We start from the raw sequence: 71,534 nt of genomic DNA on the forward strand, positions 1-71,534 counted from the left end.
GTTGGAGCCACGGTTACCAAGGCTACAGACTTTATAGGTCAGTGGTTCTCAAATTCGAGCACACAGCAGCATCACCTGGAGGGCTTGTGAAAACCCAGATTGCCAGGACCCAACCCCAGAGTGTCCGATTGCACAAATCTTCAGTAAGGTCTGAAAATATGCGTTTCTAACCAGTTGCCAAGTGCTGCTCATGGTACAGGGACTTTGACAAATGTGGAGCCACAGAAAGTTTTGAAGAGAGAGATGACGTCTTTATTTCAGAAAGTCGAGTCTATTAGAGTGGTAGGGAACAAGCAGTACCGAAGCTTCCCAGAGCACTAGAGCTTCACACCTTCTTAATCCTTCATGTTCCTGAGAAATTGCAGTTAAGAAAAGCAGGGATGATATAGAGCCTGCAAAGCAAGTTCATAGAATTCTCAAGTACCCAGTGCCCAGGGGTTACTCTCCACCTTCCGGCAGGGCTCATGTCACCAGACTCAACCTGGACCCATCATTTCTTTGCTTTGTGTACAGAAGCCTGGACATGGGTGGTGGTGGGCAAGTCCCTTTCCTCCCTGCAACTGGGTTTCCCCATCAATAATAATAATGAGGATCAATGTAGCTGTGTGAGGTGCTAAAAACTATCAATGGCACATATCAAAAAGTTGGACAGTGTCCCAAGGCTGCGGGGACTCAGGCACTTGCCTACACTGTGGATTAGAGAGTAAATTGGCACAATCCCTGGAAGGCAATTTGACAATCAAACTGGAATTAAAATGCTAATATCCTTTGACCTAATAGTTCCATTTCCAGGAATTGAGCCTACAGATACATTCATGATTATGTGCAAAAAACAAGGTTATTCAATGCCAATAGTTTGTACTGGCAAGAAATGGGAAACAGCCTAACTGTTATTCACAGAGGGCTAGTTAAGTAAATCACATACATAATACACACACACACACACACACACACACATATATATATCAGAACACATCTCTGGAAGGATTTAGAGAAACCCTTTACCTTTCAGGATAGGAATTGGAATTTGGTCCAGATTGAGAAGGAAACTTACTTTTCACTGTAATCTTTTGCTTGATTTTTTTTCCAACCTTGAGTAAGTATTACCTATTTAAATACATAAACATACAAGCAGGGCCAGGTGTCTTATATGCTTTAGCTCATTAAATCTTGAAAATAACCTAGAAGGGAAGCATTCTTACTCTCCCCAAGGCACAGGGAGGTGAAATCATTTGGGGGAGGGGGTGGGGGAGAGGGAATGGGGGAGGGAAGGAGCCTTGATGTGTAGGGCTGCCGATTTCCAAGGTGTACATGCTCCCACCATGGCTGATTTCAAGCTACCGGCAAGATGTCCCTGAACAGCAGGGGGAAGAGAGGCGCACAGTAAGCTCTCAGGAGCCTGGAGAAGCCAGCCCCAGCACACCACTGTAAGGAAACTTGCACTCCTAAGGAAGACACCAGTGACTATTCCCGCTCACTCCATGCTTGAAAGAGTTGCTTTTCAAGGACAAAACAAATGTAAGCAAACATATCACTTCAAGACCTAAGAGCTGCTTTCAGGAATCTTTACAGATAGATACTGGGAAGTTTACTTGCCGTGTTATCAACCTGCCTTCTTTTGCAATGGATTTGAAACAGGCACCCAGAAATTAAAATTAAGCATCTGGGCTTTACATTTGCAAATTGCTTTGCCATTTTCTTTATGAAATACTGCACACAGGTATACAACCATAAGGCAATAAAAGAATAATAAATTAATCAGAGTTAGCATTCTGTCGACACAGCTCTGCATACTACGGAGGGACAGCAATCTAAATTAGGAAAGTGGTTTAGAAACTTTCTCAGTGCTTTAATGGGAGAGGTGGGGATGAGAGAATCACACAGACTTAGATTTGAGCTGTGTCCCAGCTCTGCCACTTGCTAGGTACGTTGGGTAAATCACCCCACCTTCCGAGTCTCAACTTACTCATCTGTGAAATGGGGATAATGTCCACCGTACAGATCTGTACACACAGGTTTGCCATGTTTAATAAATGAAGTTAACATACAGGATATACCTGGATATAAAGCAAGTGTTTTTTTCCCCTAAAAGTAAGAGAGAGTTGCCTTACATTTAAGTTCTTACAGTGGCTCAGAGACTCTTTCACATTCCCTAGACTCTCTCCATTATTTTATTTTAAACAACAAAGTATTGTTGGAGGAAGACCAATTTATAAAAGTCATCTGAAGGCAATAGTTTAAAAAGAATAAAAATGAACAATTTTTGACATAGATGTAGGTCATTACACTGGGGGTTGACCTCACATCCCTTGTAGAGATGTAAGCATTATGAAAGAGGCTTTTTAAAGCAATACATTAAATGTTAGGATGTTGTGATCACCACTATAAACCAATAGGGGAAATGGAAAAATAACCTGTCCTGAGATTAAGTGAATTGAGACTTTGAGGATAAAATATTTCAGCGGCAGCACCATGTAAAAGCTCAAAAAGGGCTGGATCACAATTTAGATAGGAGTGAAAATTATGTGAGAAAGTGAGCAAGTGATGCAGAAACCATCTCCAGTGATAGCAAAGATACTGAGATCAAAGGCGCTTGGGAAGAGATGACATGAAATTGTTTTGTGAAATGAGAGAGTGGGAAAAATCTCCTGATATTTCTAATGAACTGGAACATGTATGCATATCTAAAATAATAAATTAACTATTATACATAGATATCTGATTATTTCACCTATAATCTTAAGAATTTATAATAGGCAAGTTAACCTCAAATATTTTCTCTTTTGCAATTCTTCTCATTGTGAAAAATGGAAAGGACACCTTATATTTGGGACCACCCAATATTGAGACATGTCTAGTATGTGAAAGTACTTTATTTATTTATTTGGAGATGAAGTCTTGCTCTGTTGCCCGGGCTAGAGTGCCGTGGTGTTAGCCTAGCTCACAGCAACCTCAAACTCCTGGGCTTAAGTGATCCTCCTGCCTCAGCCTCCTGAGTAGCTGGGACTACAGGTGCGTGCCACCACACCTGGCTATTTTTTTCTATTTTTAGTAGAGACAGGGTCTCGCTCTTGCTCAGGCTGGTCTCAAACTCCTGAGCTCAAGCAATCCTCCCGCCTTGGCCTCCCAGAGTGCTGGGATTATAGGTGTGAGCCACCACACCCCTCCAAGTATGTGAAAATACTTTAAAACCCACAAAGCTCTGTGTGATTTGTGACAGGTATTGTTATGGTGGTTACTATTATAATACTTTTATCATGATTGTTCTACCGCAAGCTGGCTCTTTTGTTATATCTTATGAGCACTTTTCCGGACTGGAATCCCCTGATCTCCCACTTTCTAGCTGTGTGATCTTAGGCAAGCTGCCTAATCCCCCTGTATCTCGGTTTCCTCATCTGTAAAATAGAGATAATAATAGTATCTCCCAGGGTTGAGGAGCCAATAAATTAGTATATGTAAGAAGTGGTTTTTTTTTTGTTTTTTTTTGTTTGTTTTTTTTTGAGACAGAGTCTCACTCTGTTGCCCGGGCTAGAGTGAGTGCCGTGGCGTCAGCCTAGCTCACAGCAACCTCAAACTCCTGGGCTTAAGTGATCCTACTGCCTCAGCCTCCCAAGTAGCTGGGACTACAGGCATGCGCCACTATGCCCGGCTAATTTTTTGTATATATATATATTTTAGTTGTCCATATAATTTCTTTCTATTTTTAGTAGAGACGGGGTCTCACTCTTGCTCAGGCTGGTCTTGAACTCCTGACCTTGAGCGATCCACCCGCCTCGGCCTCCCAGAGTGCTAGGATTACAGGCGTGAGCCACCGCACCCGGCCTGTAAGAAGTGTTTGAAACAGTGCATGGTAAGTGTGTCTTAAATGTTAGTTATTCTCATTATGTTCGTCAAGGGAGAACTGTAACTATTTGTAGACACATCAGTTTTGCTCTTTATATGGTGAACTTTTACCAGCAGGGACCCTGTCTTATGCATCCTGGGGTTCCCAGCTCACACATGGGGCCCAACACCCAGAAAATGTTTGTTGAACCAATAACAACTTCTATAGAGAAAGAAAGGTCCTCTAACTGAGGCTAGCTTTGAGAAAAAAAAAGGTAGTGTATTATATAATGTTCAGAGCCCGGCACAGACCCTGGTTCCCATGAGTTTTAAGAGGCACATTCTGAGTCTAGATAAAAAACAAATATAAACAAGTATGAATTCATATTTTGTTTAAATATGTGTATCTAATCGCTAGCCTTCATTGAGTTATTTCTCTGTATTTGGGGCCATCCTAAGTGCTCATTTGTAATAACTAATTTATTATTCCAATATGTCCTAGGGTAGATTTTTATCATTATCTCCATTTTCCGTAGAAACTGAGGCACGGAGAGGTTATGTGACTTTCTCAAGGCCATACCACTCAAAAGTGGCTCTTATTTGTCACTGGCCAACCAAACTCTGAAGCAAAATCACAGTGTGATAGAGCCAGAAATGACTCTAGATTGGATGTTTTTTTCTTTGCAGCCTCACTAGACCATGAGGTCCTCTATGAAAGGAACTGAGTTCTATTCCTCCCAGTCCCCCATGTGGCAAACAGTAGGAGCTTGATAAGTACTCATTGAGCAAATGAGTGATGAGGTGTATTCTACATTATTGTATAGTATTTGTTTTCTTCAACTGAATTTTATGATTTTTTTCATTCCTACAAAAAATTGCTTAAAATTAATACACAAAATATATACACAAAAAGTGTGAATTACACGAAATTATGTTGAAAGTGAAAGAATCACCTAGAGAGAATTCTTCTTGGCATCTAAAGCACCAATTTATCCAAATGTCTCCATTATGTATGCATAATCTAACATGCAAGTACAAAGGCTGTATTCTATGTGGTACGTAGTTCAAGATCACAACCTTTGGAACCAGGTATGCCTGGGTTTGAATCCAAGCTCCATCAATTTTGAGTGGTACGGCCTTGAGAAAGTGACCTAACCTCTGTGTGCCTCAGTTTCTATGGAAAATGGAAATAATGATAAAATCTACCGTAGGGCATATTAGAATAACAAATCAGTTATTACAAATGAGCACTTAGGATGGCCCCAAATACAGAGAAATAACTCAATGAAGGCTAGCGATTAGATACACATATTTAAGCAAAATATGAATTCATACTTGTTTATATTTGTCTTTTATGTAACAAAATATCGTGAATATTTGTTGTGTGGTAGTATATACAGAGCTAATTCCTTCTTTTGGGTGGCTACATTATTTTCAAATGTATGGCTCTATGTAATAAATCCCTAATGTTGGGACTTAAGTGTCTCTAATATTTTATTATTATAAATAGCCACAATAAAAATCAGTGTTGTACATATATTTTTCCACACTTGGGTATTTCTATAGGATAAATTCATAGAAATGGAATTGCTGGATCAAAGTGTTATGAATTTTTAAATATATTAATAAAGAATGAGTTATCAAATTGTCTTCCTAAAAGGCTGCATCGCTTTACACTTTGATTAATGAGTGTACTTTGTTGCCTGATGGTTGTGTATTACACATTTTAACCAGACTCCCCAATAATTTATTTCCAATGTTCCAGTAGTTACAGAATTAAGGACTTTGCCCTGCCAGTTCTGCATTGCAGTCCTTTATCTTTCCCAAAATCATAAACAACTCCTAAGAACTTAGCAACCAATTTCCTGCAGCAAATATTCAGATACACATAGCCCGACAAAAAATCTTATGCCATCTCCAGATGGAAAAGGAAGAAATGTTGGCATTTCTTAGCCTTTTCAGTGGCTGATAGGAAGAAGGTTTGAAACTAGAACTATCCATTAAGTTTTGGAGACCGGGTGGCTGTATCTGCACCCAGCTTCGTTTTCTGTGACTGGGACTCTCATTTAATAGATAAGAAGCTCCCTCTCTTGAGTCTCACTGGGTGCAATGTCTCTGATTCAGTGTTCCCCAGAGTGTGATGACGGCACTACTGGTAGCCCTCCGGATTAGGTAGCACAAGGACAACAGGTGAAGCTCCTGGCCAGAAGCTGAACAGCGCCACCAAGCTGATAGGCTGCTTCAGTGGTGGCGAAAGCCCACACGCACTTTTATTTTTAATTTCGCTTTTAATACAAGTAATAAATATACTAATGTTTAAGAGTTAGATACTACTGCAAATTAAATACTGCCACAAAGCTTATAACAAAAATCTCCTGCCCCACCCCTAATCTCATCCCAGAAACAATAATTTTAATTCTGTAGTTACTTTTGCATACCCAATTATGGGATCACTTATTTACTTTCAAATTTTTTTCTTTTATTCTTTTTTTATTCTTTTTTTTTAGCTAAGTAAATTGTCTGAGGATACTTTTAAATTTTTGATCTTCTATTAATCCACAGCTATGAAGATAAGGATGTAGTGTTCTCTCTCTCTCTCTCTCTCTCTCTCTCTCTCTCTCACACACACACACACACACACACACTTCCCCTCTCCAATTCTCCCCAAAATAATTCTGTCATAATTTTTAGTTAAATCAATGTGCTGTTTTACATTATAATGACAATGTAATATTATTTCCAGCTGAGCATTGTAGTTTATGATGATTACAATGTTTTCCTTATAAATTGTTTTTGTTTCTTGGCTTTAATAATCATCGCATGTCTTCTTTGCTTAGTTTCCTACGTCACGGCTAAATTCATTGCCAGAGCTCAAATCTTCTGTGATTGCCTCGGCCTTGTGCTCAGTCTGGAAGCATTACAGTGTTCGTGACACGGTGCTTCTCAGAGCGTGGCTCGTGGCTCACAGAGAGCAGCATCAACACGAGCATCACCTGGGGCCTTATCCCAAGTGCAGATTATTAAACCCCACCCAGACTTGCTGAATTAGCTGCACTGGGGTGGGCCCAGTAGTCTGGGTTTTAACCAGCTATCCAGGTGTGCTAATGGGAAGGGCACTCAAGCTTGAGAACTGCAGGTATAATGGTTAAGAACTTGGGTACCCAAACTTCAGGCTGCTGGGTTCAAATCCTAGATATTCCACTCATTTGTGGTGTACTTCCGAGCCTCAGTCTTCTCTTAAAATGGGAAAAAAACAGTCTCTCCCACACGGAGTTATGGTGAGTGGCATGCTGTTAGGTGGCATGACAAGCTCCAGTTTTTCCTGGAGACAGCCCTCCTGGAGCACTTTGAAGTGCAGCACCTATATGGGAGGTGAGCTCTCCAAGGTGGCCACATAGTCTTTTCTCAGGCCCCCCAGGGTCCCCTGCTCAGAGGATCTCCTCCACTGAGACGCTGACCTCAAGCTTCTGTGTCCAATGTCCTTCTCTCTTCTTTTACCCCCTCCCACCCTCAGCTCTCCCTGCTACAACCACCATGCCACATGATCTCAGCCCACAGCCCCATGCCAACCCTCAGCCCTTCCTCACTCCCCTAGCCCCTCACCCAGCCCCCTCGAGCAGTCTCAGCCCCCTATCTCCTACCTTCCATCCCTCCCACACTCCTCCACTCCACCCAGCCCTGCTCTCCTGGGCCAGAGGAGCCCCCTGCCTTCCCATGGAACCCCCCACCACCTGCTCTCCAGGGCTGGCTGCCCCCTGGGAGTTCTCAGGCCCCCGAAGTATGGGGATGGGTAAGGGGGATAGATTACCAGCCCCAGCCTCACTGTTCTGCTTTCTCACTTGGGGGAAGTTCTTAATAGAACCACCTATCTGAGCCTCAGCTCTCTCATCTGTGGAAGGAATAGCAACAGCATCCAGCTACATTGCTTACCACGGTGCTTGGTATATAGTAAGTCCAATGTCCTTATCATGGTCCCCAAGTCCCTGGCTCATTAAGGGGCCCCACCATCTCTCTCTCTGCTTATTTCCACTACTCTTCCCCCATGCACTTAGCTCCAGCCACACTGGCCTCCTCACATACTCCCACCCACCTATGACATGGAATGCTCTTCCAGTAGATACACATTCACTTATTCTTTTACTTAAATCAGGTCTCTGCTCAATGGTCATCTCCTTAGAGAGATTATCCCCAAACCATCCCAAAACTGCCTAGCACATACAGTAGTTAAGGGTCAAAAAACATTAGCTAAATGAATGATTTTTCTTATAGTTAATGTAGCCATTGCCTTATTCAACCAGTATGGGAGTGAGTTCTCACATACAGAGAGCATGACTAATGTCTGCCATTCCACACGGCCCTCCATACTCAGTAGATGAAGGGCTTCCCTTCTGCATCCCAGGCCTCCTGGAAGGGCCTAAAACCTCACTGCCACTCTTCCCTTTTTCCTTTATTTCTTCAATCACTAAATATTGAGCTTCTTTCATGTGCCCAGCACCAGCTGAGGCCCCTGGCAGGCTTGTTTGTCGACAAGAAAAGCATAGAAGAGGGTTTGCTCTAAGGGTTCACATTGCTTACCCTGGCGAGGGGCTGAACAAGATAAGGGGGTATGAAGTTCCTGGGGCCTCAGTTCGAACCCAAGCTGTGCAACCTTCATGCTCAGTTGCTACATCTGTGAAGTGGAGCTGACGAAAGTTACAAGCTCACAGGATTGTCATGATAATTCTTTGTTAATCCCTGTGCCTCGCAGATAGAAAACTTTGGTAAATGTTGGCTATTAATCATAACAATAAGTAGAGGTTGCCTCTGTAATTTAAGCCAAAACAAAGTAAAGAAGAAAAATGTGGTCAAGCCATCAGTGATTTATCAAGCAGTCTGGTCCTTCTAATAGCATAAAAAGGGTTCATATTCCCTGTGATCTTCCCAGAACTTTATATTCAATCTCTCTCAAAGTTCTGGTGGGGAAGCCAGGTGCAGTGGTTATGCACCTGTAATCCCGGCTACTTGGGAGGCTGAGGCAGGAGGATCACTTGAGGCCAAGAGTTTGAGACCAGCCTGGGCAACATAGCAAGACCCTGTCTTGAAAGAGAGAGGTGGTGGGGAGGGAAGGAAGGAAGGAAGGAAGGAAGGACAGATTTCAGCTGGGGAAACTAGCCAGGAGAGACACTGCTGGCCTTGCTCAATCTGTGGAGCCAGTGATGCAGAGATGAGAAACCTCAAAGTAAAGACACAAGTGTTCATGGCTGCAGGGTTTTTTTTTTTTTTTTTTTTTCACCTTTTAGTTAAACTTTATTGTGGTGTAATTTACATACAACAAAATTCCATCACCCAGAAAATTCTCTTGTGTCCCTCAGCAGCCAATTCCCCCCTGAAAGACACCACTGGTATGATTTCTGCCACCATACACCATTGTTGCTTAATTTTATATTAATGGAATCATACAGTATAAATATGTACTCTTTTTCCTCCGATTTTTTTTTACAGTTTTATTGAAGTGAAGCTGCAAAACTGATGTGCATAAACCACATCTAATTTAAAGGGCAAAATTCGAAATGTTTTAACATATTCCCTCCTTTAAACTACCACCACGGCCCAGATAATGAACATATCCATCACTCCAAAAAGTTTCCTCGTCTGTTTTCCATTCCTCCCACCCCATTCCAACTACTGATCTGCCTTTTGTCACTATAAATTAGTTTTCATTGTTAAGATTTGTATATAGAATCATCTAGTATGTACATTCTTGTGCCTGGCTTTTTTCATTCAGCATAAATTATTTTGGTTCATCCATGCTGTTGCATCAATATTTTATTCTTTATTTTTTTCCTGCACAGTGTCTCTTATTATGGGAATACCACAATTCATTTATCCATTCATTTACTGATGAAAGTTGGAGTGTTTTCCAGTTTGGGACTCTTATGGAAAAAGCCACTGTGAACATTCCTATACAAGTCTATTTGTGAATGTAAGTTTTCATTTATCTTGGGTAAATACCTAGACATGGAATTGCTGGGCCATAGGATAGATGTGTATTTAATTTTATAAGAAACTGCCAAACTGTTTTTTCCAAAGTGGCTGTTACCATTTTACACTCGCACCAAATGGCTGGTTTAACATCAAGCTTACTCCTACCTCATAGATTTTGTACTTGTTCCCTGTTCCCTCTTCCTGGAAGGACTTTCCACTAGTTTTGGCTGGCTTCTTGACATTCAGGTCTCGGTTCAAATGTCATATTCCAAAGAGGCTGTTATGGACTCAATTGTTTCCCCCAGAAATTCATATGTTGAAGTCACAACAAACCAGTACCTTAAAATGTGACTGTATTTGGAGATGAGGTATGTATGTATGTATGTATGTATGTATTGATTGATTGACAGAGTCTCACTCTGTTGCCCAGGCTAGAGTGCCATGGCATCAGCCTAGCTCACAGCAACCTTAAACTCCTGGACTCAAGCGACCCTCCTGCCTCAGCCTCCTGAGTAGCTGGGACTACAGGCATGTGCCACCTCGCCCGGCTAATTTTTCTGTTTTTAGTAGAGACGGGGTCTCGCTCTTGCTCAAGCTGGTCTCGAACTCCTGAGCTCAAATGATCCTCCCGCCTCAGGCTCCCAGAGTGCTAGGATTACAGGTGTGAGCCACCACACCTGGCCTGGAGATAAGATCTTTAAAGAGATGATAAAGTTAAAATAAGGCTTTTAGAGTGGGGCCCTAATTCAATGTGATACTAGTCATACTAGACCAGAAGAGAAAGAGACACTGGAGACGCACCTACACGGAGGAAAGGCCATGTAAGCACATAGTGAGAAGGTGGCCATCTGCAAGCCAAAGAGAGTGTCAGGAGAAACCAGACCTGCTGATACCTTCTCGGCTCTAGAGCTGTGAGAAAATAAATTTCTGTTGTTTAAGCCACCCAGTTTGTGGTATTTTGTTATGGCAGCCCTAGTGAACTAATATAAAGGACTTCCAATCACCATTTTACAACCATTATAATAATTGTTTCAAGCAAGAATCATTAATGAATACTAAAACCAGTGGGTAAGAGTCACATGAAGGAAGAGGATATTTAAATAGTCTCAAACTATCTTTCCACAGGATACTTAATAGTTACAAAGGGGAAAAGTGTGACTTTACGGTGGGATATATCTCAGCAGACACCACCCAACCAATTGATGGAAGTTAATCAACATCATCAATGGGCCGGGCGAGGTGGCTCACACCTGTAATCCTAGCACTCTGGGAGGCCGAGGCGGGAGGATCGCTCAAGGTCAGGAGTTTGAGACCAACCTGAGCAAAAGCGAGACCCTGGTCTCTACTAAAAAAATAGAAAGAAATTATATGGACAACTAAAAATATATACAGAAAAAATTAGCCAAGCATTGTGGTGCGTGCCTGTAGTCCCAGCTACTCGGGAGGCTGAGGCAGGAGGATTGCTTGAGCTCAGGAGTTTGAGGTTGCTGTGAGCTAGGCTGACACCACAGCACTCTAGCCTGGGCAACAGAGTGAGACTCTGTCTCAAAAAACAAACAAAAAAAAGCCATCAATGATGGCACAAATGCAATGTCTTGTGCCGCTTGATGAGAGTCACTGAAGATATGTTCTTTCAATAGTATTCTTGTCAAAAAATGCATTTGCTGAACCTAATCATGAGAAAATATTGGACAAATACAAATTTAGGAACATTCTACAAAATAACTGATCAGTACTCTTTGAAAATGTCAAGGTCATGAAAGACAAAGAAAGGCTGGATAATGAACTGCCTTTCCAGACTAAAGAAAACTAAAGCGACATGACAACTAAATGCAACATGTGATCCTGAATTGGATCCTGGGGAATAGCTATAAAGGACATTATTGGGACAATTAGCAAAATTTAAATATGAATGCTATATTAAATAAAAGAATTGTATTATTGTCAAAATTCCTGATTTTGACCTTTGTACTGAGATTATGAAAGAGAATGTCTTTTCTTAGGAAACACACAGAAATGTTTGGGATAAAGGAGCACGAAGGCAGAAACTCTGAAATGATTTAGGAAAAAAGGATATGTATATATTATATATAATACCATATACACGCACACAATATGTATGTATACATGTTCTCTCTCACGCAAGAGAGAATGTGATATGGAAATATATGCAAGATATAACAATTGGTTATTCTGGCCGAAATATAGTATGAGTTCGTTACTATTCTTGCAATTTATATGTAAATTTGAATTTTCATCCAAAAAACAATTACAGAGGCTTTCGGTGACCATACACACCATCAGAAGTGGCCTATCCCCAACCCCAAAGCACTCTGTAGCTCATTCTTTTTCTTCGTCGCACTTAATCACTGGCAAAAATTATCCTGTGCATTTATTTAATAACAATAACCTAACATTTGCGTGCAAGACTGTTCTTTTCTAAGTGCTTTAACTGTAAAACTTCTGCGAATCCCCTAACTACTGTTCCCATCTTATAGGTGAGGAACCAAGACTCAAGAAGGTTGATTCCAAGATCACTTATGTGGTTTTTCTCCTCCAGCGACACAGAACTTCAACTAAGGGAGAGACTATCTCGTCCATTGTTCTTTTCCCAGCGACTTTTTAATACAATGGTACCAAGCACGTAATAGGTGTTCAATACGTATCTGTAGATTCAGTTAACAAATACCGCGCACCCATTAGGCATTGGGGTATAAAGCAGTGAACAAACTATTCAAAAATCCATGCCTAAATGGAGCTTTGCATTGAGAATAACTTTCAGCCCCACACCCGGTTAGCCACCCTCTCTTTCATTTGGTTCAATCACCCCTGAGAATTAAGGCCCATTCTACCCATTTTGCAGAGGTAACACGATCAAGGTGAGGCAATGATTTGCGCAAAATCATTGGGCTACGTAGAAGGGAAGGTCGGGATTCCAACTCAGTCCGCGAGGTTCCCAGGCCCGAGCTACGAATCAACAGACAAAGCCAATCACCCGATCAGTATTTATTGAGCGCCTACGGCGTGCGTTTAGTCTTCATGCAGACCAGGTGAATAGGGGAGGTTGTGGTGCGCAAGCGGCTGCAGAGACAGGGAGGCCGCCGCGGATCACTGGGATTTGGCGCTTATTTTTTGTTGGGTGGGTGTTCTCGCCGGTGATTGGGCCCCGGCGCGGCGTGCCGGTGCGCCTGGCTGCGGCTGCTCCGTCGACCTTGGCAGGACCCGGGCGGCGCAGAACTCGGCTGGCCTCCCGGGGGATGGGCCACCAGGAGTCTCCGCTGGCCCGAGCGCCGGCGGGAGGTGCGGCTTATATAAAGAGGTTATGTAAAGGGCTCAGCTGGCACGAACACGTGGAGAGCCACGGGAGCCCGGAAGGCTGGGCCTCCCCCGCGAGCGCCGCTGCCACTGCCTGGGCGGCAGCACTACCCGCCGCACGTCCGAGCTCGGCCACCGCCTCCCGAGCTGCTCGGTCCCGGAGGCACCCAGGGTCCGGAGCGGACCATCTCCAGGCGGGGGCTCCAGGAGGGAAACGCGCCGCCCGGAAGTGGAGGTGCGCGGGCCAGGTAAGGGCGCAATCCCAGGAGTGAAGGCAAGCGCCGAGGCTGGAGTCACCCCGCTTCCTCGGTGTTTGGGGAGGGCAGGCGGGTCCTCGGCCTGTCGCGCTCAGGGAAGCTGAACTTCTAAGCCAATCCCCTCCACCCGCCGCCCTCGGGGACTTGGGTCGGTCCGCGGGGCTCCGCTAGGGCTCAATTCAACGGACTGTTTACACCCGGGAGGACGCAAGGCGGAACGCGGGGAGGGGGATCTGGGAGGGAGCAAGGCAGGGAAAAAGACTACAACAGTCCACATCGTTTCTTAAGGCTATTTTCGTAAGTTTCGAAGGCAGCAAGTTCTTGTTTTTCCTGTTGCTACACGATGAACTAGCTGAGGCAGCGGAGAGCTTTTGCTTTTCTTTCCGGTTCCCCCTCTGAGCCGCTGCCTAGTGGTCTCGTCTTTCCCGCTTTCCCCTCCCCTCCCCCGTTCAATCGGCTGCGCTGGCTTCCGTCTTAAAGGGGCCGCGGCGGCTGGAGGAGGAGGAGGTGGGACGCTTCGCGGCCTGCGCTCCTTGCCTCCCCGCCTCGGCCTGGTCGTTTAACCGATTCTTTCGCCCGCAGGTCACAATCCAAGGTCCCGCTCCTCCGCGTCCCGGGGCCGGACGGAGGGATGAAGCAGGGGCGGGCCGGGCAGCGCCGTTGCTGCTCCCCCCGTCGCCTGCAGCCATGGAAACGGGGGAGGACGGCGCCCGCAGAGGTACACAAAGCCCAGAGCGGAAAAGGCGAAGCCCAGTGCCGCGGGCGCCCAGCACGAAGCTGAGGCCGGCGGCTGCGGCCCAGGCCATGGATCCAGTGGAGGCCGAGGCCCCGGGCGAGGCCTACCTGGCGCGGCGGCGGCCGGAGGGCGGCGGCGGTTCTTCGCGGCCGCGCTATAGCCTTTTGGCGGAGATCGGGCGCGGCAGCTACGGCGTGGTTTATGAGGCAGTGGCCGGGCGCAATGGGGCCCGTGTGGCGGTCAAGAAGATCCGCTGCGACGCCCCCGAGAACGTGGAGCTGGCGCTGGCTGAATTCTGGGCCCTGACTAGCCTCAAGCGGCGCCACCAGAACGTAGTGCAGTTTGAGGAGTGCGTCCTGCAGCGCAACGGGCTAGCCCAGCGCATGAGCCATGGCAACAAGAGCTCGCAGCTTTACCTGCGCCTGGTGGAGACGTCGCTCAAAGGTAGGAGTATCGCGGGCCATCCCGCCCGCGCATGGCCGGATCCGCTGCTCTCTGGACTGCTCGGTTCAAACTGTCCCGGGTCCCCCTAGGCCTTGGTCCTGGTCCTGTCACCCTGGGCCCAGACACACCCTCGTTTCCCCAGGCCCAGGCACCGGGGCCTCAGTCTTCTTTCTCTGGGCCTAGGGCTAGTCCCTGGCCCAAAAGCTGGCTGGGTTTTTCATAAGAAGACCTCATTTGAGTGTTAACCATTATCTTAGTAAGTGCTCTATAAATGTGAGCCATTGATTATTAAGCGGCTAGCACTTTTAAGATCCGGTTGGAAAGTAGAGGGTATTGGATTCAGAGTTGGTGGCAGAACTGCAGAGCCCTCTCGCCCTTTAGTGCCTTTTCTTTTTCCCTCCCAAAACAAACAGAAAAAGTTAACCGAACGTACCCACACCCTCTCCCTCTTGGTTCTAAGTTTCCTGACATCCTCCATCTCCAGCTCCCAAACTCTTGCTTACTAGCTTGCCTTTTCCTATGAGACCCCCAGCCCTTCATCCCAGGCACTCAAGCAAAACGACAGTTTTTCTGGCTTGGTCCTCTGGGATGTGAGGGCTAATGGCCCCCACAGGTGGGCCTAGAGCTGTCACGAAACAAAACTTCTAACAATCTTTTTCCTCCATTTTACATTCTTAGTCTTTTTCTTAATGTCTGAGGCTGGCTGGGAAGTGGTTTTACTTATGAGGAGAATGGGGTTCATTGAGGGCAGGGGTCTTGCAGACCCGGAAGACTAATAATCCTGGTGTCCGGGTTTTAACTGCAGTTAGGGAATGTGTTCATCCTAAGTGCTCAGTCCTCACAAGCCTTGCTCAGACTGCAAGTAGCTGGGGATCTGCTCAGAGGAGAGGGGCAGTGGGCTAGGAAGGTCCGAGAACACTTCCTGAGGCAGGAGAATCCAGGAGAAAGGTTACTAATCTGAGTTCTAGCTGTGGTCTGAGCTCTGACATAATTTTAGGTAACAACTTTAAAAGTAGATTCTGTCCCGATTCTATAAATAAACTAAGGCTTACAGGAGAACAACTAATAACTTGATTAAGGTTAATCCACTTGAAAGTCAAACTGTATTCCTGATTTCCTTGTACTTCTCATAGCTTAAGTGATGTGAACCTAGATCTGTCTTGATTAAGGCCTATATCCTTTCAAAGAGTAATGCTCTCCTCCTTAACCTTTAAGAATGGGTAGGATTTTGGGTGGGGTTGGAGGGTGTGGTTTCCTAAAATCTTGTTTGGAGCTTTGGTGCAACTTTAAAGATTCCACAAGCCTGTCCTAAGAGAACTCCTCTCATTTCAAGTCCCTTGTTTGACATTGGATTAGGAGACATAGTATCACCTGGGGTCCTTTTTAGACTTCTACCTTTATGTGCATCCCTGCCCCATCCATTCTGAAAAGCCCACTCTCCTGGGGGGAGTATTTTTTTCCCAGGAGATTATTTTGATCTTTTTTTTTTTTTTAAAAAAAAAAACTTTTATATAAGAAATGGGGTCTCTTATGTTGCTCAGGCTGATCTCCAACACCTGCGCTCAAGTGATCCTCCCGCCTCAGCCTCCCAAGTAGCTAGGATTATGGAATGCACCACCGCATCTAGCCCCAGGAGATTCTTTTACCTTACCTATATTCTGGGAGCTCCTCCCTTATTTTGAAGTCCTAGTCTCAGACTGTCTCCTACTATATGGTTAATGAATGGTCTGGACTTCCATATTACCGCACTGCCTTGGGGTGTGGGAACTTGCTTTGCCAAACATTCCATCTATCCTCAGTTCATTCATGCCAGTCTTGGAACCTCAGCCTCAGTCTGAAGCCCTTGCTTACTCGCTCAACATAAATACTATTTAGACTTTCCTCACTTGTAGAATTTGTCAAAACTTCACAGTAAACAAAGGCAGCATAGCATAGCAGATTAATACTGTGGACTTCGGGGTTAGACTCAGACTGCGTGAGACATGGGACAAGTTGTAAAACCTGAGGAGCATTCCTCTAGATAGGGGTACCTATGGCATAGGGCTGCCATGCAGACTGGGAATGTCCAATAAGTGCTCCAGATAAGGAGGAATTCACTGCCTCAATAAATTCAGGCTACCTTCCCCATCCTCTTCTGCCATTATCGCCTTCAAGATTCATTGTTCTTGTTCAAGTTTCTCAAACTTGTTTGACCATGGAACACACCTTATTTCCTGTGTTGTCAGCATTACCAAGTTGACAGAAACACTTGTATTTTTAGCCTCCCTTTATAAGCTAAAATTGAGACCTAGAGAAATGAAATATTTTGCTTTAGGCCACATACTAATATGTCTCTTTCAATTGTTTAGAGTCTTCAGAATATTTGAGTGTTCACAATGTTCTGGGATTGGAGACAGAGCAGTGAAGAAGATGTGCACTGTCTCTGCTTGTGAATATGACTTTCAAGCTTACATATCATGTAATTTAGCAAGTAGTAAATTTAATTTAGCAAGTAGTAAATAGGCAGTCGGGTCTTTTTGCATCTTAATTTTAAAGTAGAGAACAAAGATCCAATTACTCCAGGTTAAGTTTTCCTAAGTCTGCCTTTCAAAACTTAGTGGACTTGGTCTGTCCTGGGGTCCTGTTTGCAGCATGCATTATAATACTACCCAGTAACGTTAGAGCTGGGAGGGATCCTAGAGATAACCTGGCTCAGCTCTCTAGCAGAAAAGTCCTCTGCAGTCACTGTTTGCCAGGTCTCCCGCAACTTAGAATGATGTTGAAATAGACCAGAAAATGTTAATCTGCCTTGAATTCTCACCTTCACTCAGTACTGAGTCTGTACTGTAGTATTTGAAGGGAAAGAAAAAAACCAAAAAACAAATCATTCCTTGCCCCAAAGGAACTTACATTTGAAAAGCTTGAGGACTAGTAAAAGACTTAATGCTATTCAAGGTCACTGGAGGAAATGGCAGGTTGGCTCATTAACAAGGGCTTTGTACACAAGTAAGAGGAAGGAGACTTGATTGGGAAGGTGGGCTTGAAAGGTGTGTGCCTAGGATCCTGGGTAGGCAAGGAAGAAACAAAGTGAATCTATTTCACTATTGGGCCAATAGATTCGTTTTTTTTCCCCCCCTCAGTCTCCAACTTCCTAATGAATACATAGAAGGCATTTGTATGGTCTCAAATTATTTGATGTATAAAACTTCCAGTATCAAAAGAAACTTCTGGAAATGAATGCTGTTCTTGGTCTTGCCCATTTTGTTTGATAGACTTCTGTGCCTTATGTTTGTCCTTTGAGTATGGAGCAAACAAAGTCCTCAGAAACATTAATAAAGAGAGCAGAAGCTGTAGAGGGTTAGAAGAGGTCTTAGGTGTCTGATCTGGCCTTCTGTTTCACAAGGAAGAAAACTTGATCTCCAACTCCTGAAGTCCAGAAAAGGAACAGGACTTGTCTGAAATGAGTTAGTGGCAGCACTCAAATCAGCTTCCTAGGCTTTTATAAACCAGATTGATAGTCTTATAAATTATTTGGTTATTGGGTTGGTGCCTGGGTCTTTGTTTAACTTTGAAGTACTTTTCAAATAAAAAGAAGAGTGAAGGCATCAGTGGTTTGCTTTTATCCCCTTGTTTTCCATGGCTAAAGGACCCTGTCCTGAATACATGCAAAACAAAGTTCAAGATCACTGCCACTTAGAAGACAGCAGGCAAGCCTGATTCATTGTCAAACCCAGAAATTCTGTTGCTTTCTCTAATTAGTGCATGCCCTGATCCTTCTGACAAACAGCACACAAGGACCAAAAAAAATCCAGTACAAACTCTAAGCCTCATCAAACTGAATTATTAGAAGTTTGGAAGAGCAAGAAGCCTAGCTTATCCTCAACTTGGTAAGACACTGACTAGTTTTGCTTTACCAATTGTTTGTTTTTTGTGCTCAAGATGCCTTTAGGTAGCTTGAGATCGCTGGGAACATAGGCTTTGGGAAGTAATCTTTTTTTTTTTTTTTTTCTTTTAAATAGAGACAGGATCTCACTCTTGCTCTGGGTGGTCTTGAACTCCTGAGCTCAAGTGATCCTCCTGCCTCAGCGTCCCAGAGTGCTGGGATTACAGGCGTGAGCCACTGCCCCCGGCCCTTGGGAAGTAATCTTGCCTGCACACCAAGTAGCTGCTGTGAGCCAGGTCACTGTATTTGAAGAGCTTCCTCCATGGGGCCTGCAGAGGACACATGCCCAAACGAACACAGCGTAAGGTCACAAGTGGCAGCATCCTAGAAAGCAGAGGTTCTCTCTGGGAGTTTAGTTAGAGGCTTTGGGGAGCAGGCAAAGGAAGTAGCTGAGGGAGGAACCAGTGTTCTAGCTGGGGGAGACCAGGGATTTAGCAGTAGATTAGTTGTCAGCCTGCAGACTCCTATGGAAAACAGCTAAGCAAATAACCAGGTCAGGATTCAAGCCTAGGCATTCGAACTTGAGGATGCTGTTTTAAACCACTATGAGGACAAGAGGCTTACGTTCTGAGTTCTCTTTTTCTTGGTTGTAAAATGGGCATAATCATGTTTTACTCAGAAACTAATGACTACTATTTATTTTTAATTGTATATTAATCAGTGCTCCTGGCACTGCCGGTTTCTGCTGGTGCCTTCCATGCGTTCTCACCTACCAGGGACTCTGTACCGGCTTTCTGGTGTACTCTTGAATGTTTCGAGGCAACCATGCCGGCTTCTCTCTCACTCTTGACTGACTTCTGCGTTCTATGCATTGGGGATTTTAGGTTCCAGCCCTGGGAGACGGAAACAGCCCTTCCTTAATTGAGAGCTTTGGTTAATTGGGGTTGCATTGGGTAGGGCTTTTTGTAGTGTAAACTCTCAAGGAGAGCTTAGCTTCCTTAGTAGAACATCAGTTCATTTTCACCTCATATTTGGCCTGTGGTGGTATCTTTAGGGCTAGGTACCCCTCTTAGTGACTCTCAAATTCTGCATCTTGACCCAGTTGTCTTTATATATTATACATGCCCTACCACTACTTTTCCTATTGCTTCTCTTATTTATACCTCTCCAGCTCACGATTCTTACCATTATGGAACGCCTGCTGTGTGCATGTGTGGTGTACTGTGAGGAGCCCAGAGACTTGATTTCATTCCACTGAGAGTGCCCAGTCTAATGGAGGAGATGGTTACAGAACAACAGATGTTACTTCACTGCAGCCCTTGAGAGGTGCTCTGGGGGAACCAGCTGCCAGAAATGTGGACTGAGTTTGGGGGAAGGAAGGATGACTTGTAAAATGGTAAATCAGAAACGACCCTGGCAAGAGCTGAGGCTTAGGTGTGTGGCAGGGACAGTTGCGTATGGAGAGAGATGCCTGAGCCCTAACTGCCGTGGGTTAGGGTGACTCCCTCTGTGCCTGGCTGGTGGAATCCACATTTTAACAAATAGTAATAAGCTACCTTTTCATAGTATTTTCGTATTCATTCTCTTTTAATCTTCTTTACTGTGAAATTGGTGTTTTTATTTACAAAAAAATCAAGGTCAAGTTACTCGTCCAGTACGACACTAGTGAGGGGTCGGAGTCTAAGAGTTACATACAGATACTCTTTCCAATTTCCATGTTCTTGACACGCTGCCTTATGACTGTATTGGATGACTGCCAGTGGTGTCCAGAGACATTAACATAATTAACACCCAGTAGTTGCCTGCTCTTGTGTCCAGGCACCATGCAAGGTGCTTCATATGTCACAAGCCTTACAACAGCCCAGTGATATAGGTGTTTCCTCTCAATTTATGGAAAATGAAAGATTTTTGAGGTCTTAAGTTTGCCCAGGATGATACAGCCATGTAAGTTGGGGGGCAGGAGAAGTGTTGGCCCCACGCCTGGCTGGCTCAGCAGCCCTGTCCTTTCTGTTGGGCTCATGGGTTCATTCTTGTCCTTTGTAGAGCACTGTATGACTGTATCTTGCCCTGGCAGCCACCATAACAGATCTGTTTGATTAATCTTAGGAGTAGCTTGAACATAGCCTGTGGTGTTTACATGGTATCCAGCTTCTTTATGGTGACATGACACTGCGTAAAATTGAGCATGGAACCACATGCTCATCTTTGTTATGGGAAGACCTGCCAGGATGAGTACTTGTCATCAGCCTCTCAGGACTGAGCTCTTTAAATAAAATATTTTAATGTACAACTCCTAATTAATCAAAAACAGGGATGGCCATAGTCACAACTTGTTCAAACTTTACTTTTCTGGGTTTTCTCTAATCGTTTTTCTTAAACATAACTTTATAATTTTATATTCTGCCTTTTTCCCCTTGATGCTTAAACTTGCTCGTAATGTGTTATGTGACCTTCTCTTGGCTTTTTAAGTAAATTTCTGTTGAAGTATAACAAGACCCTTTAAAGCTTTCAACCAAGTGGCAATACCATAATTAAGTTACCCTTCTTGGATAGTTGTTTCCAATCCTTCACTTTTACTATGCTGGATGGAATACCAGTTACGGGTGTTTGAGAGGATTGGGTAGAGCACTGTGAATTCTTTCTTTTCATCTTACATGACAAGTTACTAAAGTCTATTGATCTTAAACCTCCAAGACCTTTCTCCCATCCCTGCCTCCCCCTGCCCCACCTCCTCCCCTCGCCTCCTCCCTTGCCAGCCCTCGCTTCTCTGGGTTTCAGAACCTCCTGATGAGTCATTTGGCCGCTAGTCTGTCTCCCGTCTTGTCTCTGACCCCTCGCGCCTCCAAAGGGAACTTGTTTCATTGTCAAAGTCATGCTGTCACCTGTTAATGTTTCTGAAATCAGCAGTCAGCTTGGTCAAGTGGTATGTCAGAGTGCTGTCAACAGCCCGTATAGCTTACTTAAATGGTATGTCTCCAAATCGATGACTCCTTAGATTCCATAAGCAATGTATCTTTCTGTAATATATTAAGAACTTTTAGCTCCTTCTCATTTCTTAAGGTCTAAGTCTGCTATAGAACATGTCAGCCTCATTCCTGCCCATCTACTGCATCTCTTCTGTGACGACCCGGACTATTTGGGGCTCTGGTGCATGCTCGACCCCCGTGCTGTGTGCCCACCCTGCTCATCCTGGGAGATGCGGCTGAGGGGCCTCTCTCACATCCCACCTTCCTTCCCCACCCTTTGGGCAGAGCTGGGCCCTCTTCCTCGCTCTCACAGCTTTCATCATTCTGCTTCTAATGACCAGAAGCCTTTGTCAGGGCAGGGACAGACTCTTAACTTAGCTCATCTCTGATGCCTGACAAGAGTGTGTGCTCAGGAATTGTTTAAATGGAGTTGACGAGAACCTGGAAATCTAACTTCTGGGACTTGGGAATAGGCTTGTCCAATCCAGGACATTTTCTATCTCTTTCCAGGAGGTGCCTGCCTTTCCGAGCTCATACTGACTTGGCCTTTTGCTGGGCCTGCTGGCATCGGGTTTCTCAGTGAAGCAGGCCACATTTTATTGGAGACTTTAACACTATAATTTCTATGAGTGAGATGCAAGACACCTGCTTGGTTTTTTTCTTGGTGTTTGTTTTGTGTGGTTTGGTGGTTTTTTTTTTTTTTTTTTTTGGCATATTCTCTGTCTGTGAACTATGGCACAGAATGTTTTGAAATCCATAATTTATTTTGTGGTCACCTGTCTGTCAAACTTGAGGGGAAAAAAGTAGTAGAACTATCCCAGAGGTGGGCCTTCGTCACTTTAAAAGTGTGTGCTGTTGGCCCTGTGTGAACCTGTCCTACCCACCTATTTGTGGCCGTGCTCTTGGACAGGTTACTTAGCCTTTCTCAGCCTGGATTTCACCACCTGTAAAACAGTATCTGGGAAGATGAGACAGTTCACATCATGAGCTTTTAAAATAGTGCCTGGAACGCAGTGGTTTCTCAAAGGTTAATTTACCTCAAATGCTTATCTCCAAATAACACTCACTGTTTTCTCCCTCTCTGGGAAGAAAGCTAATTTTTTTCTCTTACTAATCTTGTAGAACTGTCAGATTTTACCAGACAAGGGAATTATAAAACTTAAGTAAATTTTGTTTCTGTCAGCTCAAAAACTTTAAGTTTCATGTGGGGATTTTAGTGGTTGTTCCATATGTCTGTTCCAATTATACATCCTGAAACTGGGGAAATAACCACAGGGTGGGGTTGGGGACACACTGGGCCCACTGTGATATGGGTCTGAAATAAAACTCCATTGATACGAGCCAGGGGCCTTGCCTGGTCAGAAGAGGGAAGTTACCTGGAAAATCAGGCATGTGCAAAGTGGATTGGCGTTCAAGCTGGCTTTAAGGTGTACGTTCTCTTACACCTGCAGAGATGGGGGTGTCCTCTTTTTAGCTAGAGAAATCACCCCAAATAAAAGAGCGGCCTGGTCTAGCTAGAACATGGATTTTAGCTGTTACAACCTAAAAAATATTATGTCTTAAATGAAGTCATTCCTTTTCATTTTCTGATCCAAATGTCAGCTTTTGCCTGACATGTGAGAACTTTATTCTGTGGCCTACAGTACTGGGATTACTGGAATCCACGAGTTCCAAGGACTTGGGTGGGGTCGAGTGTTAAGGATGATGATAGTGATGGTCAGTGAGTTATTCCCCCAAAATGTCTTCTGCTCTGCACGATGCAGTTCATGTCTGTGACTAAATGCACTGCCGTCATGTGGAGCAGGTGCCATTCTCTCGTTTGATAGATGAGAAGACTGAGCTGCAGATAGGTTCGGGGACTTCCCTGAAGTTCTAGCCATCTTTCTGTCACACCTTGGCCTCCCTGTATTTTCCTTTGAACCAAGAGTCCACCCAGTGAGCCACTGGGCAGCGTTGGTCTACACCCAGACTCCTTGCTTGCTGGTCTTTGCTCTTTGACATCCCCAAGTGCCTGATGAGTGCCAGGTACCATCAATGTCCCCTCCTACCAGCCCTCCGATCATAAGGTAGCTGAGAGAGAGCCCAGGTAGACGAACTGCCTGAAGTCAAGGACTGGGATTGTCATGTGTGTCTTCTGTTTTCTCATGGGTAGCTGGTGAAAACACGTGCTCAGCCTCTCATGGAATAAGCCCAGGGCCCTTGCCTGTGCAAAGAAGTACTTTTGTCTCTGGAACAAGGAGCCGCCTTCCCAGTTTTCCATTCTGTCATGGTTGCTGATGCTGTGCCTGACTCTGAGAAGACTTCTTCCTGTCCAGGGTTTTCCTCTCAACAAACAGCCCCTCCTTTAGCGTGTCCTGAGCTTAGCTCCCTCCTCAGAGCAAGCTCCTCATGCCCGGGGTCCTGTCTCCCCCTTAATTTAGGGCACCTTTTTTAAAAAGCTTTCCTTTTCCTGGATTCTCATAACCTGGACTTGCATCATAGTCTGTTGCAGACTTCTTTTACTTGAGTTGCCATAGTTACCAACTTTGTATATAAAATAATCATCATTCCCCACCCTTCATTCTCCCACCAGAAATTTCACTGTTTTCTGCTGTGACCTTTGCAGAAGGAATTTGATGACTTTTTAATCCTTTCCTTTCTGACTGTACCACCAGCAAACGTTTCTTGCTCTCCTTTTTACGGCTCTTTACTCCAGAGTCTAGATTCGCTTGGGCTTCAGATGGCTGCTTCATTTTGCAGTCTTTTTAGATACAGAGCCACAGCTACACTCAGCCGGTGACCCAGAAAGAGGATTATGAGAGGGGAAACAACTGAATTTAAAAAAAAAATCTGCCCTAAACTGGTTTTACCTGTATTACTTTGATTGTGAGTAATATAAACAAAAATTATATAATTATAGGGGAAGTGAGTCCATCAGATTGTGGTCAAAAACCTAAAGCTTTTGTCTTGTACATCAAATCATCTTGGATTAGCCTAGACCTCCCGAACCACTGGCTTTGGTCTACTGTGTGGCTTGGTAATTTCAGGGCTGTTTTGGGTTAGCACAGTATCATCCAGATCATAGGTCTCTCTATAGTCATCAAGTACCTTCCAGGTATGGGCTCACTGTGCCACCAGTTGCTTTATAAATATTGGGATTTGCTTGATGGCAGTCACCAACTTTCCTGGAGTTTCAAGCCCACACAACTTAATTCTACCTTTTATACATTTACTTCAGACTCCACTATTCCTGCCAGACTTAGATTCACAGCTTTCTGGTCTATTTGTCCTGTGTTCCATTACCCATTTAGGTCTCTCAGACTAGAATTCCCTTTTTGCCTCCCCTGACTGACTTATTGCCTGTCCTTCAAAGGGTATCTCAATTCCTGTCCTTTCTGACTTCTTCGGGTCTGGTGATTCCTGTCCACCTTCACTGTTCAGAGAAGTTGACCTTGATGCAGATGTGTGGCTTATGATGGTTACTGCTGTGGTTAGCTGTCCTCTCCTTGAAACTAAGCTTCATAGAGACAGGGGCATGTTATGTGCCTACCTTGTGCTAGGCATATGGTAGGCTTGCAGAAAATGTTGATGGATTGGAGTGTGCCTCTGAAATGAACAGAACTGTAGTACCATTCCAGATGCATTAACAAGAATGATTGTACAAGTCAGGGAAGACAAGAAGGAACATTTGCCTGGCATTGAGTAACAGTGACAATAGAAGCAATAGACATTGCACGACCATCTCACTTGCTTTACCTTGTTTCATCTTCCCAGCAGCCCTGGGAGGTAAGGGTGGCCTGCTGCTACCTGTTTGGAAACAGTATAGTGAAAGAAAATGGTTTTGCAGTCAACCAGACAACAGTGAACCTGAGGTTCCACCCAGGCCTCTTAATTCCAAACCCTAGGTGCTTGACACCAGCCACTAATGCCTGTGACATTCCTTGACTCGTCCTATGTGAGTAGAAACAGGACTCAGTGCCGATTATGCGGATCCTCTTGGAGCAGTTGTTTGTCACATCTGTCACTCTCACTGTATTATGTTGCATCCCTTTAGTCTAAACATAGTGTGAATGTGTCCATCTCACTCAGGTTCTTATCTTCCTTTGATTTAGGAGAAAGGATCCTGGGTTATGCTGAGGAACCCTGCTATCTCTGGTTTGTCATGGAGTTCTGTGAAGGTGGAGACCTGAATCAGTACGTCCTGTCCCGGAGGCCGGACCCAGCCACCAACAAGAGCTTCATGCTGCAGCTCACAAGCGCCATTGCCTTCCTGCACAAAAACCACATCGTGCACAGGGACCTAAAGCCGGACAACATCCTCATCACAGAGCGGTCTGGCACCCCCATCCTCAAGGTGGCAGACTTTGGACTAAGCAAGGTCTGTGCCGGGCTGGCACCCCGAGGCAAAGAAGGCAATCAAGACAACAAAAATGTGAATGTGAATAAATACTGGCTGTCCTCAGCCTGCGGCTCAGACTTCTACATGGCTCCTGAAGTCTGGGAGGGACACTACACGGCCAAGGCGGACATCTTTGCCCTGGGCATTATCATCTGGGCAATGATAGAAAGAATCACGTTTATTGACTCTGAGACCAAGAAGGAGCTCCTGGGGACCTATATTAAACAGGGGACTGAGATCGTCCCTGTTGGTGAGGCGCTGCTAGAAAACCCAAAGATGGAGTTGCACATCCCCCAGAAACGCAGGACTTCCATGTCTGAGGGGATCAAGCAGCTCTTGAAAGATATGTTAGCTGCTAACCCACAGGACCGGCCTGATGCCTTTGAACTTGAAACCAGAATGGACCAGGTCACATGTGCTGCTTAAAATTCAGGGCTAAGCATCTTGGGTGTTTTTAAACTAGGTGAGTGCTCTCTTTTTGTTCACACACTTACTGGCCTGGGTTCTTCATCCTGGGCCCTGGGGTGGGCCCTGGAGTTGGGGGTGGGGGGTTGCAGGTTTGAAGAAAACTTAATGTTTATTATCAAAGATCCCCCCAAGTCTTGGTAAGGAGATATGTGGAATTAACTATCTGAGTACAAGTTGGAAAGTCTAGAGAAGTCTTCTGAGAGGAGATGGCATTTGAGCTGAATCTCTGAGTTTTTTAGAAACACCTTTTCTCATCAAGTCATAAATACTGTAGAAAATGTGCAAAAGAGGTACAAATTTTTCAGAGAATAAACACTTTCCAGTCGTATCCCTGCTACTCAGACATCCAGTTCTGTGTAGTTTAGATCTTGCTATAGTTTTGTTTCATGCTTTTTACTCAACACTAATCTGAGTATTCCCCATGTCATTCTTCGAAAGTATGGCTTTCAGTGACTGTATGGCACTCCATTGTATGTACCATAATGTAATCATTCTCCTATTCTAGATATCAGATTGTTTCTCCATGTTAGGTGCTGTAAAGAATGTATTGGTGAATATTCTTATATGGAAGTCTTTGCTTATTTAACAGATTTATTGTGAGCTTTTTATTTGTCAAGTAGTCATGCACCATGTAAGATTTAGATGAGCTGATGGACTGCATTTGACCTGGTCCCATAAAACTATAAGGGAGCTGAAAAATTCCTGTTGCCTAGTGATGTCACAGCCATCGTAACTTCAGCATGCAGTGCATTACCTTTTCTGTTTAGATACAAAAATAGTTACCAGTGTGTTATAGTGGCCTATGGTATTCAACACAGTAACATGCTGTACAGGGTTATAGCCTAGGAACAATGGGCTATACCCTCTAGGTTTGTAAAAGTACATTCTATGATGTTTGCACAACTATAAAATCATCTATAAAAGCATTGCTTAGAACATACCGCCATTGTGAAGTGGCACGGGATTTGCCATGCTAGCTTCTGGGGTAATATGATAAGCAAAATCAGAAACTTGCCCCATCTTGAATTCTGCAGCTTAATTAAAGAGAGGTATGTTCATCGATATTTATCATAGTTATTTTACCATGAAGGAGAAGAGGTATTAAGGAAAATTAACCTTGCAGTTGTTAGTGCCTAGAGTCAAGAGAAGGGAACTAGGGTAGAGGGGAGCATCCCAGGCAGAAGAATTAGCCTCTGCAAAGGACCTGAGGCCAGAGGGAGCCTGACTGGACCACCATGGGTTAGTAAGGAACATACAGACATGTAGACGTCAGAAAGGACAGGAACCTGCCAGGAGAGGGAACGGTGTGGACAGAGAGGTTGAGGTAGAAAATCCAAAGGTGTGTTGTACCAGAGCAGCAGGGTAGTTCAGTTAGACCAGAGTGTGAGATGTGAACAAGGAAGGAAGATGAGAAATTGACCACCATATATGCTAGGTATTTACACATGTGCCATTTCATTTCACCTTTAGAACCCTGGAACGGGTTAAGTAATTTATCCGTGATCCTCCTAAATTAAGGTCAGGTCTATTTTAGTCAAGCAGGGTCCCCCCCCCCCCCTTTTTTCTTTTAATGTCAGTATGGCAGCTAGAAGTAAACTACTGTAGTATTTTGCTGAAGCCTTGAGATGAGCTGATGGGGGTGGTGTTGATCCTAATGATCATACGGTAGGAGCCTCAGGAACCATCAGACACACGGCCTTCTGTTACCCGGGTGAGTTCTTAGTCTCTTCCTTTCTCTTCATCTCCCTCCGATTTCTACGTGGAGTTGGTTCTTACTAACTTAGGCCTGGTTTCATCTCTCTCGGTGAATGTATTTCTGGAGTGAGTCACCAGTTCAATTCTTCATTCCACAAACATTTATTGAGTACCTTCCAGGTGCCAGGCCAATTTGTCCTACTACTCAATGGGGAAGAGAACAACATTCCCCAAAGCTAGGTTTGGGGTAGTGCCATGTTAGAAACCAAAAGGGTTGGCTAGACAGCGTTTTAATTGTATTTTGTGCTGTCACTTCCTATTTTTCCATCTCATTTTTTCTGCTTTTTGAAAGACCTCTTAGAATTCAAGTTTGCTCTGTCATAGGAAGGTTGTCAATGGAAGATGGACCTGAATTTGGATTAGGATTATGGGGTTGTCACGACTAATTGAGATCAAGGTGCCCATTTGGCCAACCACACTTGGGATTTGTGTTGTTTTGCAGGGCAAAGTTTTAGCTAAATAGGAGTGATTCCTTCACCTAGGAGAAATAGGTGCCCTTGAGAAGAAAAGAAAGAAAAATTAGGAATGGAGTTACAGTCCCAGGCTGCTAGGTTAATTCATTTTGTGGCTCTGACAGCTAATTAGTACAGCAGTGGTGGTGCCAGTTTGGCCGTAGCCTATCCTGCCCTGTCCTAGGTGAGCACTTAGAATTGTGGGCCTGGGCCCAGGTCTGTGACCAAAGCCAAACCTATGGTGCCAAAGCTTGAGATCAGTTGTGTTGTAGATGAGCTGTATCTGGCTGGTCAGAGGGTTGAGTTGGGAAGAACATTGAGTCTAACCTCCCCTCCCCCTGCCAAACTTCTTAGATGGACAAGCTACTTCCATTTATTCCGTATATTTAATGGGAAACTAACTGTCAGGTACCATTTTAGACACAGACGATACATTAGTGAACAAAACAGACAAAAATGTTTGCAGTGTGGAGCTTAACATTCTATTGAGAAGACAGACAATAAACATGGTTAATATACTAGGAAGTGCCAAGTGCTGGGGTGGGAGGAATAGAGCCAGGCAGGGGTAAGGGAGATCTGAATGGTGGGAGGTGGGATGTGATATTATGCTCTTAAGTGCAAGAGATCTGGGTGGATCTCCTGGAGACATTGACCGTGGAGCAAAGGTTAGGAGTTGAGGGAGTGAATCCTGAGGATTTCTGGGGAAAGAGCATCCCAGATAGAGGTAACAGTCAGTATAAAGGCCTGAAAGCTCAACAGTGAGCAGGGAGAAGTATTTGGAAAGAGGCTCGAGGGTAAGTAGGAGCCAAGTAGAGCAGGTCTAGGTCTGGTAGATAAGATTTTGACTTTTATTTTTGAGTGAGGTGGAAAGTCATTGTATGTTCAGTTGTGTGATATCTGATCTTTTGAAAGGATCACTTTGGTCTTCTGTCCTAAAAATAAACAATAGGGGAGCAAGTGAGGGGATAAAATGGGAGGCCACTGTTAATAATCCAGATAAGAGATGATGTTGGCTTAAAGCGATGGGGGAAGGGGAGAGATGATGATGATTGGACTTGGAGTAGGTATATTTTGAAGTCAGAGCCAATGTGATTTCCTTCTGGATCGATTGTGAGGTGTGCAAGAAAGGAATTAAAGATGATTCCAAAGTTTTGGCCTATGCAATGAGAAAGATAAAGTTGCCATTAAATGAGATGGGGAAGACATGGGGAGGAATAGGCTTGGCTGGGGAAAATTGGGTTTTAGACATCTGAAAGTTTGATGTGCCTATTTGGAATCCAAGCACAGATACAGAGTAGGCAGTTGGAGTTCAGGGGAGGGGTCCAGCCTCGAGATACAAAATTAGATTGTCAAGTACTAGAGTGGGTGTAGATAGGTCAGAGAACTGAGCTCTAGGTTGTCTAACATTGAGCCTGGGGAGAAAGAAAAAAGCCAAAGATGGGAAGTGAAAGCCACAGAATATGCTGGGGCATATTCTGCTTGCAGATTGAGGGAGATGAGTTCACCATTGGGTTTAGTTAATGGAGAGTCCTTAGTGCTCATGGGCAGTTTTGGTGAAGAATGGGAGGCCCTCTAATGGAGTGGATCTGAGGGAAAGAAGAGAGGAATTGGAGAAATAGACCCATAATTCTCAAAGTTTTTGGTCTGAAAGCCTCGTTATGCTCTTGAAATTACGAACTCCACAGAGCTTTTGGTTTGGATTCTATCTGTGGATATTTGCAGTATTAAAAATTAAAACAAATGTTTTAAATGTTCCTTTCAAATGAATGAATAAATAATAAAGCAGTTACATGTTATCATGAATATCATATTTTATGTAGTAACTATTTAAAATGCCACTGTACTATTTTTTTAGTGTTTGCAAATCTCTTTAATGTTTTAATAGTCAGCTGGATTCTCAGTTCTGCATTATAATCTGGTACCATGTCACTCATCATGTTACTTCTGGAAAACTCCATTGTACACTTAGTAGAGAATGAAAGTGAAAAAGACAGATAATGTCTCACTGTCATTATGAAAGTGTTTGGCTTCACAGACTCCTGAATCAGACCACATCTTGTAGATGTCTCATTCTGAGGAACATTGCTGTGAAGAGGAAGTGAGAAGTGGGTGATAGCCGGAGACCTAGAGAGAAGGGGGATTATGCAGGGTCCCGAATGAAGGAAGGGACAGAACTTGTCCACCCTGATTCGTGGTCCACTTTCCCATTGGGCTTGTGGCTTGCACGCCAGCTGCAGATAGTAAACATAGCACCAGTGTGATGAAAACACACCTTAGTATTATTCTGGGATTGTAGATTGCAGAGTAGCATTTAAGTCAGGGCTAAGTGGTTAGATTTTGCGAAAGTGAAAGGAAATGCACTTGGGTTGGAAACTTGGGATTGCCCTGGAAAGATAGTTGCCTAGCAGCGGTTCAGGGATTGAGTCCTGTGTCTGGTTTACTGGCTGGGTGGCCTTCGGCAAATTATTTCACCTTTCTGGGCCTCAGTTTTATTATCCATAAAATGGAGTTCATATTTATCTTGTTGAGGTGGTTGGGGAAATGAATCACAACACGAGGCTGTGAAAGTGTCCTGTATAAATGGTCAACGTTACATGGCATACGGTAGAATTTTGGACACGCCTTCTGGCCCGAAGTGGAAGTATTGTCTTCCATTCCCCTCAGACAGGGCTCTTTAATAGCCTTGCTTCCGAAACAAAGCTGCAGTCCAGGCCACCGTATCCAAGCTTGTTCCAGAAAAATATATCTATTTTTAAAGTTTACTCAATGATGGGTCTTATCTGTCCCTTATTTGTCACTTTTGGAAGATATTTACTAATTCTTAATGGTTCCTTCCAGCTAGCCACAAGCCTTACCCCAAGCAGGAAGCCAGCCAAACTGATGTTCCAGGTGCCACCACCCGCGTGTTACCAGGGAGAGTGTTGTGGGATGAGGGAATCTGCATTCGTGGCCAAGTCTGCTGTCTGATACACAAACCTCCGTTACTAGGGCCTTTTGAAGCCAAAGCCCTCGGAATGACGTCTTTTTGGAGTGGGCAGCTAAGGCCTGCTGAAGGAAATCAGATGTTGTTGTGACCTAAGAGATCACAATAAATAATTCTATGCTACATGAGATCTTGGTGTAGCTGCTTAACATCAGAAAAAGAAGTCAGGCCTAATTTCTTGGAGTAATAAATAGATGATATATTTGTCCCCAGTCTGGGGTCCAGAGATACGGCTCTAGGCTAACATGTTGGATGACCTGGGCTGGCCCTTGGCCCGGGCTGCAGATTTTACTTCTGTTTTATGAGATTTGGGGTTTTACCCTGGGAGTCCCCAGACTTCTAGTGCATTCCTAATGCTGTTACAGGGATTCGTAAGCCTTTTCAGTTTATCTTACAGGCAAGAAACAGCATATTTGCCTGTTGAAGTCATAGAAGCCAGTTCATTTACCAACATCCTTTTGGCTGAAATTATACCAAAATTGTGTCACGATATAGGTGTCAAGTTAATTAGCAGTGATGCTAAAAAATGGAAAAGAGATGCTTAATTAATGTGGTTAGACTTAAACAGCAAAGCCTTCAAACAGTCCCTGGAGGATAAATTAAAAAATAGTTTTAGGTGAGAAATTGGGACTCTAGGATTAGATAGGTCTCCAGGTCCCTTCTCTGTTGAGTGTGACAGCTCAGCTGTCGGGGTGGCCATGAACTAGCCCCTGCCTCACAGGACTGCCCTCCCTGTGGGAGGTGGCAGCGTGAGGCCATGGGTGAGACTTCCGCTCCTGGGGGAGCCTTGCCCCTCCTGAGTTGCAGATGCCTGTCCCAGGAGTGTGGTGCTCTAGGGGGTTAGGCTGTGAAGAAGGTGACAGTGCTGAAATGACCAGAGATGATGATGGTGATTATGATTAATGGCCGTCCCTGGGCTAAGTGCTTTATGACTATTTTTCATTTACTTTTTTTCAAGTAAATTCCTGAAGGCCACGAAAGTAATAAGGGACTAAATCCATGGCTTTAGCCAGTGTGGTGTATTGCCTCATTGAATCATGTATAAATTTAGAATGTTTTTGTAATTGAGTTCATCAAGCTGGTGAGCATGAAGTTAGGGGGGATTTCCCGCCCACCTGGCCCCGAGCAGTCTGAGATGAGTGGCGTAGACATGGGGCAGCTGGCACTCAGTGGCTTCCTGTGGGAGGAAGGTCGTCTCCTATGCTGGTAAGTTCCGAGTGTGCCGAGGAGCAGCCAGGTAGCCCAAAGGACAGTAAAGGCAGAGTTCTTCCTACTTGGAAGGTGTAACTGCCAGGGGGCTGAAGTAAGTGGTTCAGTTCTGCACTCCAGGAGCCCATCCCCAATTGCCAAGAGGGAGGATGGGAGAAGGGAAATGCCGACCGTACCTTGAAGAGGTTATTAGATGCCCGAGAATGGGGGTTTTATTTAAAGCAGAGATCACTGAGGGGGAGGTATGTGTGCATCTGTTGACTCTCAGTTCTTAGACCTGGATGGATCTCAAACCCCTGAGCCTCTTTTTGAGTCCCTGTCCATACAGTGGGGGTCACAGCCTCACCTGTCTCACGAGCACTTCACAGAGCTGTGCACGAGGGAAGTGACTGGGCGTGAAGGTTCAGTGTTTGCTTCTCTTTCCCTCAGGAAATTAAAGCTCAGCCTTCCAACTGTGAAGACCCTGGTGGCTCTCGGTACCTGTATACAAGGAGATGTGTCCCTTGAGGCCTCCTGTCTCTACTGGTGTTTTCTGAGGAGTTTTCTTCCCCAGGTGGGGAAGGCTGGTGTTTGTGTAAGGCCCGGGCAGCTCCCCAGTGGCCTGCTGTTGCCATCTCTTGATTGTTCCTGCTGCATCAACAGCAGGAAGCTGAGCTGTCAGTTATGTAATGGGGCTGATGGCCCCCAGGGATAATCTGTCCCTTGGAGCTCTGCAGGACGAAAGCATCCATGAGGGGACAGGCCTGCCCGGGGGCTGTTGACGTCAAGGCCCAGTTGCTGCTCACATGTTCTTCCTCCCTGGCATCCTTGGCTCCACCTAACCTAGATAGCATCCCTTTGGGCAAATCAGAGTGGTTCTTGTGACCATCCAGCTGTGAGCAATGCTGCCTGATGGTTCAGGGTCCTTCCAACTCCCGTTTCCTCTCACCCCAGGGACACAAAGACACTCCCACCAATAATAATAGCTACTAGTCATCAAAACCTGCTTTCAGGGGACCCTCTGACTTGTGCAGGGCAGAGTCCCCTGCCTTTTTATCCCCAGTCGTGAATTTAAGCGCTTTACGTATGTTGTCATCATTCATCATCTGTGTGGCTGTTCTGTTTTTTGCCCTCATTTATGCAGGTGAGGAAGCTGCAAATCACTTTCCTGAGGTTTGGGGAGTCAGGATTTGAAATAAGATATATCTGGCTGGAAATTCGATTTCATTCTGCATTCTACAGCCTCTTAATGAGCAAGTTTTGGTGAATTTCTAGTTTGAGGCAGGTGGTGGGTTCCCCTCCAGCGGCTACTTTAGGTGAGGTCAGTCTGCACGTGGGTTCCTCTTGTCGCACTGATACAGCCCCGAAAGATTGGAAAGTGGGAGGCCCAAAACACACCTCCACCCACCAGCAGCCAGGAAAGCATCCGGCACTGAAGGATGCTGTCAGTAGAACAGTGTCTGGCACCAGCTACAAGGAAAGGGCTCTGCGAGGAGCCGAAGGCATCCTAGTTGTGTGTGGTCCTGGTGCCCATTCCAAGTCAGATTTGGTGGGCAATAACCCTTCTGGTATATGGCAGGCAGTAGCCTCGTGGTGACATTGATTGTTTAGACCCCAATATCTTCCCATAAGAACACGGTCTAGTAGTTTGGGACAAGACGTGGACACTCAGTTGTAGTAGGTTGTGGCTCAGTAAAGATACAAGAAGACTGAAGAGTGGAGGGAAGACTTCCTGGAGTAGGTGCTGTTTTAGGCTGGTTCTTGGAGGTAGGTTTAGGGGGGTACCTTGTAAACCAGGTGAGACATGAAGAGCTCTCATCTCAGGATACAAACTCAGGCTTTGTTTAATGTACTCTCAGTTGCAAGAGGAAAGGGTACTGTTCTAGAAGTGAAATTCCTAACAGGGCCTGGGGAGAGTGCCCAAGCTTCTGTCTTGATAACTAGGGCAGCAGCATACGTGCTCCCAGGCCCTCTGTTCATTTGCACTAGTGAGTCCTCTGTGGTATTACAAAATCAGAGGAAATGGAGATCTCCTCCAGCATTTCTAGGATTCAGAGGCATGGCAGGCCTTAAAACTGCCAACCAAGTTTAAAATAAATCAATACCGTAAAACACTGCAATGGATTTCCCAACTTTAAAGGAATTTCACTTTCAGTTAGAGGTGCCAGGGGAAAGCTATAACTCAGCCTGCATTATACACAGGTCAGAACTCTATATTTTGTTTCTTTGTTAAAGAAAGTGATGCCTAGGGACCTGAGAGGAATGGAATAGAGCCACCCAGGCACACCATAGGGCATGGGGAAGAAGATGAAAATGCTGCTATCTTCCCAGGCTGCAAAAAGGTTCTTGACGTGGGGCCTGGGGAGGTAGTCTTATGAATGGTTACTTTGGGTTTTTCTGAATTCAGAGGCATGATACTATAGCAGTAATGGAAAGCAGGCTGGCTTTGGTGTATCATGTTGGGTTTTAGTATGGATCATATATTGTAATGGGAAATATCACAAAGACAATGCGAGCCAGTTGACTCATTCTGCATTTACTTCTGTCCTTTTGGAAAAAGGAAACTCAACCACATGTAGCACCCCTTTGTTTTTTTCTTTTCTGCTTTTTTCAGATGTGCCCAAGATATGCCCTCCCAGAAAGCTGAAGTCTAGGGCAAAGCAAGGCGTGCATTGGGAGTGTAGTGTTGTCAGATCTTGGCAGATTGCATGGGCATTACCAGCACGGCCCAGCCTTTACCAGACATAAAGAGAACTGGAAGTCACAAGTAAAGACTCATTTGTTGTTAGTAACCAGATTGCATCTTGGACCTGATGAATGTTTGGAAGGAACCCTTGGTTTACATGGAGCAGCAGAAATGAGTGTGAATATACCACACCCCAGACAAACAACAGGCTGACTTTTACCTTTAAAAAAAAAAAAGTTATTTGGGGGTTTAGGCCAAGTGCCTAAACTGAAATCCAGATGCCACCACTGACACAGTCCAGAGGTCCTCCTCCCTCCCCTTCCCTGAGAGGGCCTGGGCACCAACAGGTGTAGCAGGAAAAGCCTTCAGAGAGCACGTAGCTCCACCCTGCTGCTCTGGAGTTCTGTAGCACGGAAACATCTGTTGCTAGAATGGCAGATTCCTGCCTGCTCTTAGAATTGGGATTGAGACCATAGCCAGACCCAGCTGTGAGTCTTCTGCAGCCTAGTGACATGACCCTGTGTGACGTTTAACCATAGTTAGAAGATTACTTCCATTTTATCAGTGGCAGTCACTGAGGATGTCATGAGTGAGTCAGTGTGGTCCCCAGACCAGCAGCATCACCTGGGAACTTGCTAGAAATGTGTGTTTCTGGCTCTACCTCAAAACTACTGAGTTGGAAGCTGGGGAAGGGTATTTTATCCAGCCCTCCAGGTGATGAGCACAACTTTGAGAACTGCCTTAGCAAAAAAGGGCAAAGGCACAGTCAGGCACCCTGCTGTCTTTTAAACATGCAGACCACTGCCCTTATCTTGTATCGCTTTAGTCCTGGCTGCTGTAATTCCATGGGTAATTCTATGATTACCCAGCACTGTGACTTTGGTCAAGTCACTCCTCCTCTCTGGGTGTTGGTTTCCCATCCAGAGAACCAGGGTACCCGCAGGACCACTCCTGGCCCCTTTCTCCCCATTCCCTGAGCTCTGACATGTTCCTAATTCCAGGGAAGTGCTTCTAGGACCCGGGACGACTGGCTTGTGCTCAGACCCTCTTAGTGCATATATGTCTTTAGGGTGAGGTGAAACCCTGTGGCCTCCTGCTCCTGGGAGGAGGAAATGATTTAACTTCTCCATGGGCTTCCCTGGCCTGGGGAAGTGGACTTCTTGAGCCATCATAACAGCGAATGTCTTAAGATGATCCCAGGTGAGTACTGTCAGGGTCATGGGAGCCCTGTGAAATGTAGGAGGGGAGCTCACCTGTAGAAAAAGGGGAAATTGAGAAGCAATGGGGCATAGGAACGAGGGAAGCTTTGTGACACACAGGTAGGCGTTAAGTCTCTAAGTGGAATTCTTAGACATGGCTTTCAGTCTTGACTAGCAAGTGTCATTTATTCCTTCTACAAGCATGTGTTGTGCCCCTGCTGTGAGCCTGGTTAGGGCCGTGGCGATGAGAATAATGAGCCTCAGAGTCCGTGTTTGTAAAGTGCAGTTGCTGACACCCCGTAGGATTGTCACGAGGATTAAGTGGAACAGCATAGTCCTGCCGTCCCTTCGCGCCAGTTCTTGGCCGCTGGTAGCAGAACTAGAATTAGCATCTTGGAATGTGTGCACAGGTTCGTGTGCTTCCCACCCTGCCACACCAATTAAATAGGAAAACATGCACACCGGAGGGGACCTATTACATTTTTTGATTGCCTAAGTACCAGGCACTGTGGTGGCTGTTTCTAGCACATGGGTCCCACCCTTGAGGCACTTAAACCTCAGTTTCAGAGACATGTCCTACAGGAATACCACAGTTGTGTATGGATGAAGAAAACAGCAGTCAGAGGAAGTCTTTCTGAGGAGGTGACACTGAAGCCGAGACCTGAAGGATAAGGCAGCTGAGCAGAGGGGGAAGGAGCTGGCCTTGAGAGGGGGAGGCCAGGAGGAGATGGGGGTGCCTGAGCAGGCGGAACTTTATAGGTCATGGTGGATCACTGAACAGTGTTTTTAGCCATTGGCGTCATGTTTAGGGGATCACTAGCCGCCGTGTGGTCACTAGAATTAGAGAGAGGCAGGCATGGAAACATGGAGCCCAGTTAGGAGGCTGTAGCTGTCCAGGTTTAGAGGGGATTCAAGGTGCATTGGAGATTTCTCAAGGGCTCTCAGATGGACTGAATTAGGAAGGTGAGGAAGGGCTGGCTCAGAGATGATGTTATCTGTGGCTGGAGTAATTTGGCAGTCAGGACAGAGCCATGTAAGAGATAGGGGACGTTGCAGGAGGAGAGGGTGTGGGAGATGGAGAGACACATAAGAGTATCTCGGATATGTGGGCATAAGACCAGCCCCTCTCTCCTGCATGGGTATTTGCGGTAAGTTGTGCATGTTTGGGTCTTCTTGGAGGAATGTTGAATCTCAATTTAGGTGAAAAGGGGGCACTTTTGCGGCATGGAATGGCCCCTTAGACCCCAGGGCTGGGTTCTCATCTCAGCCTTTGTTTGGTGGCTGAGTCTTGCTGTACTTCGTTCTTCCCTTTGTAATCAGCTTCTCATTAGGTGTCTGATGTCTGGCTATTCTGTGTCTTTATTTGCATATACACTCTGCTATAATTGTCTTAAGAACATGGCGTTCTGTTTTTGTATTGTTTTGCTTTTTAGAGCTGAAAACCTGTGCAGGGTCCTGTCACATGGGCATCCTGGTGATGCTGTCACGGGGCAGCTTTTCTAGTGCAGCATCTCTTTATTTATTTATTTTTAGTAGTTATATAACATCAGGACCATGATTGCTGGCTGGAAAATTGATTTCGAGAACCACTTTAATTTGTAAATTGGGAAATACTTTCTATTTTGGGTTAAGAAGAGTACAGGGAATAGAGGTGGGGGGAGAAGGTCTCTGGTCTCAGTTGCCTTCAGGTTTCTAAGTGCAAGTACCAGGAGCTGAGGGGTGGCCCTCCAGCCTTAACTCGACTCAGCCAGTGGGGAAGGGGCTTCAGAGACACTCCTTGAGCATCTTCCATCACCGTGGTTTCAGTGATATATAGGGCATGGGGCTGTTCACGCACTAACTATTCACCAGACCCCTTTCTCTGGAACCCAGGGGACCATAGGTCTTTTTTTTTTTTTGAGCTCATTTAGCAAATTCTTACTTGAGAGCCTTTGGAGCTTGCTGGTAGTCCTGCGTTCATTATGCAGTCGTATGTGTCTTAACAGTGGGGATATAGTCTGAGAAATGTGTTGCTAGGCGATTTTGTCCTGTGAACAGCATAGAGTGTACTTACCCAGACCTAGGTGGCATAGCCCACTACATACTTAGGCTGTATGGTATAGCTAACCCATGGCTCCTAGGCTACAAACCTGTACAGCACATTACTGAGTACTGTGGGCAGTTGTAACGCAGTGGTATTTATTATTTAAACATAGAAAAGGTACAATAAAGATATGGTATAAAATATAAAATAGTACATCTATATAGGGCACTTACCATGAATGGGGTTTGCAGGACTGGAAGTTGCTCTGGGTGAGTGAGTGGTGAGTGAGTGTGAAGGCCTAGGACATTAGTGTTCACCCTGTAGACTTTATAAACACTATACACTTAGGCCACACTAAATTTATAAAAAATATTTTTCTTCAATAATAAATCAACTTTAGCTTACTGTAATTTTTTTGCCTTATAAACCTCTAAATGTTAACTTTTAATTCTTTTGTAATGACACAGCTGAAAACACAAACATAGGGCTATATAAAATTCTTCCTTTATATCCTTACTCTGTGTTTTCCTACTTAAAAAATTTATTTTGCTTTTTAAACTTTTTTTGTTTAATACTAAGACACAAACACACATTAGCCTAGACCTACACAGGTCTTCCGTCTGCATGTCTTGTCCCACGGGAGGGTCTCCAGGGGCAGTCGTGGGCACGGAGCTGCCATCTCCTGTGATGACATGCCTTCTTCTGGAGTATCTCCTGAAGGGCCTGCCTGAAGCCGTTTTACAGTTAACTTTTTTTTTTATCAGTAGGAGTACAGTCTAAAATCATAGAGAATATAGTATAATACATAAATCAATAACTATCATTATCCAGTATTACGTACTGAACATAATTGTATGTGCTAGGCTTTTACACAACTGACAGCGCAGTTGGTTTATTCACAACAGCACCACCACAAACACACGAATGTGTTGCGCTACGACGTTATGATGGCTGAGACATCAGTAGGCAACAGGAATTGTTAGCTCTGTTATCTTAATGGGACCACCGTTGTAGTATATCTGGTTCATTATTGATGGAAATGTCATGTGGTGTATGATTGTGTTTGTTTCTGGATAGGTACAAGCCTGGTGCAAGCCGGAGTCTATCATGGCAAAGCATAAGAAGGGGTTGTGGGGGGATGTCCCCCTGCCACCTGAACTTGCCCCTGCCACGTGATTGGCCACCTGCCTGCTCAAGGGCTAAAGCTCCAGCGCCTATGCTCTTTTCTTTCAAGCTACCAAACAGAGGTCAACTGGGCAAGTCCATGGTGGCACAGCACTGTCTCAGTGCCACCAGGAACTCGGGGGGCTTCTGTTGAAGAAGTGATGGTAAAATATAGGCCATGTGACTTAAGGTGGAACTTGAAGAAAGGAAGACAGGTGAGGGTATTCTCAGGGGACATGGCACGAGTGAAGGCAGAACACTGGAATACGTGGAAGAGCCTTGAATGCCAGCCTGAGGAGGATGAACTTCATCCTGCAAAAAAGATGAGGATGGTGGGTGGGTGGTGTACAAGGCTATATTTTAGGAAGGTGAGTCAGTAACCATGAGGGGAGAACTGTCAGCCCCCCAGGAAAGGGAGATGAAATGCCACACTAACAGTACCCATCTCCAGAAAGTGTGAGACTGCACAGGCACCTTCCTGAGCATGTGAAGGCAGAAAGGGCGACAATTGCATAGGAAGATGTGAATCCCTCTGCTTCCATATTGGTATCAAGACACTAAGGGACTTGCTGTTGAACCCAATGGACTGGTAAATGTAGGTTTAAACTACAGCTCTACCCCTTACCAGCTGGGTGATTTTGGATCACTTACCTTCTCTGGGCCCCCATTCTCTTGTCTGTTAAATGCAGAAGATGATGCTCACTGTATCCAGTGCAATAGCACATAGTGAGAATTAATAAATGGTGGCTCTGTGTATTGCCCTCATCCTGCCACTTTGTTTGTTTTTGCCAAATCCTCATAGGCATCATTTTCATTTTGCCTCTCACCAATAATTTGTGGTAAACTTCTTTCCCCTAAGATCTCCAAACCCCTTAGTAAGTGCCCCCAGTGAGTTCCTCTTGGCATGCTGGGCTTTGCACTGGTTGCTATAACCAGAAGCCCATATGGACCACTCCAGGCATGACCTTGTTTTAATCTTTCCTTTTACAACCACAAATTGTCCTGCCTCCACGTGGAAGAGTGACCTTTTCCCTCTTTAGCTAGTCACGGCACCTTAGACATCTTCCTCCTGGCAAAGGGCCCTTAAGGATCTCGGCCTTTCCCCCGAGCCCTTTCTCTGCTAATCACAGTAGACACAGCTGAACCCGTCTCTTTGGGGACCAATTGAGGCAGTTGGCAGCTTTTATTTCAACTCCACACTTAATAAGTTGAGGAAGGGAATTAGTTAAGAGTATCCACGTAGCTAACTGCCAATTACCAGGACTGTTTCTGGGGGCAAATAGTTCCCTTAGTTGGTCTTGAGTTGCACCCAGTGTGTGTTTATTAGCTCAGGTGCTTAGGGGGGACACTACCAACCCCAGTGTCCTATCAGCCTCTTGACTTCCAAGGCCAGAAAGACCAGGTTAAGTGGGACTGGGTTCCCAGACACAGAGCGTGACTCAGTGTACAGCCCTGCCTGCTGCTGGTCACCATGGAGACCTCCAAATCTCAGAATCATTGGTCTTGCCCAGTGTTTCTTCTTTTTGTGCATTTGGCAAACTTCTTAATACTAGCATTTTTGGCAGCACACTCCAAGGAATCAAAAGGTTTAAAACAATATTAAGTCAGTCTCCATGTCTAAGAGCTTGCTGCACTGCTGACTGATCCTTTCTGGCACACTTGAGCCAAAGCTGACATCTATTCACGGCAGCATACTGTCTTGGCTTTAAGCTGTGCCCATACTCTTTCTCTCAGTCCTGCCCTGGATCAAACTGCAGCTGGTATGGCATTTTACTTTAGTGTCTCCTAATAGGTTGCCACCTGGGAGTACATTCCTAAGATTGTGTTTGTGCTTTTATAGCCTGGACAGCAGTCTGTCTTTCAGAGACTCCATGGGGCTGGCCTCCTCTGGACACACCTACGTAGGTGAACAGGATGTGAAAGATGGGTGCCAGGGGTTAGGCAAGGGGTGGACCTCTGGCTGTGCGAGGGCTGGTGCTCGGTCCCTTGTAGGGCTGCCCTCTGTCCCCAGCCACCTCCTCCAGCAATCTCTGTGTTTTGAGTGTGGTATATGGGAGATTGCCTCCATCCTCCACCATACTTGGCGGCATCCAAGACAGAGCTCTACCTCCTGAGCCATTTGTTAGCTATGGAGATTCGGGGGTGGTGTTGCCGTTTTATGGACAGTTGGGTCTGGAAAGGAGACCATGGTGAGTCTTTACAGTCTGGGGAAGTCCATGTTTTTAGGCCAAACCCAAGTCTTCCAATCCTAACTCCTAACTCTGCCTTCTCCTTAACCTCTTACTGTGACCAACTTAGACTCGGGGGACATGTTCTAAAGCCATGCCTGCCCCAGCTAGCAACACCTACGGGGCCCTCCCCACATAGAGCAGAGTGTATTTGCAGGCCATTGGCTGTCATCTTGCCCTCTGAGAAGAGGGCCACCTGTCGGAAAGTTGGTAAGGGACAGAGCAGTGGAGAGAGCTGGCATCGAGGCCGGAGCCCCTGGTTCCGTAACTGTAATGTCAGGAAAGGCTGTCATCCCTTCCCACCCAGCGCTGAAGAAGTGAGAGGGGAGTGGCGCAGCACAGCATGGGAGAAAAATAGCACAGGCTTCAGAGTTGGACACAGTCCCAGCTCTGTCCCCTACCAGCTGTTGGAGTGTGGAGAAGTGGCCCAGCCTTGTGAGGTGGGGATGAGCCTCCCTCTCCGCACCTGGCTCGCTGGGATGTGTGGTGCGAACGTGTGCAGGGTGCTTGGCAGTGAGGCAGGAACTGAACTAAAGGCAGATAATTTTTTATAACCATGTTTTTGTGTTAAAGCCTGTCATGTTGAATGAATGATTCAGTTAAGTTCATAAATTAATTTTTTATTGCTGTGTGTTAACTCTCAGTTTCTATCAGTCACCTGGTATTTGAGCCCCTTGTAAAAACCCAACAGTGCATGGCAACCTGAGAGGCCTAAGAGGAACAGCGGACGGCCCTGTCCTTGAGGAAGCTGGGAGCTCGCAGCACCATCGTGGGGTCTGAGGCCCTACAATGCCTGCTCCCGGGAGAACAGAGAAGAGTCCCCGTAGAGACTGGGTCCCCTGGGCGTGCCTCCTGGGGGAGGCATGTCTAGGGGACACTCGAAGGATGAGTGTGATCCAAGTGACTGGAGGGGGGGCGCGGGGGGGGGGTGTTGCCAGACCAACGGGAGCTGAGGCCCAAAGCAGAAAAGAGGCTGTCACCTCGAGAGAAGACCGACTTGAGACCAGGTTGTCTTGTCTGGAATTTTTGCCTGAGCAAATGACTGTTGAGAGGTTTTTGTGGGTTTTGTTTTGTATTTTTTGGATGTGATTTTAAGCTGCCATCATAGCTTATTAAGCATCTCCTGTGTGCCTCACTGTATCCATTACATAGACCGATGCTGGTGTTCAGACCCAGCAAAATAGACACTTCCTCATTTTAAGTTGAGAAAACTGAGACTTGGGTGGCCTTGATAAAGGTCTGACTTGATAAAGGTCAGAACTGGTCATTGGTAGAGCTGGGATGTAAGTTTTGGATCTTCCTGCTCCAAAGCCTGTGCCCTCGAGAGAACAACAGCTCTTTGAATAACACTCCCCCCACACTCAGGGCCTGCCCCTGAATACGTACCTGTGGGTGAACTACTTTGGTTTGGTCTCCTGGTCAGGGCTCAAAGCCAGAAAGCGTGGGCCTGTGGTCTTCCAGATTGTCGTGGACCACTGTGAGACTCTCGTTGCATGTCTTTATCATCTCTGGCCTCTTGTTCCCTTTTCCCTAATACCACGCCCCTTCTGTAGACCGAAGACCGAACTAAATATTTTCCCATTTGTTGTCTCCACCCCCACTCCTTGCACCGTGACAACAGGCACGCTCACAGCACAGGCGTCCTTGTTTTTGCCCTACTTTAAGCTGCACGGTCGCGAGCTCGGCCTCAGAGTGATGCATCAGAACACGTGGCTCCCTGGCCTCAGTGCTCCTGATGGATTGGAATAGACAGTAGTGCTGGGGCCGCAGAACCCCCTGGGGCTGGCATATTGACGTCTGAGTGTGAGAAGCCAGATGCTTTGGTGTACTAAACAGGTGAAGAGTGACTCATTTGGACGCCAAGCCTAGAGGGCGGAGAGGACTGCCCTGTGCACCTGGGATGCCTGCTTGCTGTGCAGCACCATGTGCTGGACATTAACCTGAGTCTCAGTTTGTTCATCTGTAAAATGAGGATAACTCCAACAGGGTCCTTTGGACAAAGGAGGCGTTGCATTTTAAACTCTGCATGGTGTCATTAGCTACAGTGGTACTACCACTGTGCAGGACTGCAGGGGAAGTGAGGGAGGAGTGAGTTCTTGGCTACCCAGTCGATAATACCACACTTTGAGTTTACACTGTGTCTTAGGCTACGAATATGCCAGCAAGATGACTTTCTTTTCTATTAACTAGATCTGAGAGGCAGGAGAGAATAGAGAAAACCAGGCCTTAGGTTTGAATCCCAGTCAACCACTTACTAGCAATTTACATGGCTACTTGCTTACTCACCAACCTTTTACAACTTGCTAAGTAGCCTCTGAGACTGAAATCCCTCCACTGTGGAGAGGCCATTTTCCCACAGATAAATGTTTTTGTGTATGTAATAAAGGGAGGGTAAGCGAGGGCATGCACCTGCCATCAAGTGCCTAACGTTCCTGTCTACCTTAGCAGCTGCCCAGGGCCACTCCAAAGCCTGCAGACCAGCGTGTGAGCCACCTCTTAACTGTGCCAGTGGTCGCCTGGGGTGCTGGCCCACCCTTCTCCTGGTGACTGTGACACTTTGGTTCAGTGCCACAAAATGGATCCTAGCAAACAGCCAGGTCATATTGCAGAGTTCTGGGTTCCTAGGCTCCTTCACCTGGGCTTCAAAAATCTTTTAGGTGTGAACAGGTTGAAAGGTGCTGAGGATACTTCTGCCACCATCTGGCTATCCCCAGGGCCGTTATGGTAATGGTGGGGCAGAGGCTTAGAGAGCTGCCCTCCGCTTCTTCATTCTCTCGTCTCCGTGTTCAGGGAAGTTCCTGAATTAAGCCTTGACTCGAGATAGGATAGACAGTCCAATCTGTGACACCCTAAGAACCAAAATGACCACAAATACTAATAACGGCAAGATAGGTCTTACTGAGTGCCTCACTCTGTCCCAGGTGGTATGATAGGCAATTACTAGCAGACCCCAAAAGGGTAAACTGTCATCTCCATTTACCAGAAAGGAAAAGGAAGCTCAGATCATGAAAATGGCTAGTAAGTGGTAGAGCTCAGATTTGGGTTTTTTGGTTTTCTTTCTTTTCTTCTCTTATTTTTCCTTCTTTTTTTTTTTTTTTTTTCCTTTTCTTTTCTTTTCTCCCCTTTACCTCCCTCTCCTTTGCTTTTCTTTTCTCTTTCCATCCAGCTGAGGTTGGAAGAGCTTGGATCTGAACCCAGGACCATCTGCCATGAAGTATGTGTGCTTTCCCTGGTAGAGCACTGGGGTCAGGATGCTGAGTTTATAACATGGTTTTAAACCATGGTGACTCCCAGAGAGATGTGGTCACCAGACTTACACATTTCCTAAGATAGTACAAATTTAAAAGCCTAGGGAGGGGAACAATTTAAGCTGTTCTCACTAACCTTCATCATCATTTCATCGAAGAAATGACATTTTGACACCAATAAGGTAGGAAGGCCATGCTCTTAGAAGAAAAGGTGATCCATTTTTCACTGTGTGCCTGCAGGTTGAGGAAGGGGGAAGGAGGTGGACATGTTGAGCATTCATTCCTGGCCCCATCCTCCTGTTCCCTGCTCACCTCAGCTCTCCCAGCTTCTGTTCTCCAAGCTGCTGATGGCCTTAATGGGAGCAGTTTGGTTCCCCTGTCTCCTTAGACCAGACAGTTGCCTGGCCGGCGGAGGAACTTGCCAGAAGGCTGTTCACTGCCAGGTTGGCACCACATCCTCCTCTATGCCCTGAGCACCAGACCTGTGCACAGGCACCTAAGCCAAGCCTTCCAGGAGCCTTTTCCTGAGTGATTCTATTTATAAATGAAGGGATTAAATGGATTTTAAATTCTACTCAAGTTCTTCTTGTCTCTCTAGGAAGGGATTTTACGTGTTTATAGCTACATGTCAAAAGCAGGGGCTTTGGAGCGAGACAGCTCTGGGGTAAACCCTTTTCTCTGCTGCTTGCTAGCTCTGTGGCCCTTCTCTCTGAGCTTCCGTTTCCTCATCTCTAAGACTCGGTGACAGTAGCTCCTGCCTTACAGTGTTACCGGGGTGAAAAGAAGCAATAGATGTAAAACGCTTGATTCATTTTGGGACACAGTGATTGGAACGCAGTACAAGCGGGTTGAAAGTTGCCTTACTGCATTGTTAACCTATAAAGCACTTAGAACTTGGCTGGTACATATTAACTGCTCAATAAGTGATTGCTGTTATAGAGAATTAATAAGAAGGTGGGGTGTGCTGAGAGAACTTAGTCCAAGAACTGAAATGAGAAAGGTAAGGACTGCAAACAGACCTTCCCGGATCCACTGACACCTTCCGCCCCAAAGACCGTGTCAGATGCGCGCTCTGCGGACCACTGGCTGAGCGAGCCTTGAAAGCACCAGATGAAGACTGTCAGGGTGCAAAGACCTTGGGCAGCGAAGCTGGAAAGTTTGGATTAAGTGCTGGTTCTGCAGCTCAGCAGTTCTGTGGTGTCCAGTGAGTTGCTTCATCTCTTAATCTGGGCCCATTCCCTTGTTAGAACTGGCCAAAGCCATCCTCCCACTAATCAAGACGTACACTACAGCTATCAATTGCGGGTTTATCACATGACCATTTTTCATTATGCTTAGCCGGTGTGGTTGTGCCTTCGAGGAGGGCTCTGTGGTCAGAGCTGGGAGTTCCCTGAGAGGCTGAGGCAAGCCCTGGTAACCTCGAAGCTGGTAACCACACAGTCAGACCACATCCTGGGCAGTCAGGGAGCAGAGACGTGGCATCTGCTAGGGTGAAGTACAGCAAGCCTGAGGTCTTCTCAAGGCCCACCCAGGGCTAGGGACCTGTACCCTTTGTTATGCCAACCAGTGCCTGGGAAAGTTTGCTGCTTTAACCAAAGCCATGTGGTCTGAGCCATTCCTATTCATAGCTATAGAAAGGACCTCTACTGGCTTCCAGTGAGCTTCCTGTACCTTCTCTGACAGGAGATGGGAGAGGACCCCAACGAGAACCCCCTTATTTTCCTTCTCCCTGCCCACAAGGGAGAACCAGACTCAGACCTGTGGACTGTCCTGGGGCCTCCGACAGAGGGCTGGAGCCAGTGCCAGAGCTAGAGGGAGGGTGGGGGAGCCTTTGGGAAATGTCAGCTTCACTTCCTGGCAGGGACCCGAGATTACAGCGGTCATTACAGGCTGCTGTCTCAGGAGCTCTTGCCGAGTACCATGCTATGGGTTTGACCTTCTATAATCACACTCTGTTCTGCTGTTTATTGTGTAAAAAAGGACCTCTGGCTTCTGAATGCCTCTGCCTCCTTGTCAACATTGTTTTTCAGCCGCTGTGTGCTACCTTCCTGCTAAGGGGCATTCTTTTGAGGTTGTCCGCAGCTTAGGTCCTACCAGAGAGGGAAGAAAGGAATGTTGAAAAGTCATTAACTGGTCCCAAAGATGACTTTGACATATCACGTGACCATACAATTTCCTCGGGCTTTTTTGTCATATTTCACAAGGTCTTAATGTCTTAGGTCAGCAGTCCCCAACCTTTTTGGCACCGGGGACCAGTTTTATGGAAGACAATTTTTCCATGGACAGGGGGCGGGGGGTGGGGGGTGCAGGGGGAGGGATGGTTTTGGGATGATTCAAGTGCTTTACATTTATTGTGCAGTCAAACCTCTCTGCTAATGATCTGTATTTGCAGTCGCTCCCCAGCACTAGCATCACCGTCTCAGCTTCACCTCAGATCATCAGGCTTTCGATTCTCATAAGGAGTGTGCAACCTAGATCCCTCGCATGGGCAGTTTACAGTAGGGTTCACGCTCCTATGAGAATCTAATGCTGCTGCTGATCTGACAGGAGGCGGAGCTTATGCAGCGATGTGAGCCACGGGGAGGGGCTGTAAATACAGATGAAGCTTTGCTCACTCGCTGTTCACCTCCTGCTTTGCAGCCCAGTTCCTAACAGGCCACGGTACCGGTCCGTGGCCCGGGGGTTGGGGACCACAGGTCCACAGGTCTTAGATGGTGAGGGTCCCTCTAAACACCTTCCTTCATCTTCTGATTGATATGCTTCATGTACTGAAAGCTCGGAGAGAAAGCAACAGGCATGCTAATTTAGGGTTTGAGATGGCTGCTGCCTCATCAGGGAGTATGTTTATGGTCATTTTATTTTTCCAAGTCAAAATCTGGGATACAAGACCCACACCTGGATTTTTGTTGAGGGGGATTAACAGGCAGAGCAACAGAAGCAGCAGAGTAAAAGGTTGGGCCTGAGAAGTCCTGTGTTTTCTCTTCAGATCACACACTTCGCCAGTGCCTTTCTCAGCCACCCCCACCTCCCTCCGCACAGACAGTGGGTCACTCCGCAGCTTTGCTGGGAGCAGGGAATCACACAGCCTAACCTCTCGTTCGACAGGTGTGGAAAATTCTCCATTGTCTACTATGTGTGGAAGAGGCCAGACCAGAGCCCACGTCTGGACCTTTCTGTTGGAGCTGCCAACTTTTCTTGTTCATTAAAGTACCTGATTTTTCCTATTAAAAAGTAAAGTGTGACAACGTAGCATGTGTTCAATATTAAAAATCAGAAGTGGGGGAAGAGGGCAATCTGTTCATGACAAGTACAATGACATTTTGTTGTATTTCTTGCCAGATTGTCCTACACTGGAGGGTTTGTTTTTTTCAGGTGGTTATGGTCATGCTATATGCCACAGAACTTTGTAACCCGTTTTTCACTTACCGGGGAAGTGGGTTCCACCATAATGCCCAAAATGCCACATGACTATCTCATTTCCTCTACTAGATCGTTGAGTTGATGGATCATTTTCCTAATTGTCCCTTATTTTTGGACTTGCGAGTTATTGCTTCATAATTTAAATAATACTTCAGTGAACATCTTTATTCATAAAATCCTTTTTATATTTAGGATTATCTTTAAGCTTAACTTCCAGGAATGCAATTATAGGAGCTACTGGTCTAAACATATCTAAAGCTCCGAAATCCCATTGCCAAACTGCCTTCCAGAAGCTTTTTCCACTCCCCAGTGGTATGGGGACTGCCCTTTCCCTGGCACCCTCGCCGCTAGCTAGAAGCGGTTTTGATGGTTGAATGGCTGAGAACTGTGGCCTGTTTAAATCTAACACATTATGATCTCTGGTTGGGGACAGTTGGCTGGGAAGGGGTGGGCTCACCGAGGATGTCAGCACCGGCCACGGTCCAGGTGTACAGTCACCATTCCACTGAGACCTCAGAAGAACTCCCAGTGTTCAAAGGAAGAAGCTGAGGCTGACAGGAAGTAAATTGCCCAGTGTTGCCCTACTCCGCTGCCTCTTGTGAGGACTAGCTAGGTACCTCCCCAGAGTTGAGGACAACAGGCCTCCTTGTCAGACTGCACAGGTGGCAAGTGATGGTGGCAGGGGTGCTGGGCGGGGAGGACACACCTCGGGCTGCAGAGCGGCTGGTGCTGCCTTACGGAGCAGGGGAGCCCACGCGGGGTCGCAGGCACACAGGGAAAGACTGGGGCGTGACCAGGCACTCAGGTGCAGCGAGGCTGGAGCGTCGTTGTCCTGGATGTCCTGCCCCGCCTAGGACAGGGCTCCACTTAGCACTGATCAGGTGGCTCAGAGTGGGGGCTGGCCCAAGACTAATCTCTCCGTAGGCTCTGGTGTTCTAGGCCTCCACTAGAATAAGCCCCTGCAGGGCGGGCTACTTATCTTATTCCTGAGGCCTGGCACCAAGGTGGTTCTCAAATAATATTAATTAACTAATACTAATAGGGTCAGGCACTCTTGTATTTTATATGTATTAGTTTTTATTTTCTGTAGTAGCCTGTGACATAGGTACAGATGATGAAATCAGTGAACAGAGGACTTAAATTCACCTACAGTCAAGTGGCCGGGCCTATTTAATGGGCCACAGGTTCTGGATCCAGAGCCCTCGTTCTTAACCCCAGCGGCCTGCTGCAGGGGGCAGCATGGGGCCAGGAGTGGGCTCAGGGGAGGTGGCAGAGTCCAACACTGGCCCTGGCTGTGGGACTCCGGCCCCTCTTAGATGTCGGCAGGCAGCCCAGTTCAGGTTCTCAGAGGCCTGAGCCTCACTTTTCTCTAAAATGATAACTAAACCTCCAGGGGGTTGCTATGACATTTATTACAGCATAGTTGGTCATAGAGGCTGTCAAAGTATGAGAATAACCAAAGCTGGCAAGGTCTGTGGGGACAGGCCATCCAGGATGGGTCCCCTGGTGTCTTTCTCCTGGCAGTACAGGGGAGCCAGGATGGGAATGAGGGATGGACTTCATGATCATATTGGTAGCTGGAGCCAGCATGCCTGGGCTCCCAGCCAGGGTCTGCCCTTAATCGTTGTGACCTTGGCTAAGTTACTTAACCTGAGCCTCGGTTTCCCTGTCTGAGAAAATAATAGCATGTGTCTACAGCAGGGCTGTTGTGGTCAAGCTAGATTGACTCCGTATATATAGAAAACTCCCCCATTGCACACAGCTTCAGCGTCCCTCTGGGTTGGCAGCTGGTGCCTCAGGCCCACTGACCCGATGTCCACTCCTTGCCTGCCTTCTGTCTTCCAGGTCGATCCCTCGGGACCCCCAGTCTCACCATGTCTCATACAGAGGACGGCAGAGGGGACAGGTGGTGGCTTGGCCGGTTGGCGATCTCCTGACAGCTGGATCTCGGGCAATGTGAAGCTTTTGTTTGGGTTTCCCCCTTTTAGTTTTGCTTAATTTTTTTTTCTTTTTTGTCTTTTTTAATTTAAACTATTAAGACTTCAGAGGAACAGGAAGCTACGCTGTGGACAGGCACCAATGTCTTTAAAGAAATTCAATGTGGACAAGGCATATGTATAAATTTCACTTTTAATTTTTATAGGGGGTTAGGGAGCTACTTTTGTTTTTGTCCTTCGCTTTCCCTCTGTCTTCCTTCTTTTACACCTCTCTCAGTTCTGCTTATAGCATCTCACTTCCATGGAGAAGGCCTGCCTCCCCATAGAGAATTTGGGGGTTCCTTCTAGAACGGGGCATGAAGACATAAGGCCTCCAGGCCACCTCCCTGCCAGATGCAGGAACTGCTGGACTCCGTGGTCGGCTGCCCTGGCCAGCCTTGTGCCTCAGAAACAATCAGAGGCGAAGAACCATCTGGAAGAGGAAGACCAGGGTTGGCCAGGAGAACTGGAGAACGAAGGTCTAAACTGCGTATTTTGTTCTCTTTAAGCTGTTGGGAGCCCCAGGACTTTACAGTGGTGGGAATTCGTTGCCTCTTCTGCCCCGTGTAACTGGGAAGTCAGAGGAGGGTGGAGGGTGACCATCTCCCACTTGCTGGCGGGGAAGGGGCTACCCCAGTTCTATAAACCTACCTTTCTGTTAGGAAACACTGTTGTGCCAAACTCTTTGCCTAGGACGCAGCTGGGTCTTCAGCAGGCATCTGTCACTGCTGTGAGGTCAGCACCCCTCACCTACTGTCTCCTGGATCGTCATCTTCCCAGATATGTCCAGAAGTATCCAGGTGTCACAGACTGCCTAAGGCCCTAAGATCCAGTTGTGACCATTGCCATGATAACAGGGTGTCCTGAACTGGCTGCTATTGCCGTCTTGCAGCAAAGGGTGTGCCCTGTGTGCCAGGGTCCATGGTGTCACATACAGTGACACATACTGTCAAGCGCCATCTCCCTCACCCCCAGGGACTTACTATTAGGTGCCCACCCTCAGTATAAACATGTCTGATGGGTAGAGAATGGACCTGCCTGAAACAGGGAGGCGTCGTGGGACCGGGTAGTCCCCGTGGCTGTTAGGTGCCCATCTGTGGGCTCGCCGCCCTCAGTCTTCCCCAGCCACGACCCCTCCAGCTTCCCTAGCGACGTCTGTCATAGCCATTCTCAGCTCTCCGGCAACGCTCCTGCACCCTCCTCCCCCAGGCTGCTCCTCTGAACCCCCCTGCTCTCTCCCCCTGCAAGGAGGAGGGGGCATGTTCTGTGTTGTCCCTCTCTGGACGTGACTTTGGCCACTCCAGAGGCTTTTCACCGCCTGTAGCCAAATAGGATAATATCTCTGGGGAAGGGGAAAGGAAGTCTCCTGTATTTGTATTTTGTTTTCTGTTTTACCTAAACCAGCATAGGATCGATAGGGGAGATAGTTGGAGGGCATTTTGGTTGGTATGTGACCAAGGGGGCCTTTGCCCCAAAGCAGCAAGCCTTTGGCCCTGAGGGTTTGGGCGAGACCAGCACAACATCAAGCCAGACTCAGCAATAGTTTCTCCCATTGTTTCCGCCGCCTCTCGAGTCCCTCAACACCTCAGTTCCTTCCTCATGGGCAGAGAGCGGGCTGCCGTGAGGATCGCTCGGGGCCAGAGGTGGTGACCAGGCCCTGCCCTTCCTGGGCTGAGTCCATTGCGACTGCTCGTCTCTCATCTCCTCCGACTTCTCAGTACCTCCTGAGTACTCCGAGTGGCAGCTGAGAAGATGGAACAGCAGCATCGCCTGATCACAGAGCACGCTCCTGCTCTGCCCGCCCCCGCCCGGGGGCAGCTCTGTACGTGAGCAAATGGGAAAACAGCCCCCAGACCCAGCACACCCTCTGTCCTGGGCTGCAGCCCGCGCTCTAACATCCCCGGCGAGGCTCCAGTCTAACAAGTTTCTTCATTTTTGCCTATTTTTTCCCTCTGCCCTCCCCAGGTCCTGTAGCTCTGCTGTAGTGCTTCCCTTGTGCTATTTTTCTTGGTGTCAGAGTATCCCCTGTAGGTCACACGTGGGCAGCGTGGCAGGGGCAGCAGCTTCCATGCCCCCCCAATATCTTCGGGACTCCCAGCCAGCTCTGGCTTGGTGACAGAGCTCTGTCCCTAGCTCACGTGATGGCCAGCTCTTCAGCCCCAAGTGCCTGTCCCTCCCTCTCCTGCTTTCTCTACTTTGCCCATCTCGGGCACCCAGCCAGCTAGGTGGGAGTCAGCCGCAAGTGAGCGTTGGCTCTGCCCCAGTCAGTGGACCAGCTCCGGCTGGCACCTGTGGTCTTCGTGGTACACCTCCGCCTTGTCCCCGTGGGCCGGCTTCCTGATCGTTGCTGCCCTCCGCCTGCCACCTCACCCGGGTCTCGGGCCTGCCAGCAGCTCCCTGTGCATCATCTCAGCACCACCAAGTTTGTCAGACGTGTCCGAGTTCTAGGAGTTTCTAAACCTTCCAACCTGGGTCATCCATTCTCTTCTCCTCGGCCCTGTGACGAGGCTAGCCTGTTGGAGGGAGGATCTTGGCCTCAGCCGTTTCGGGTCTGAGCGTGGTTTCCCTGCCAGTGAGAGGAATCAGCAGGACAGATCATAGTGCCTTATTCCATTGTCCTCCCCCAGCCAGACCTCCCAGCTCTGCTGGAAGGGTGTGGCTTCTTCTGTGTGTCCATCTGTCACTTGCACTCTCACTCTCTCCCGCTCCCAGAGAGCCACGGGGGAAGGACCCCCCACCCCGGCGCCCCTCGCCCTCCTCCCGAGGGCTGTAGCCAGATCCACGCAGCACCAGGGCCCTCACTAGCAGCTTCCAGGCCAGGAAAACTGTGCTTCAGACAGGTGCACACTCTCTGCCTCTCACTCACTCCCCAGCAGGTCCCCTGCCTCTTACCTCTAGCCAGGAGGATGCCGCAGTCTGTTCACTCAAGACTGGCTCCATCTGACCCCTTTCTGGGCACCGGGGACTAAGGTTGCAGGCCTCAGCCTCATCTCATCCCAGAGGCGTCGGGACAGTAGAATAGGAATTCTTTCCTCCCACCCAGACGTTGTGTGCCCCCATGGCCTTTCTGTGGGGGTATGTTAAATGTTTACTTAAGAAATACCCTGTTTACAGCTGGAGGAGAAACATGCCCAACACTGGGTGGAGATTTGGTTCTCTGGACAGGGCCTGCCCTCCTTTATGGCGCTGCCAGTGGGGTCCCCAGAGCAAATGAAGGCAGCGATGCCTGGGACAGAGGCGAGCACCCCTCACTCCCTCTGCTCCCCACCCTGTGGTGCTAGGACCACTCACCCCCTTCCCCGCAGCCTCCTGCCCCCGCACATTCCCACCTCCATCATTCCCTTCCTCCCGTGTTCTCAGCTCTCTAACATATCAGTTGTCTCTTGTCCTAGAAAACCAGTGTTGAAGCAATAAGATTATTATTTTTGCTTGAATCTTTTTCTAAGAGAAGTAAAAGAGTTGGCATTGTGGGAATCTTTCTTTTTGTGCTGTTGGCTGTTTACCCTTTTAGAAGACGGATCTCAACAGGATGGGTGTCTGAATTATCTTTTGGAAATTTAGGAAAGCAAGATTCGGGCTGCCACCACCTATGGGGAGGGGTCCCTAAATCTCTGCCCTTGCCTGGCTCCCAGCCCTGCCCACCAAGTGTCTCTCCTCCCCCCACACCTGGGGGCACTGGTGGCTCTTACTCTATGTGGGTCTCAGATTATCCCTCCCGTTGACCTGTTTCCCCTCCTAGGCCTGTGTGGCAGCCCCCAGACAGACACAGCTGCTGGGAGTCTCCTAGGGCCTGACAACCTCACAACAGCCGAGCTCCCGTTCAGCTCTTCAGGCCACTGGGTTCTGGAGGCAGAAGCCTAGGATGCTGCCTCTGCCATCCTCCCATGGTGTAGCACAGCCCTCGAGACAACACAGGTCCCTCTGGGCTGTGGGGGGCTGGGGGCTCCCATCTGGAGAGATGTCCTCAATGGGTACCCAGTAGGTGTGGCGTAGGAGTGGCCAACGTCAGCATCCACAGCCACCACCAAAAGATGAGTCCACTGCCATTGGTGGCCCGAGGGCCCCCTAAGATTGCAAGGGTATCAGTAGGGGAGCCCCCATGTGTTTTTCCAGGACAGGCCACAGGAGGAAGGGAGCCTATTTAGGGGCATTTAAAGAACTCTTTTGTGCCCAGGGGCTGCTTTCCATCAGAGCAGGGGAGGATATTTCAGTGACTTTGAAAATACTGGTGTGGCACAGACTTGAGTGTGAGGGAGGGTTTAAGCCAGGCACAAAGTTAGTTTCAAATACTAGTTAATAAATCTATTTTTCTTTATTTCCTTTTTTTGCACAGAAGCTGGTAATCTAGGACCTACATGTATGTGAACAACTTTATATGAATATTTTTTGTACTTGGTTTACTTGGGTTGGTATGATACATTATATTTAAGTTCCTTGAACACTGTGGATCCCCCTAATATGTATGAATGACTGAGGCTTTGTAAATTAAGGGACGTTTGTGTGAATAAAGTTATTTGATGGGGTCAAAGAAGCCATATGTGATTTGAAAACGAGTGTTTTGTGGTTTGTTGCGGCCGTTGGGAAGGGGCAGAGACGCCAGCCCCTGCTACGGCTCCCCAGTCCTGGCTGATGAGCGGCTGCAGAAAGGGTGCCCGGCTGCCTCGGTGTTCCCGTGCGTGGGGAAGCTGCCCTGTGGCCTTCAGCTGCCCTTCGCCTTCTGCACCTGAGAAGCAGGCCCTGGGAAGCGAAGGAGCCTGTTTGAACGGTGCAGCCAGTATTGGGGGGTCCCAGATGCAGACGAAGCCTGGCTGCTCTTCCAGCAGATGTGGTGGGCCCCTCCTCCAGACATCGCAGGGGCCCTCGACCCCAGCCCTGCGGTTCAAGTTCTACCTTTGAGGGGTTTGAAATGCGGAGCTAGGACGGGTGAGTCTCCACACCACAGCAGCAAGGATGCGGGTCAGGTTCTGGAAAAGCTCAGCAGAAAGGTGGGTTTTGCTAGAGGTCAGAACAGCGCCGTGGGCAGAGGTGTAGCATCCACGTGTGGGGAAAAGAGCGCACAGCCTGTCCCCCTTTCTGCCTGGGCCGACAGAGCCACATCCCATGCGGAACACGGGAATTTATTGAAAGCCAGGCGCTCCTCTTGCCTCCACCGTACCGCGTGGTAGGTGTGATGTGTGCCCCCCCACTGATGAGGAAGCTAAAGCCCGGAGGAATCGAGACTACAGGGTGGGTGCCTGGTGGACGGGAGAAGAGGAACTTCTGCCGCTCGCCCGCTGGGACAGGTGACTTAGCCTCACTGGACATCTATCGTTATGTGGGGGTGAGGAGAGCCACCTTCAGAACGATTGAAGGCTGAATAAGAACCTCACGCTGGGCCCTGCACGTAGTAGGCACCCAACAAATGGTTCTGTAGTTTCCTTTTCCCAAAGAGGCAGGTGTGGGATTCTCCTGGCATGCGCTGAGCACTGAGCCCTGACCGTCCTGGCATCGCGTGAGCTGCAGCTCAGCAGCGTGACCAGGGTCGTCTGACGAGGAGCACGCCATTCGGTGGCTCTCCCGAGGGGACCTGGTGAGCCCAGGAAAAATCAGACTCCTGCAGGAGGACGGAGTCAGGAGTCAGGACTTTGGAATGTGTGAGTTAGAGGAAAAGATAAAACAGGCTTCCTGCCTGGTCTGAGAGTGAACAAGCTACATTCCAGGCCCGGGGTCTGGTGTCCAGTGGCTGCTGGGCACGACACTTCCTGTGAAGGCTCCTTCTGCCCTTAGCCTGGACAGTAACCTGGAGCTCGACAGACAACCCGCAAGTTGGTTTTTGTATTAACAGATTTATTGGAATAATTCACCCTTTTGAAGTATACGATTCATCTTCCAGGAGTGATTATCAAAAAAAAAAAACCCATGAAGTCTACAATTCAGTGGTTTTTAGTATATTTACAGTCTGCAAGCATTACCACTGTCTAATTCCAGAACATTTGTGTCACCTCAGATGAAACCCACACCCATTAGCAGTCACTCCCCAGTTCCCCACGTTCTCAGTCTCCTGGGGGATACGCTGAGCAGTGGAATTGCTGGGTCATTCGGTAGCTTTAATTTTTTCAGGAACTTCCAATCAGCTTTCCAAGGAGGCTGCACCATTGTGTATCCCACCAGCATGTGTGAGGATTCCAGTTTCTCTACGTTTGTGCCATGTTGTCTTATCTTTTTTATTCTAGTCAATGAGCAGGTGTAAAGGGGTCACAAGTTGTTACAGATGTCAACACCATCGTACCGTGTATTAATATCGGATAAGGGCAGGGTAGCCAAGAGGTGCTCTAGACTCTTGATTCAGTCACTCACTAATCCAGCAAGTAGGTCATAGCCTTTGCCTGGTGGAGTTAAAAACACGGACTGGCTCTGCCATTTACTGGCTCTTTGACCGTGGGGCAAATCACTTTTCCTTGTTTTCTCACATAGTAGTAAATATCCACTTCACAGGATGGTTAGCAGGACTAACGATTTTTCATGCAAAACCCCTTCAGTGAGCATTTCCTTCTCTCCCTCTGTCCTAGGCACTGTGGGGTTAGGGCGAGGTTCAGAAACGAAGGGCTTTGAGGAGCTCACAGCATGGTGTGTTTGGACACAGGTGCTCAGGAACATGGGACATACCACGGGAACACGGTCAGTTGAGCTCCAGGCTCTGCGTGGGTGAGAGGTATGTCACTCAGACCCTGGAAGGAAGGATCTAGAATACCAAACCAGGCCAGTGTTCATGCCAATGGAAGGAGAAGTTAGACGTCTGGGCCCTCAGTCCTCTTCCCCTCCCAGCCTGCTGCCAGCTGTCCTTCCAGCTCCAGCATCTGATGTAGTGGTTCGATAAATGCCCGCTCCAAGCCACCTGCTCGGTGCTTGTGTGTCGGGCCCTGCCCGCAAGGTGCTCCTGGACTAGTGAGGGGGCCTCAGAGAAGACAGGCACATCACGGTAGCGGGCCAGGCCCCACACGGGTGCTCCAGGGGCTGTGGAGCACAAAGAAGGCCCCAGTGCCACCCCGGGGGGATAGGGGAGACTTCCTGGAGGACGTGAGGCCAGCGCGACCACGCTTGGTCCACTCTGCTGCCTGACCTGCCCCTGCCCCTCGGCCTGCAGTGCCCCGACCGACTGCTCACCTGCCCAGTGTTCTGAGGCGCAGTGCGCACGGCACCCTTGTCCTGTTCTAGCCTTTCGACTTGGAGAGCTGCAGCATCTACCTGCCTCCCAGGAGATCTCCACCTCATGATATCCTGCCCTGAGGACCCAGAGGAGCTCCTGGGGCACTGAGACGCACCCCTCAATCCCATCTCCACGTAACTGAGAGATTCTCTTTGAAGTCATCAGGACAGGCCGTGCCAGGACACGGAACACCGTAGGCCCCCGTGCACTTAGCATAGTGCCTGGACCCCTGTCTTTGGCCTAGAAAGTCCTCCACCTGCCTCCTGCTTGCTCCTTGGGCCCCTCTGCTACCCAGCACCCCTCAGGCTCTGCCCCTAAGCTGTCTTGATGTTGCTGTGCTGAAGCACACAGGACGTTTCCAGCCCAGGCCTTTGCGCTTGCTGTTCCCACCACCTGGAAGACATTATTACTTCATTGCTTCATAAACGTCTCTGCTCGTATCACCTGGGAGATCCTCTCTGGCCCCCTTATTTAAAGAAACACCTCCTCACCATCACTACCTCCTTAGCATGCTTTACAGTGCTTATCACTAGCAGAGAGTTTTATATGTTACATACCTACATATTATATATATACACACACAAGTGTGTATATAATCTATATTTGTGTGTGTGCGTATATATGTATCTCAAGCAATGCCTCACGTGGCGCATCGTAGACATCCGACATATATTTTTCAAGAGCACGTTACATCAGAAGCGTGTTATCCCACGGCCCCAGTGGAAGGAACTTGCTTGGGGGCCTGCAGGGTGGAGGGCAGTGCCGGGACACTCCTGAGCCCGGGCGGCCCCCTCTGCCTGGCGCGCAGCTTCTCCTCATTCCTGAGGCTTAGTCACTGGCTTCGTTCCCGCCAACCCCCGAGAAGCAGGAATGAAACTAGCTACTTGAGAAGGAAATCACCAGATGTGAATGATGATGGTATTGGGATTTGATTTCTTTCATCTGGAACAGGGTTCGGCAAAGCTTTTCTGTCAAGGGCCAAAAAGTAAATATTTTAGGCTCTGCGGGCCACAGGGCCCCTGTTCCAGCTATTCGGCTCTGCTGTCGGAGCGCGCAGGCAGCCATAGGCAGTGTGAGAACCAGCGAGAGCGGCTGTGTGCCGAGAGAACTTCATTTATGGACACTGAAATCTGCATTTCATATGATTTTCACTGGAGCGTCACAAAATATTCTTTTTTATTTTTCTTCAACCATTTAAAAATATAAAAACCACACACCTAGAGTGAGCTAGGGCTTGCTTCTGTGAGCTGGGCTGTCAACAGCATGGCCCATGACAGATGGACCCAGCTTAGGGACTGGTCCACATGTTGGGTCCGTAGAGGTGAAGGTCATGTGCATGTTGGTGATGGGGCAAGAACCAGGCTGAGAACCAGGTTCTGCTTCAGCCCCAGCTGGTCCCTTGGCCACAGCTCTGGGTGTGTGGGAAGGAAGTGCACGTAGGGAGATGGACACCACCCACCGTCTGACATGTCCATGAATCCAGAAGCAGCAGAGTATGAAAAAGCAATTGGAGCAGGAGTGAAGACGCCTGAATCCAGAGCCATCACGGCCTCCTACCAGCTGTCTGGGATGCCACACGTTCTCTCCGCTCCCTGGGCCTGACAGCGTGGTGGATTCCGTAATCAGACAGAGAGGTTTGGACCACCGCCTTGCCACTTACAGTCCTGTGACCTTGGGCACAGTTTTATCATCTCTAAATAGTAATAACACTAGTACCCACTTCATAGATTTTTCTGAGAATTTATGAGATAGTGCATATATAACATATAGCACAGTACTTGGCATGCAGTAAATTATTCATAAATACTATTTATTAATAGTATTTTAATAAGCTCTAATCCAATATGATTGATAGTATTTTTTAAAGCAGAAAGACATCCTGTGAGATGCTCCTCAAATAAAAGGGCTTCAAGTTCAAATAATGTTAAGAAATGCTGTATGTTTCATTTCCTTCCTAGAAGGTGCCAATGCATGCTTAATGCTCCGCGAAGTCTTATAGGAAGTCCTGTTTCTCAAGCTTCTTGGATCACTGATGCTTCTACATTGAACACCTATTATCAATTCGTGATGCTAGGTTTTAGGGGCAATGGTTCAGAGTCCACTTTGAGAGATGCTAAGCAAAATCGTCTTTGCTAAAATCCTAATCCCCTTTTAGGGGATTTTAGCCACCCCATCCTGTTTTACATGGGGCTAGAATCACTTTCTTCTTGCAGAAGCCTCCAAAAATTACCTCTGCTTGGTCTACTGGCTCCTTGAGGGCAGACTGGAATATGAAGAATTTAATAACCACGTCTTCTGGGGCCCCTGCCAAAATGCTGTAGGGCCGAGGCCCAGACAACTGGAGTGTGGTAAGAACAGCGAGTGCAGCTCCCCCAGCCAGCAGACCAAGGACACTGCCAGAACCCTCACATTCCCGGTTCCCACGTTGGCAGAGCCCAGCCACCCTCCAGCTACTGTTTACCCAGTGCCTAATACATGCAATTAGCCTCTGCTGGGAGGCACCTGTAGATTAGAGGTTCCATATGCAGGCTCTACCGCGAGGCTGCCTGGTTTCAAATTGAGTTGCTCTACCTCTTTGCAACTCAGTTTCCTCATGTAAAATGAGGATAATAACTGCACCTGTGAGGATTAGGTACTGCTGCACAAACGGGAGACCCCAAACAGCAGCCGCAGAGACAAGATAGAACTCAGTTTCTCTTTCACATAAAACAAGAGGGGAGGTGGCAATCCAGGTCTCTCACGAAGTCATCAAGGATCCCATCTCCTTCCCAGTCTTCATCAAGTGGCTTCCATCTTCAAGGTCACCTCCTGGTCTAGGATGGCTGCTGGAGCTTCAGGCATTTCGTCTTCATCCCAGGTAGCAACAAAAAGGGAGGGAGGAAGAGAACTTGCCCTCCTTTTTGGGAAATTTTCCTGTAGATACACACCATACTTCCACTTACATCTCATTGGCTAGAACTGAGTCACGTGGCCACATCTGGGGCCATGGAGGCTGGGAAACAAAGGAAGCCATGGCCCTGTTATTAAGGTTGAGGGGAGACTGGAAGTTGGGGTAGGCAGCTAGCAGTTCTGCCACACCCAGTGTGCCTCTGGGTCACTCCAATAAAGGTTAGGTAGTATCATTATCACTGTAATCATGATACAATGTTATAGCTCTGCAACCCTGGGAGGGAGGAAGGAAGGAAGGAACTAAATTAGCCATTTTTCTCAGCCAGAGGGGATCCAGGGTTCCTTAATCAGAGCTGGGACGACAGCCAACTGTATGGCACAACGAGCAGGACTACACGATGCTGGAAGAGTTGTAGACTTGGGCTGCTGTCGCTGGCCTGCCGTTTATTCAGTAAATATGTATCGAGTGTCATCTATCTTAGCACTCTTCTAGGGCTGGGCTTACGGAAGAGATGGGGGCAGAGGCAGTATTTTGTGGTGGTGACAAGAGTGGAGTCTGAAATCCAGTGCCTGCTTTAGAGTCCTGGGTTTGCCCCTTCCCGTGAGATCCTGGGCGATGTACTGAACCTCTCTGGGCTTTGTCATCTTCATCTCTAAGACAGAGATGATGATACGGATGCTGTCACAGGATTATGCTAAGGGTGAAATGATTTCATACAAGTACACTTCTTTGACCCTGGGGTGTGAAAATAGCTCTGACCTCAAGGGCCCCATAGAGCTGCTCCACACCTGCTTTGCTGCCTTCTTGCCTTGAGCACTCACTGAGCACCTCTCTGCCGGGCACTGGGGATCCAGAGATGAAATCCGTGTCGACCTGTACCCTTTGTAATCATACAAATGTTTCCTGAGCCCCTACTGTGTGCCAAGCTCCGGTCACAAGGCGACGGTACTGAAAGAGACTAGGCAGAGTGTGTGGAGTCAGGTGTGGGGTATGCAGACGACCTATCCTGAGAACTTTGGTTTCAGACACGATGGATCTAAGGGGCTGCAGAGACGTGGGTCTGGTCCCGGCTCTGTTGGTGGGATGTAGCCTGTGGACGTCTGTGTTTCATAACTCCGGACAGGCGGCTAAGCCAGACCTACGGATGGGGCGTGGGAGAGGAGGCCACCCAATTCCAGCACAGCAAAGTAGTACTGTATTTTCCTGGGTCATCAAATGAGCAGTAATCTGGGAACAAAAGATGATGAGCCACAGATGCCTGCCATGCTGAGCCAGTTGCCTGCACCCCGGAACCCAGCCAATTCTCTGCCCTCGGGGCCCCAAACTCACTTCCCAGGACTTCCTTTGAGACCTGCACACCCCTCTCTTGCCAGCTTTGGAGAGCAGGTAAAATAGCTAGTTCCACCCATCTATGTCAGTTATATATTGCATCTCAGTTCTGAGTACCCCTTTAATATACGTTCTCTGGTAAGCAACAGTATTCCACTCAGCATGATTTAAAGCTCTCACTAGAGGACCCCGGAAGGATATTGAAGAAGGAAAAGTCTTCCTTCCCCAGCCACTGGCCCAGAACACAATCTCTCTGCGACCCTGCAGCCTCAGCCTGGCAGTACCCTTTCTTCAGCCCTCTTGAAACCAAAGCCCTCGAGGGGCCTGCACACAGTTGACTGTGGCCTGGAAGGTTGAGTCCACCATAGCCAGGAGTGTTCCCTCTGCAAGACCTTCTGCCCCCAGTGGAGCCCAGACTCCCACTGTGTGCCCATGACACTGGCTACTGAAGGTCTGCTCCTCCACCCACACCCGAGACGGTGGCCTATTGCTTGCCCGGTAGCTCCAGACCACCTCCAGATCAGTCCAGATTAGAAAGAAGTAAAACTGTCTTCATTTGTAGATGATCCGATCATCTAAGTAGAAAATCCAACGGAATCTACAAAGAAGCTACTAGAAATAAGTGAGTTCAGCAGGGTTGCCAGATACAAGATCAATATACAACAATCAATTGTATTTCCATATGCTAGCAAAGAATAATCAGGAATTGACAGAGAGAAAATACTACCACTTACAATATCATCAAAAAATGTGAACTACTTTTGGATAAATCTGGCAAAAGATATCAAAGACTTGCACAGTCTACAAAAGGCTACCAAGAGAAAATAAAGAAAACCTAAATAAATGAAGAGATATAAGTCAATCCTTGTTATCTGTGGATTGTGTATTTGTGAATTCACCTACTCAACTAAAATTTATTTGTAACTCCAAAACCCATAATCACAGTGCTCTTTCAGTTATTCACAGATGGGCAGGTAGCAAAAATTTTGACTAGCCCGATGCTCACATTCCCAGCTGAGGTCAAACAAGGCCGCTTCCTGCCTTCTTGTTTTCGCTCTCATAACTGTTAACAGGTATCCTTTTCACAGTCTATTTAGTGTGACTTTTTCACATGTGTGCTTTTTGTTGGTAACTTTAGAATGGCCCCCACGCTAGTACTGAGTGCTACCTGCTGTTCCCAGGTGCAAGGAGGCTGCAGTGGGCCTCGTGGAGAAGATACGTGTGTCAGACGAGCTTCACTGAGGGACGAATTGTGCTGTTGGTTGGGAGTTCAATGTGAATGAATCAACAATAGCTCTTACATAAGGTGCCTTTTTTTTTTTTTTTGAGACAGAGTCTCACTCTGTTGCCCAGGCTAGAGTGAGTGCCGTGGCATCAGCCTAGCTCACAGCAACCTCAAACTCCTGAGCTCAAGCGATCCTCCTGTCTCAGCCTCCCGAGTAGCTGGGACTACAGGCATGCGCCACCATGCCCGGCTAATTTTTTTCTATATATATTTTTAGCTGTCCATATAATTTCTTTCTATTTTTAGTAGAGGTGGGGTCTCGCTCTTGCTCAGGCTGGTCTCGAACTCCTGAGCTCAAACGATCCGCCCACCTCGGCCTCCCAGAGTGCTAGGATTACAGGCGTGAGCCACTGCGCCCGGCCTTACATAAGGTGCCTTTAAACAGAACACACATAAAGCAAGGTAACATACGTGTGTTGATCAGTTGATGAGAATGTTGTAACCAGAGGTTCACAGAAACCTAACCCCTAACCTTTCCCCTAGGGGCAATTTTTCAGCAGGGTATTTGCTAATTCAGCGTTCAGAGAGAACTTATAGGACATAACTACCGCAAATAACATGAATTGACAGTACTTTGTTCCTGGGTCAGAAAACTCAGTATTGTTAAGATGTCAGTTCTCCCCAAACTGATCCCGATAGGTCCGTCATAATCCCAATCAAAATCTCAGCAGGCTTTTTTGGAGGAATCAACAAGCTGATTTAAAAATTCACATGACAATATAAAGGGCCTAAAGGGGTCAAAACAACTCTGAAAAAGAACAGAGAGGCTAACACTATCTGATTTCAAGAAGTATTATGAAGCTGCACTAATCAGAAAGTGTGGTATCGGCGTAATAGACGTATAGCTCAACAGAACAGAACAGAGAGTTCAAAAGTAGATCCATGCATATTTGGACAGCTGATCTTTGACAAAGTCATGAAGGCTATGTAGTGAAAAAAAGATAGCCTTTTTAACAAATGGTGCTAGAACAACTGGACAACCAGGTAACTCAATCTTGTCTTATACAATATACAAAAATTAAATCAAAATGGACTGTAGACTTAAATATAAAATCCAAAATGATAAAACTTCTAGGAGAAAATATAGGGGAAAAATCTTTTTGGCCTGGTGTTAGAAAAATATTTCTTAGAGGTGACACCAAAAAGCACAGTTTTTTGTTTTTTTTCCGAAATATTTTATTTTATTTTTTTGTTTTTCAGCTCATTATGGGGGTACAAAAGTTCAGGCTATATACATTGCCCATGCCTCCCCATCCCCCCGAGTCTGAGCTTCAGTTGTGTCCATTCCCTAGACAGTGCACATCACACTCATCATGTAGCTGTGCACCCATCCCCCCCAGTCAGAACTTCAAGCGTGACCATTCCCCAGGCAGTGCGCATCGCACTCATCAAGTAGGTATACACCCATCCCTTCCACCCAGCCCCGACCTCTGTCCGATACCCAATTGGTGTTATTCCCAAATGTGCACTCAGGGAAACCAGTTTGCTGGTGAGTACATGTGGTGCTTATTTTTCCATTCTTGGGATACTTCACTTAATAGAATGGATAAATTGAACCACATCAAAATTTCAAATTTCTACATCTCAAGAGACTGTTAAGAGAATGAACAGACAAAACACAGACTGCAAGAAAATCTTTACAAAGCATATATGTAACAAAGAAGTTGTATTTAGAATTATAAAGAACTCTCAGAATTGAACCATAAGAAAACCAACAACCCCACCAAAAGTTGGCAAAAGATTCGAATAGACATGTCATCAGAGAACATAAACATGGCCATCACACCATAAAAAGATGCTCAATATCATTCACTGTCAAGGAAAATTAAATTAAAAATTATTTTAGGGCTGGTTGCGGTGGCTCATGCCTGTTATCCTAGCACTGTGGGAGGCTGAGGCAGGAGAATGGCGTGAGCCCAGGAGTTTGAGGTTGCTGTGAGCTAGGCTGACGCCACGGCACTCTAGCCTAGACGACAGGGCAGAGACTCAGTCTCAAAAAAACAACAACAATGACAAAACAAACCAACAAACAAGATTTTTTTAACTTAAAATTTAAAACACCAAGGAGATACCACTACACACCTAATAGCGTGGCTAAAATTAAAAAGACCGACTATGCCAGTGTTGGCAAGTGTTCGGAGGAACTGGAACTCTTACCCCCTGCCGGTAGGAATGGGAAATGGCATTAATATTATCACTTTGGAAACACTGGCAACTTCTTAAAAGTTAACCATACACCTCCCATGTAATCCAGCCATTCCACTTCTAGGTACTTACCCAAGAGAAAAGGAAATCTATGTCCATACAAAGACTTACACCAATGTTCATAGCAGCTCTATTTGTGATAGCTCCACACTGGAAACAACCCAAATGTACATCAGTGTATCAACACATGGAGAAACAAATTGTGGTACTCTGGGAGGCCAAGGTGGGAGGATTGTTTGAGGTCAAGAGTTCGAGACCAGCCTGAGCAAGAGCGAGACTCTGTCTCTACTAAAAATAGAAAAAATTAGCCGGGCATGGTGGCACATGCCTGTAGTTCCAGCTACTCGGGAAGCTGAGGCAGGAGGATCGCTTGAATCCAGGAGTTTGAGGTTGCTGTGAGCTAGGCTGACGCCACGGCACTCTAGCCCGGGCAACAGAGCGAGACTCTGTCTCAAAAAAAAAAAAAAAAAAATTGTGGTATATCCATACACTGGAATGCTACTGAGCAACAAAAAGGAAAGAACTATTGATACACACAATAACATGATGAATTTCAAAGTAATGATGATGAGTGAAAGGAACTGGACACGAAAGAGCACATACTGTAGGCTTCTATTTACATAAAACTCTAGAAAATGCAAACTGACTATGGTAGCTGAAAACACATCAGTGGTTGCTTGAGGATGGCGAAGGGCCAGCGAGGAGGACACAGATGCATGAGGACACTTTGTGAGTGATGGGCATGTTCACTATCCGGAATACAGAGAAGCTTTCATGGTGTATACATAGGTCAAAACTTACTAAGTTGTACACTTCAAGTATGTGCAACTTATTATACGTCAGCTGTGGCTCAATAAGATTGTGTAAAAGGGGGGTGGAGTGGGGAGAGACATACGGGGACTCCCATAGGCCAAACTTGGAACAATCTGAGCATCAATAAAGAACAGTGATGATAACGGATTTTCAACATATTGAATAATAACCATAATTCATAAGTGTGTGGATACCACAAAAGGGAAGAGGGTGAAGGGAGGGTAAAACATTACAGAAGAATGCAGAAAAAAATAATAGAACCAGGAAGATCTCTATTTTGCAGCCACCAATGCAAAAATCAATTCAGCAAGATATCAATGGCTGCTAAAGTCACTATGTGAAATTTTGTGAGGAAACAGGGTATTCATATGTCTCAAGTATCATAATTCATCGCACAGATGAATTATTATTTACAAAGCAAAGGATTAACTTTACAACGGGGAGATCTTTGGGATGCACTTTAATCAAATAATCACCCTTAGCAGCACCAGTGACAGGACGAGCTGGCGCGATGCTCTCCTTATGCAATGCCATGGGGAGGGCGTCGCCTCCCCCCTGCGGCGTTCCTGCCCGGCTTGCTTAACCCGAATGTAATCACGGGGAAACAATCAGATCCGCCCAAATTGAGGAACATTCTAGAAGACAACTGGGCTGTCTCTTTTCAAAATGTCAATGTCATGAAAGAAAAACACAGGTGGGGAGGATGGGGGGGGCGGGGGGGGGGGGACTGTTCATTCTAGGTCAGACGCCGAAGCAATGAAGCAGCCAAGTGAAGTGTCTGCTCTTTGATGGAATCCTGTATTGAGAAGAGTAAAAACAAAACAGCTATCAGGGACATTACCAAGACATTTCGGGAATTTAGAATGTGGGCTGTATGGGGATATGGTCTTGTGACGATGGTAAACATTTTGGTTGTTTTGGTATTTTAGTATTTTTGCTGGGCAGGAGAACGCCTGTTGATTTGGGGTAATTCATGGTTACACACCGAAGGATTTAGGAGCGAAGTGTTATGATAGCTATGTCTACACCTCTATCTGTTAATATCTAGCTATCTATCTGTCAAGAGGAGCACAAATGTGGCAGAATGCTAACAATTGGGAGCCTAGGGGAAGGCTATATGCGTGTTCATTCTACAATTCTTTTAACCTGTCAGTGTGAAAATATTCAAATGAAACGTTGGGGAAAGGAAGAGGTGGCTGGTCCAGAGGGGTCTTTCCACCTCCAAGAGTCAGCTTAGGGCTCTGACCTTTGACCACCAGGCTGTCCCTGGGCCTCCCGAGACCCTCATGGCAGCTTCTTCCTCCCCTCGGCAGCCACAGCACTGCCTGGGTCACCTGCCTGGGCCACTGAGAGCCAGAGCTCAGCGTGAAAGCCTGGGCGCGTCGCGGGGCAGGAAGCAAACGCTGGGAAGTGACACAGTGTGCAGGCCACCGCTGTCCTACTGACTCCCCGCACTGGCTCAAGAGGGAGAGGAGCCACCAGCTCTGCTCGCAGATGACAGACATGCAGCCACCACACCAAGGACACTGGTGGCGCCAGACTTGCCCTCAGTTCTGTTCACTAAACCTGCCACGGCGTCCATCTCCCTGCGTCCCAACCATGCATAGGAGGCCCTTGTCTGCCACTGTCCCCTCCCTGCCTCATCCACTCCCCTCTGCCCTCGCTCACTGTTCCAGCCCCACCAGCTCTTGTGTTACTTTGAGGCCTCACACTCCTTCCCTGCCCTGAAATGCTTCCCCTGTCCCTGCCTGGTGTGTGCCCAGCCCACGCCTTCTCGCCCTCTCCCCTGTCTTCCCCGCTGGCTTTGTTGTCACCATCTGACATGCCACCTATGTGTCGTGTTCCTCGTCTGTCTCTCCCAGAGATGCCAGCTCCCCACGAGCCATCATTTTTGTCCATTGTGCGCACTGTCATATCCTCAGCACCCAGAAGAGTGCAAGGTATACAGCAGGTGCTCAATAAAGAGTTCCTGAGTGAATGGCTCCAAAGGCAGGCTTCTGCGTTCCCAGGATGGCGGCGTGTGTGCGTCGGTGCGCACGTGTGCGTGTATGTGCGCGTGAGCTGGGCGGGCTGGGGGAGTCCGGCTGGCTGGGTCATCCCCCCAAGACTCATTTCCTGGGGGTCAGGCAGGGTCCTCGGAGGGCTGGGCGGATGCCACTTGCAGCATCAACACGTTACATAATCTGGCACTAGGCAGGGGTGAGAGGGGCAGGCAGGGCCTTTATTCTGTGTTTGCGCAGAGAAACTTCCCCAGGCCATGTCCCCAGCCGCCAGCCCTTCAGCTTTGTGCTGCCTAATTGCCCTGACAGGGCCCACCGCCCATTCACCCGGCCCACTGGCTTTGAAAGGAGGTTGTGTGGACTGACGCGGCCGCCCGGGGCCGGGAGGAGCTCAGGCCGGTATGTCCTGGACGCTGCTGCCTGGGGCCTCAGCCCCACCCAGGCACTGATGACCCTGCGAGGCTGAGCCTCACCTGTCCACCTGCCTGCACACGCCCAGGGTTCTAGGGGCTCCCCTGGGGCACCGCCTAGCTGCCCGCTGAGCTCTCTTCCCTGGGACTCACAGCCTGAGCTGCCTCAATGGGCATAACCCATGCCTCAGGCCTCCTCTCACCCACAGTGACCCAGGGCAGGCCGTCCTCTGTCCTCGCAGAGCCGTGGGGAGGCAGTGCACACAGGGGCCCAGTCCCTTTTTGAAGGTCAGTGAGAGTGAGCTCCGGTTACAGTCACAGTCACCAGGGTCCGCTCTGAGCCACGCCCGTGCCAACTGCATGGGGATTCACAGTCATCCATTCCTTTAGCTCTGCTTTGATGCCACTTAGAGCCCGGTACAGGGAGACACATAGAAATAGGCAAACATACACATCAGGCAGTGAGCACTTTGAAGAAAGAGGAGTCAGCGGTCAGGGTGGCTCCCCTGCAGAGGTGAAATTTGAGCAGAGGCCTAACTGAAGGGGAGGGGGTGAGCCAGGTGATAGGGGGAACAGAGCAACAAGTTCAGAAGCCCTGAGTGGTGGTCTGGCGGGGGGAGGTCTGAGGCCAGGAAGAGGGGAGGAGATGAACTGGGGCCTGTCAGATCCTGGGGCCTTGTAAGCCACTGTGAGGGCCTTGGCTTCTCCTCCAGGTGGCAGAGAAGACATCAGAGGGTTTTGAGCAGTGTGACAGGATCTGGCTTCCATTTTCAAAGTGTCCCTCGGCTTCTATGTTAGGAAAAGATTTGGGGTGGGAGACAGTTGGAGAAGCAAGGGTCAGGCCAGCACCAGGCCAGCACCAAGGGAGGTGGCAGTTCCTGGGCCAGGTGGGCAGAGGTGGAGGCATGAGAAGTGGCCAGAGTCCAGAGAGATTCTGAAGGTAGAGCCACCAGGATTAGCTGTGGAGGGTAGGGGGACAGGGTGTCAGGATCACAGCTGTCTCTGAGTCATGCCCTTACAGACCGGACACACCTCGAATCTCCACAACACCCTAAAACTGCACGTTAGTGTCTTCGTTTAAATACACAGGAACCGAGGCCCAGTGAGTGGGAAATGGCTCGAACCAGGGGCTGCCGGCCCAGCGTAGGTATGGACCCGAGGGCTGTGACCACCTTTCTTAGGAAGGTCCCCTTTACGGCTCCCCCCCACCCATCGCGCCCCAGACCCCTCCTTCCGCAGGTGCACAGCACTGTCCTCTGAGGGAGGGGCTGCCGGCCCTGCCAACCCCCTTTGCGGGGCCAGTGCAACCTCCATGCCTCTCATCCGCCAAAATGTGCCCCGATTCCACCCACCCAGCCCAAGGGCACTTCGAACTCAACAGGCTGAAAGCCGAGCTAACCCGCTTTCCTCCCTTCACCCTCCTTCATACTCTTCCTCCCATGCCCTGGGGACAAAGACAGTAGGAGCCTCTCTCAGCACTTGGCAGGAATGAACTTGTTCGCTCCTGGCATCTACTCTATGATGTAGGCACCATGGGTGACCCCATTACACAGATGAGAAAACCAAGGCTCCAAGATATTAAGCGACTTGCCTAAAGTCAGCCAGCTGGGGAGTGGGGGGTTGGGATTGGAACCTCGGCAGTCCCGCTCCCGAGCCTGACCCTGAGCTTAGATGGGACTGAAGGAGGCCCGAGGTGCACAGGAAGTGCTGGGTGAATGTTCGCTCCCTCCTCGCCTTCACACCAAGTCCTGCGGCCTGGAACAGCTCACGGGGCCACTGTTGCTCCCGGCTCTGTGCGTAACATTCTTGCGTCTGTTCTACAGATGAGAAAAACGAGGCCCAGAGCTGTTGGCTCGTCAGCCAGTTGCACACACGGAGATTGCAGCTGGAGGAAGAGTTTCTTCAATGCCTTTGCTGGGTGACGGTTAAGTGTGCACAAGGCTGGGCAGTGGCCCCCACCCCCACAGATAGCAGGCCAGGCACGGGGAGGGGAAACCAATGCCAAGGCTGATTTTACACTTTGGGTTTTCTTTTGGATGGAAAAAGCAGGTCATTACTGAGACGGCCACTGCGTCCTACTGCCTGGAACGTCGACAGCCCAGGTAATTGGGGGCCTCCGTCCTGCTGCTTGGTCCCTGAGCAGAATTTTCAGGTAGAATTCAGCCAAGAGCACTGAATTCTACTTAGAATGTAAAATGTGTCAGTGGAGTGTTTTCTCTGAAGTGAGAATAGGTAATTGATTTTTTAAAGAAGACGACCTTTCTGGGCTCTGGAAAACACTTTCAGGTCCTATTCTTATTTTTCTGTGCATAAAGGCAATTATCCCAGGTCAGCACTTGGCGCAGGAAATGGGACTCGCTAATTTTGCACAACAAATGTTTCACTGTTGCATTTTCCTCATGGCTAGAGTATTGTATCAGCTTGTTTCACATCAGAGAGAGAAAAACAGAGTTCTGCCTTAAACAGTGCACTGAGGTTAGACATTCCCCAGAGTTTGGAAGGTCCCCACTCTGCCTCCATGCTGTGTGCTGCTGGGAAAGTCCCTCTCTGTGCCTCGGTTTCCCCATCTGTACAATAGTGATGAGCATGGCACCACCCACCTCTAATAATTCCCGCCCGTGGTAGGTGGTAAAAAGAGCCACACGTTATTCTCTGTCTCTCTCTATGCCCTTTTGGTAGTCTGTGTCCACGTGACTTGCTTTGGGCAATGGGGACAGTAGCAAATATAATGCAGGCAGAGGCTTGCAAAGCACTTGCTGCTCTTTAGAACTCTGAGAGCATCATGAATGAGCCCAGGCCAGCCTATTAGACCCTGAGAGTCCACGTGAGAGAGGTGAGCCATCCCAGTTTTGCCACACAGGTGAGCGAGGCCGTCCTAGGTG

The 71,534-nt window shown here is 47.4% G+C and overlaps 1 protein-coding gene across 1 annotated transcript; it reads left to right on the forward strand.

Annotated features, from left to right (window-relative positions):
- The first annotated feature begins 13,043 nt into the window (after window positions 1–13,043).
- On the forward strand, window positions 13,044–50,462 carry STK35 (serine/threonine kinase 35). The gene is made up of 4 exons (XM_069495527.1): window positions 13,044–13,349; window positions 13,941–14,538; window positions 25,458–26,207; window positions 50,404–50,462. Exons 1-3 carry the CDS (start codon window positions 13,044–13,046, stop codon window positions 26,168–26,170), a joined length of 1,617 nt encoding a protein of 538 aa, XP_069351628.1. The 3' UTR covers window positions 26,171–26,207; window positions 50,404–50,462.
- The last annotated feature ends 21,072 nt before the right edge of the window (window positions 50,463–71,534 follow it).

The sequence above is a fragment of the Eulemur rufifrons genome, chromosome 20, assembly GCF_041146395.1.
Source record: "Eulemur rufifrons isolate Redbay chromosome 20, OSU_ERuf_1, whole genome shotgun sequence".
Taxonomy (NCBI): domain Eukaryota; kingdom Metazoa; phylum Chordata; class Mammalia; order Primates; family Lemuridae; genus Eulemur; species Eulemur rufifrons.

Bases quoted from the DNA above. Each gene is read 5' to 3' on its own strand.
- STK35 (XM_069495527.1), top strand. From the start codon at position 13,044: ATGGGCCACCAGGAGTCTCCGCTGGCCCGAGCGCCGGCGGGAGGTGCG. The intron at 13,350-13,940 runs GTAAGGGCGCAA...TTTCGCCCGCAG, and splicing joins AGTGGAGGTGCGCGGGCCAG to GTCACAATCCAAGGTCCCGC. The intron at 14,539-25,457 runs GTAGGAGTATCG...CCTTTGATTTAG, and splicing joins GGTGGAGACGTCGCTCAAAG to GAGAAAGGATCCTGGGTTAT.